Genomic DNA, 72,089 nt, shown 5'->3' on the forward strand with positions numbered 1-72,089 from the left:
AAAGCTAAAGAAAAATTAATAACTTTTCATTTAGAAATCGTGTGGGTTCGATGAACGGATTAAAAGATATGGTCAACTGAATTATTATTAATTTTAATATTATTATTAAAATGATTATTATAATTGTTATCAGTTGATGTTATTGCTAAAATTATCTTTATTACTAAAAACTAATATTTTTATTGAAACTATCATTTTATTATTTTTATCATTATTATTATTATCAATATTATTTTATCAAATAAATATGCGTATAAAGATATTTTTACCACACGTAATATAATTACATTAATAATACATACCACTATATTTTAATGATATTAAGTGAATTTTATAAATTTTATTACTTGAGATATATATAAAAGTATATTTTTATCATATATGAATTTAAATATAAATTTTTATTTATTAATAAATGACTTGTATTATTTAGTATAATAAGATCTGATAAATATATTTAAATATATAAAACGACTATATATAAGTTATATAATAAACATGTATAGATTTTGGAAGTCATTTTGGGTCAAGTTGACTTTTGTTGACTTTTGCATGTCGGTATCGAGCATTAGGATTGTGATACACTACGACTTGACCTAAATTGTTAGACAGATATTGACCAACATATAAATATATATACTTAATATAGGTTCATGAATCCGAGACAAACCCTGCACTTGTTCAGTGCCGTCATATACATAATTGCTACGAAATACAGTATTGTGAGTTTCATTACTCCCTTTTTATATATATTTTTGGACTGAGAATACATGCACTGGTTTATAACTGTTTTATGAAATGGACACAAGTACTAAAAACATTTTCTACGTTGAGTTGTACCACTTTGCATATTTTTCCCTAATAGCTTGGTAACTACCATTTACATGCGGTATTATAAACGCGAATCCTGTTGATAGATCTATCGGGCCTGACAACCCCAATCGGACTGGACGACCAGTATTCAACGGTTGCACAGTACTTCGTTTCAGTGACTACACTTGGTACAGTGTAGTGAGATTTCATAATAAAGGGAATATGCGACGTTGATTAAATGTTAAGTATGGTTACCAAGTGCTCAACCACTTAGAATATTTTTATTAAAACGTTTATGTATATGAAATCTTGTGGTCTATTACTATTACGGAAATGGTTGATTATGATAAACTAATGAACTCACCAACCTTTTGGTTGACACTTTAAAGCATGTTTATTCTCAGGTATTAAAGAAATCTTCCGCTGTGCATTAGCTCATTTTAAGGATATTACTTGGAGTCATTCATGACATACTTTGAAAGACGTTGCATTCGAGTCGTTGAGTTCATAAAGATTAATATTAAGTCAATTATAGTTGGATGTAATATGAAATGGTATGCATGCCGTCAATTTTAGATGTAAATAAAGTTTGTCTTTTAAAAACGAATGCAATGTTTGTAAAACGTATCATATAGAGGTCAAATGCCTCGCGATGTAATCAACTATTGTGAATCGTTTATAATGTATATGAACGGGTCCTTTCAGTTGGTATCAGAGCGGTGGTCTTAGCGAACCAGGTCTTGCCTTAGTGTGTCTAACTGATAGTTGTTAAGATGCATTAGTGAGTCTGGACTTTGACCGTGTCTGCATGTCAAAAGTTTTGTTTATCATTTTTAGTTGGAAATCATCTACTTATCATCCTTAGAAAATTACCTGCTTATCATCTTAAGTCTAGACGCGTTTTCCTGCATTTATTGCATAATAGTGTATAGACGGATTCTTATCTTAGCACATCTATTACTGTGAACTTTGACTGACATCTTTTCAAAGATTCTCCGTAATTTACGGAATTTTGGTATTATATATACATATGCAAATTATGTAATTGAAGAATACCAAATCTAAATTCTACAATCTATTTCATACCAAAAATTCTTTCCCTGATCCTACGAGATGGATCCCTCAACCAGTTCGAATTCCTCAGATTCCGACAGCTATTCCGATATGGATATCTACCTGAGCTCCGAAAGTAGCATCACCGGAATGGATCAATCAATTTCCCATCATCTATTTTGGATGAATTGGGGATGGGTCCGTAGTCAACTCAACCATTGGAGACAAGAAGAAGGTGATCCCTTCCATCCAACACATTGCCGTCTTGGCAATGAACCTGAAGCACTTACCGGCGAACCTGTCCGAAACCCTATTTTCTCTCTCATTTCCAGAGTATCTTGTCATGATTATATACTACACCAAATTCTAGATCTTATTTATCCGCTTGTCCGAACCGACAATCACCCCGGTGTAATAGAAGAAGTCAACGAGCTTCGCGCCTGATATTGCTTTAAACATACATATATTTCGATGCAATATCATTTATATTTCATCAGCTTTTACTGAAACGAAGACATTCAAATACATAATTCATGAGAAAAACGGCAAAAGTAAACGCGAGCTTAAAGTAAGAAGAAATTCGATAAAACGACGGATTTAAACCAAATATATATCAAGATAATGTTTACCTGAATGCAAGTTCAAGATGATCGAAGAGAAAGAGTTCAAATGAAAAGTTCCAAGTCGATATACGTCAACACGGGATCAACAAAGAACAAACGAAAAAATAAAATTAGAAAAAAATGCTGTTTACTCTTACGCGTATCGCGTAGGTAAGTACGCGGAACGCATAGTAATTTTGCCTTACGCGAAACGTGTGGATGTCTACGCAAAATGCGTAATCTTGAGTCCAGATTCAGATCCGAATTACAAATGGGACGGTTGCTTTTTGGTTTTATATTACAACTTTACACTTTACAGCATAAAAAGAGGAATATTACAGATTCAACTATTGGCTACCTACTCTTCTAAATGTTATACATATGGAGTACTGTGACAGAAAGAAAATATATTTTAGGAGAGGAAATAGTACAGTGAGGAGTTAGGAACAGAAGAGAATTTACATAGTAGTGAGGAGTACAGCTCCAAAATTCTATACAACACATATTTACAGATATCAATTATTTTAGCTACCGTATTTATTTTCATTCCCTCAGTATCATTTATTTTCAGTTCCACTTTCAAGATTCAATATTTAGCATAGTTTTAAGGGTGTATTGTTCGTGATTAAGGGTATTATTGTACGAGTGCAAGGGGTGTTGTTATTGTAATTTTCTACCATTTGAAGTAAATGAAAGTGAAGATTTTCGTAAGTATATCCTATTAAAATTATCGTTATCAATTTTTATCGTTATTATTATGTTTGTATATTTATATTCTCATGTTTACCTAGTATAATGAGTAGCTAATTTCCCTAGTGTTTGCTTAGATGTAGAAACCCTAGTGAAATGGATTGTTATCATTTGTAAAAATTAAAATGCAACTTAAGTATTTTTAACATTGAGCCTAACTAAAAGAACCATTATTATGTACTTGGATATTTAACCCTTGTCACTTAATTTATTAGATTTAAATAACGAAATTTATTTTTATCTATATAAATTAAGCTTCAACATTAAAAGTGATCTAGACAAACTTATGAATAATTTATTAACACTAAATTAGAAGTAAAGTTCGGTGGTTTGGGTAATATCACTAGTCATATAATAGTGAAATTATAAAAAGGGAAATCGTTATAATTTGGGTTTTGGCGAAGGTCAAAATTGGGTTGGGTCTTAATTTAAATACTTAAGGACTAGTAACTATCTAAATAGAATCCGATGAGAATTAGATTTAATTTAGTTAGTCATAACTTTATATTTATTTGAAATAAAAATATAAAGTTTTATACTAAAACATTTTAATAGGTCTTAAACTCAAAACAATCCATGGATCTAGAGGTGACACATTTAAGTAAACACTCCCATTTATATATTGCAAATTATTATTATTATTATTTACGTATTATTATTCAGCAAAACTAAAAATTATACTTAAATCTCTTTCAGTTTAAACATTACTGTTTTGTCACATCGTATAAACCATACGCGGATCGTGTATATAACCATACGAAATGTGTACATTCAAAACTATACGCGGAACGCGTATACATGTACGCGAATCGCGTACGTATAATTTCAGCACTGTTCCGTATTTGATTTATTTTCTAAAGTTTAAATTAAATATTTTATTATTATATTAATTAATTTATAATTAGCATTAATTATTATAAGTTCCTTTAATACATGTTTTTTTTTAAATCTTACTAAAATTTATTATTTAGTAATTTAAATAAATTTATATTATAATTTATTGCTCAAAACAAAATTCTAATCAATTAGTTTTATTAAAAGTATTATTTTATTAATTATCATTTAGTAATAAACTTATTTAGATCACAATTAGTATAATTTCAATTAATTCACTTTTAAGTTAATAATTATAAATAATGTATTCGTATAAATTAATAAGTAATATAATTAAGTTAAGATTAAGTTATATTTTATTATTATTATGTAGTATTATAAATTCTTAATCCAAAACCCCCTTTAAATAAGTTTAACTTCAAAAACTATTAAAAATAATTTAAACACTGTCTCCCTGTGGAACGAACCAGATTTACCTATAAAACTAAACTATGCGAATAGGACTAGTTGCCTATATGTGTGAAATCAACCTGAATTCATTAAAACACCACATATACAATAAATCAATTCGTGTAACAAAACAATTCAAATCCGTTCATAAATAAAGGTACTGTTTCAACGCATCAACTTTTTGGCGCCGCTGCCGGGGAGCGGTTTTTGTTCAAAATTTTTTTTTTAATAGACTTTAGGTTATTCGATCCTTTTATAGGAATTCAAAAACTAGAAAAGCTTTTGGTGTTATGAATTCATAATAGAAATTAATGCATGAATTTACGTTCCTCAAACACTGAATTAACTCCTCCATATCCTGAACCCGAAAGAGAATTTCACGAACGTTTAAGAACTCAAGAAGTAGAGTCTCTCGCTGAGGATTTAAAATCATTTTCATTAGATTCTAACTCTGAACCAGATATTCAACCAATCATAGAGCCAGTTATTAAGGAAGAAGAAGAGATGGCTGTTACAAATCAAACGATGGAAGCATTAATGAAAGCGACAAGAACAGGACAAGGCCACGCAATTATTCAACCTACGATTACTGACGGCTTTGAAATAAAAGGTCAATTCCTTCACATGGTGACTAATACATGCCAATTCGGTGGAACTCCAAATGAGGATGCTAACGAGCATCTTCGTAAGTTTATAAGCATTTGCAAGCTATTCAAAATCAAGGATGTCTCCGATGAAGTCGCATGTTTGAAAATCTTTCCATGGTCCCTAAAGGATGATGCAAGAGATTGGTTAGACTCATTACCAGAAGGTTATATTGAAGATTAGAATGATATGATGGACAACTTTTTGTCAGAATTCTTCCCTGCTTCAAAAGCAACAAAGTTACAAAGCGATATAAATCACTTCAAGCAAAAGCCTAATGAGACTCTTTATGGAGCTTGGACCCGATTCAATAAAATGCTTAGGGTATGTCCTCAACACGGGTTGAATACATTCCAAAAGGTCCAAATATTTTTTAAAGGAGTCAATGTGGCTACTCGAAAAGATATTGATGTTGCAGCAGGAGGTTCAATCATGAAGAAAACACCCGAAGATGCTCACACAATCATTGCCGATATAGCAGCCCATTCTCATAATTGGCATCAAGAGATGGAATTCTCTAGATCCTCAAAAGTTGCTAGTATTGAAAGCAACGATGAAATTACTTCTTTAAAAGTTTAAATGGTAAATCAAACAAGGCAAATTGAGAAGGTAACCAAAGAAATGCATGCTATAAAAATAGGTTGCGAATTATGTCAAGGACCGCACCGTACTAAGGATTGCGATCGAAGTTCAATGGAGGAGCAAGCTAATTTCATTAGTTACTCAGGGAATCAAGGTTCTAATGGTTATCAAAGAGAAGGAGCTTCGGGGTCCAACAATTATAATTACCAGGGAAGAAATTCGGGTTATCAAAACAACTCGAAAAATTTTTCATATCAAAATGGACCACCAGGGTTTAACAACAGAAATCAACCATCCTACAATCAAAATCAATTCCCACAAGAGCAAAATCAAACTCATGTTAGCGCTGGATTAGAAGATTTACTTAGGGATTTCATGGTGAAACAAGGAGAAAGTGGAAATCTTGTACAACAACAAATTCGAAATCAACAAGCTACGATACAGAATTTAGAAAGAGATGTTGGAAGGATCTCACAGTTACTAGGGGAGAGGCCACCGGGCACTCTTCCATCAAATACGCAAGTGAATCTTAGTCATGGCATGAACCAACCTAGACCACCAAGTGCAAGTAACCCTCCGGTTATACTAAAGAAGAAGGATCCTCAAGCTCCAACATATTCACAAGTGAATGCTATTTATAGTTTCTGTGAGGATAAAGCAAGTTTCAAAACACCGGAGCATAGTCCTCTTTTTACTCTTGGGTGTGAAGATGATGATGAAGAGTGTGATGAGTTTATATTTTCTGATTTATCCAATATGGCGGATTACACTCCTTATCAAGAGATTGATGGTACCCGAGTTGAAAGTGTGAAGAGTATAACATTTGAAGATGAAGGGATCCGAGTTGGTGACATAACTCCTGAGTATGGTGATTATTTAAAGAGGCTGATGTCGGGAAATCATGTGGAAGTGCAGAAAATGGAAACCACCGAGCCTTCCGAGTTTAGAGTTGATGATAATTTGAAGATGATCACGGAAGAAGCGAAAGGTACGATGAAGCAAGCACCTAAAGTGGAAGACTACAAACCACCCATTCCATACCCGCAAGCACTTGCATCTGAAAAACCAAAGGAGAATCATTGTAAGCCTTTAAATACGGATAATATTTGTGTAGATGTACCTTTGGTTGATGTTATTGCAGGTATGCCAAACTATGGGAAATTCTTGAATGATTTGATGGCAAAAGAAGGAGTGTGTGAGCAAGCATCATCCGCGTTCCTTGAAGCAGAATGTGCTGCTATTGTGAAAAAGAATGAATTGCCACCTAAGTTAGGTGATCCCGGACCGTTCATAGTACCTTGTAAGCTTAATGAATCTAAAACTCTTAGATCATTAGCTAACTCAGGTGCAAGTATAAATCTCATGCCTTATTCCATTTACTCGCATTTGAACTTAGGTAAACTTAAACCGACCAATTCAGGCCTTAGATTCATTGATCAGTCGGTTAATAAACCTATAGGGATTGTTGAAAACTTAGTAGTAAAAACAGGTGAACTTGAGTTTCTAGCTGACTTTGTAGTTGTAGACATAAAGGAAGATAAGTTTGTACATATTATTTTAGGTAGACCATTTTTAGCAACTGCATGTGCTTTAACAGATTGGAAAACAGGAAAACTAGTTTTGAAGGATAGAGGCAGGAGTGCAACCTATCAAACTGAGTTAAGTATGAACCCACCACCCACACTGATAGTTTCAGTAAATATTGTTGATCATGCTAAACCCATTAGTCAACAAGCTAAGTGTGGGGAGGACGGTAAAGAAAAGATTAATAGTAAACCACCAAATGATTGTGTTGTTGAGAAAACCATGAAGAAGTTATATGGTAGGATTAGAAATGCTATGTCGAAAAAAGATGAACATTTGAGAAAGATATTGGTGTCAAACTTATCGAAATTTGAGAAAGATAAGTTAAAAAATTTGGTTAAAGAGTCAAGATTTTCGGACTCTTGGTTATTGTCAAAAATTAGTGGTGAGAATGGTTGCGGTAATGGTTCTATTGGAGTAAAGAAGGGTGATGTTTATCAGCCCGACGTTAGTTAAAATTGGGGTGGAGTCGCGTGAATGACTCGCTAATAAACTTCACAAATTGTAAATAGTCCCATTCGTGTGTCTGGTTTTTTTTATTTAGGATTGATTGTTTTTAAGTGATTTTTCGAGTTTTAGTACGAACCAAGTTGTTTAGGGACCTTCCGAAATGGTACGACTCTCCTACGAGGCATGTCAACGTGGTTTCACAATCTAATTCTTTTTCTCGCCAATTGTGTGTTTGTGCATTTTTGTGTGTTTATGTTTTGGTGTGTTTAGTTTGTATTTGTTTGTTGTGTGTTTTTATTAAAAAAGTCTACCATTTAAAATTGATGAACCTTGAGTTCAACTTGTTTTGATTGAAAACGATAATGTTAAGTGTTATAACTGAATTGTCGTTCTTCAAATTGCACGAAATTTATTGTTGGATTCATAATATATCTTTTAAATAGTAAACCACAAAAACAAAAGAAAAATTATTTCTACTAAAAATATACTTTTTTATCAATAACCGTAAAAATATATAACTTGTAAACTTTGTCGTGGGTAATGTTAGGTGTAACAACCGAGATTATCTCTACCTAGTTGATAGGAAACAAAGTTTTAAGTTTGAAAATTAGTGGGTCTAAAAGTATATAATATATATATATATATATATATATATATATATATATATATATATATATATATATATATATATATATATATATATATATATATATATATTAAAATAGAGTGTATTTTAAATTCATTTAATTTTTATTTTTCATGTACTTGTTTTAAAATTTTAAAATGTTAATTTTAATTTTATGTTATTAAAAATATAAAAAATATATATAGAGTGTTTTATTTTATTTTTGTTTTCAAAAAATATTAAAACTTTAACTTTTAATAAATTAAATTTTATAAATTGATTTGAAAATTTATAAACGGATAAAGACTAGGTATAATAAACCGAAATTTTCGTAGCAACAAATATAAATTTATAAAAGATATTTTAAAATTTTAATTACTTATAAAGTTGAAAAAAAGGGGGAGAACACTTACGCGGACCGTGTGGATATCCACGCGGAACGCGTACAATCGAAATCTACGCGAAACGCGTAACCCTACGCGAAACGCGTAAAGTTTAAAACAAGACCAGATAATTGGTCGACCAGCAATGTTCTTTACACTCTATCCTTATTGTTTTTGCTCTCTGTGACGAAGGAGAAACCCAAAAACCCACAAAAATCATACCAAAAATCAATTAAACACTCCCAATCTTCCCCAATTCTTCCATCTATCAACATGCCGAGATTGGTAAGGGTCCTAAACCCAATTTACCCCTTGTTTTTTTTTTAAATTTTTCATTATTTATTTGTTTAGCTTTAATCCGAATTTAGAGCTTGTTATGATAAAATTTTGCTTGATTATTGCTATGGCTATGTTGGTAGTATGTTATTAAACCCGATTGGCATGAAAATTTGATGTTTAATTGATTATTGAAAAGTTAGGGCTTATGTAAATTGGGGAAATTGAGGAATTGCTATTGAATTGTGTTATTTTGGGTATAATTAGATGTTTTTAGATGTTTTGATAGTACTAGAAGCTTTGAATATAAGTTTGATTGTTTGATTTTGTGATTTTAATTTTCGTCTAAATTTAATAATTTTTTGTACTTGTCATGAATCAAGTATGGATTGTAATGATGATTAGGAGCTGGAATATACGCAATGTGATTGAATTGGATTATATATGCTTAGCTAATTGCGTGTTTCCACTTGTGAATTAGACTTTGTTCTTGAAACTTGATTTATGATTATAAATTTTTGATTTATTGTTGTTTGTTTTTAATTTTTAGAAGTAAACTGTTGTTGAAATATTGGTTCCTGTTGAAATGTCCCGTTCTTATTGATTAAAAACGTTCCATATTAATTGATTTCGTTGCGAGGTTTTGACCTCTATATGAGACGTTTTTCAAAGACTGCATTCATTTTTAAAACAAACCATAACCTTTATTTCATAAATAAAGGTTTAAAAAGCTTTACGTAGATTATCAAATAATGATAATCTAAAATATCATGTTTACACACGACCATTACATAATGGTTTACAATACAAATATGTTACATCGAAATCAGTTTCTTGAATGCAGTTTTTACACAATATCATACAAACATGGACTCCAAATCTTGTCCTTATTTTAGTATGCAACAGCGGAAGCTCTTAATATTCACCTGAGAATAAACATGCTTTAAACGTCAACAAAAATGTTAGTGAGTTATAGGTTTAACCTATATATTATCAAATCATAATAATAGACCACAAGATTTCATATTTCAATACACATCCCATACATAGAGATAAAAATCATTCATATGGTGAACACCTGGTAACCGACATTAAAAAGATGCATATATAAGAATATCCCCATCATTCCGGGACACCCTTCGGATATGATATAAATTTCGAAGTACTAAAGCATCCGGTACTTTGGATGGGGTTTGTTAGGCCCAATAGATCTATCTTTAGGATTCGCGTCAATTAGGGTGTCTGTTCCCTAATTCTTAGATTACCAGACTTAATAAAAGGGGCATATTCGATTTCAATAATTCAACCATAGAATGTAGTTTCACGTACTTGTATCTATTTTGTAAATCATTTATAAAACCTGCATGTATTCTCATCCCAAAAATATTAGATTTTAAAAGTGGGACTATAACTCACTTTCACAGATTTTTACTTCGTCGAGAAGTAAGACTTGGCCACTGTTGATTCACGAACCTATAACAATATATACATATATATTAAAGTATGTTCAAAATATATTTACAACACTTTTAATATATTTTGATGTTTTAAGTTTATTAAGTCAGCTGTCCTCGTTAGTAACCTACAACTAGTTGTCCTCAGTTAGATGTACAGAAATAAATCGATAAATATTATCTTGAATCAATCCACGACCCAGTGTATACGTATCTCAGTATTGATCAATACTCAAACTATATATATTTTGGAATCAACCTCAACCCTGTATAGCTAACTCCAACATTCACATATAGAGTGTCTATGGTTGTTCCGAAATATATATAGATGTGTCGACATGATAGGTCAAAACATTGTATACGTGTCTATGGTATCTCAAGATTACATAATATACAATACAAGTTGATTAAGTTATGGTTGGAATAGATTTGTTACCAATTTTCGCGTAGCTAAAATGAGAAAAATTATCCAATCTTGTTTTACCCATAACTTCTTCATTTTAAATCCGTTTTGAGTGAATCAAATTGCTATGGTTTCATATTGAACTCTATTTTATGAATCTAAACAGAAAAAGTATAGGTTTATAGTCAGAAAAATAAGTTACAAGTCGTTTTTGTAAAGGTAGTCATTTCAGTCGAAAGAACGACGTCTAGATGACCATTTTAGAAAACATACTTCCACTTTGAGTTTAACCATAATTTTTGGATATAGTTTCATGTTCATAATAAAAATCATTTTCTCAGAATAACAACTTTTAAATCAAAGTTTATCATAGTTTTTAATTAACTAACCCAAAACAGCCCGCGGTGTTACTACGACGGCGTAAATCCGGTTTTACGGTGTTTTTCGTGTTTCCAGGTTTTAAACCATTAAGTTAGCATATCATATAGATATAGAACATGTGTTTAGTTAATTTTAAAAGTCAAGTTAGAAGGATTAACTTTTGTTTGCGAACAAGTTTAGAATTAACTAAACTATGTTCTAGTGATTACGAGTTTAAACCTTCGAATAAGATAGTTTTATATATATGAATCGAGTGATGTTATGAACATCATTACTACCTCAAGTTTAGTAGGTAAACCTACTGGAAGTGACAAGAAATGATCTAGCTTCAAAGGATCTTGGATGGCTTGAAAGTTCTTGAAGTAGGATCATGACACAAAAACAAGTTCAAGTAAGATTTTTACTCGAATTAAGATAGTTTATAGTTATAGAAATTGAATCAAAGTTTGAATATGAATATTACCTTGAATAAGAAAGATAACCTACTGTGTATAACAAAGGTTTCTTGATCTTAGATGATTACTTGGAATGGATTAGAAAGCTTGGAAGTAAATTAGTAAACTTGAAGGGATTTTTGAAGTGTTCTTGAAGTGTTCTTCCTATGATGATTATAGCTTGATTCTTGAAGTGATTTTTGATGAAGATGATGATTAACTACTGGAAAAATACGTTCATAATAGTGTGTGTGTGTGTTGAGAGAGAATTAGAAAGAGAATTGGAAGTGAAATGGAGTGAATGATGAGTGGTAATTGGTGAGTGGTGAGTGGGGTTAAAAGGAGTTCTAGTTAGCTGACTAGCTCATGGTAGAAGTTAAAATTGATTAGTCATACATGACATAATCAAGAGTGGAATCCCATGCTAGTTCCTATTGGTATATACCCATAGTAAGTACGTTTTGAAGCTGTGTATAATACGGGTAAGAATACGACTAGAATTCTTGATGAAAGAAAAGAATGGGAAAGTAACTGTAACCATTTTCATTAAGTATGAGTGTTTTAATATATGTCTTGAAGTCTTCCAAAAGTATTTTAATACATCTAAATACACTACATGTATATACATTTTAACTGAGTCGTTAAGTCATCGTTAGTCGTTACATGTAAGTGTTGTTTTGAAACCTTTAAGTTAACGATCTCAATTAATGTTGTTAACCCATTGTTTATTATATCTAATGAGATGTTAAATTATTATATTATCATGATATTATGATATATTAATATATCTTAATATGATATATATACATTTAAATGTCGTTACAACGATAATCGTTACATATATGTCTCGTTTCGAAATCCTTAAGTTAGTAGTCTTGTTTATATGTATATAACTCATTGTTAATATACTTATGGAGATACTTACTTATCATAATATCATGTTAACCATATGTATATCCATATATATATATATCGTCATGTCATTTTTACAAGTTTTAACGTTCGTGAATCGCCAGTCAACTTGGGTGGTCAATTGTCTATATGAAACATATTTCAATTAATCAAGTCTTAACAAGTTTGATTGCTTAACATGTTGGAAACATTTAATCATGTAAATATCAATCTCAATTAATATATATAAACATGGAAAAGTTCGGGTCACTATAGTACCTACCCGTTAAATAAATTTCGTCCCGAAATTTTAAGCTGTTGAAGGTGTTGACGAATCTTCTGGAAATAGATGCGGGTATTTCTTCTTCATCTGATCTTCACGCTCCCAGGTGAACTCGGGTCCTCTACGAGCATTCCATCGAACCTTAACAATTGGTATCTTGTTTTGCTTAAGTCTTTTAACCTCACGATCCATTATTTCGACGGGTTCTTCGATGAATTGGAGTTTTTTCGTTGATTTGGATTTCATCTAACGGAATAGTGAGATATTCTTTAGCAAAACATTTCTTCAAATTCGAGACGTGGAAAGTGTTATGTACAGCCGCGAGTTGTTGAGGTAACTCAAGTCGGTAAGCTACTGGTCCGACACGATCAATAATCTTGAATGGTCCAATATACCTTGGATTTAATTTCCCTCGTTTACCAAATCGAACAACGCCTTTCCAAGGTGCAACTTTAAGCATGACCATCTCTCCAATTTCAAATTCTATATCTTTTCTTTTAATGTCAGCGTAGCTCTTTTGTTGACTTTGGGCGGTTTTCAACCGTTGTTGAATTTGGATGATCTTCTCGGTAGTTTCTTGTATAATCTCCGGACCCGTAATCTGTCTATCCCCCACTTCACTCCAACAAATCGGAGACCTGCACTTTCTACCATAAAGTGCTTCAAACGGCGCCATCTCAATGCTTGAATGGTAGCTGTTGTTGTAGGAAAATTCTGCTAACGGTAGATGTCGATCCCAACTGTTTCCGAAATCAATAACACATGCTCGTAGCATGTCTTCAAGCGTTTGTATCGTCCTTTCGCTCTGCCCATCAGTTTGTGGATGATAGGCAGTACTCATGTCTAGACAAGTTCCTAATGCTTGCTGTAATGTCTGCCAGAATCTTGAAATAAATCTACCATCCCTATCAGAGATAATAGAGATTGGTATTCCATGTCTGGAGACGACTTCCTTCAAATACAGTCGTGCTAACTTCTCCATCTTGTCATCTTCTATTATTAGCAGGAAGTGTGCTGATTTGGTGAGACGATCAACTATTACCCAAATAGTATCAAAACCACTTGCAGTCCTTGGCAATTTAGTGATGAAATCCATGGTAATGTTTTCCCATTTCCATTCCGGGATTTCGGGTTGTTGAAGTAGACCTGATGGTTTCTGATGCTCAGCTTTGACCTTAGAACACGTCAAACATTCTCCTACATATTTAGCAACATCGGCTTTCATACCCGGCCACCAAAAATGTTTCTTGAGATCCTTGTACATCTTCCCCGTTCCAGGATGTATTGAGTATCTGGTTTTATGAGCTTCTCTAAGTACCATTTCTCTCATATCTCCAAATTTTGGTACCCAAATCCTTTCAGCCCTATACCGGGTTCCGTCTTCCCGAATATTAAGATGCTTCTCCGATCCTTTGGGTATTTCATCCTTTAAATTTCCCTCTTTTAAAACTCCTTGTTGCGCCTCCTTTATTTGAGTAGTAAGGTTATTATGAATCATTATATTCATAGATTTTACTCGAATGGGTTCTCTGTCCTTCCTGCTCAAGGCATCGGCTACCACTGCCTTCCCCGGGTGGTAACGAATCTCAAAGTCATAATCATTCAACAATTCAATCCACCTACGCTGCCTCATATTCAGTTGTTTCTGATTAAATATGTGTTGAAGACTTTTGTGGTCGGTATATATAATACTTTTGACCCCATATAAGTAGTGCCTCCAAGTCTTTAATGCAAAAACAACCGCGCCTAATTCCAAATCATGCGTTGTATAATTTTGTTCGTGAATCTTCAATTGTCTAGACGCATAAGCAATCACCTTCGTTCGTTGCATTAATACACAACCGAGACCTTGCTTTGATGCGTCACAATAAATCACAAAATCATCATTCCCTTCAGGCAATGACAATATAGGTGCTTAGTTAGCTTTTTCTTCAATAACTGAAACGCTTTCTCTTGTTCATCATTCCATTCAAATTTCTTCCCTTTATGCGTTAATGCAGTCAAGGGTTTTGCTATTCTGGAAAAGTCTTGGATGAACCTTCTGTAGTAACCAGCTAGTCCTAAAAACTGGCGTATGTGTTTCGGAGTTTTCGGGGTTTCCCACTTTTCAGCAGTTTCTATCTTTGCCGGATCCACCTTAATACCTACTTTGTTCACTATGTGACCGAGGAATTGAACTTCTTCCAACCAAAATGCACACTTTGAAAACTTAGCGTACAATTCTTCCTTCCTCAATACTTCTAACACATTTCTCAAATGTTCACCGTGTTCTTGGTCATTCTTTGAGTAAATAAGTATGTCATCAATGAAAACAATGACAAACTTGTCAAGGTATGGTCCACACACTCGGTTCATAAGGTCCATGAACACAGCTGGTGCATTAGTTAAACCAAACGGCATGACCATAAACTCGTAATGACCGTAACGAGTCCTAAAAGCAGTTTTTGGAATATCATCCTCCTTTACTCGCATTTGATGATATCCAGAACGTAAATCGATCTTCGAATAAACCGACGAGCCTTGTAGTTGATCAAATAAGTCATCAATTCTTGGCAGTGGATAACGGTTTTTGATGGTAAGTTTGTTCAACTCTCTGTAGTCAATACACAACCTAAATGTACCATCCTTCTTCTTGACAAACAAAACAGGAGCTCCCCATGGTGATGTGCTTGGTCGAATGAAAGCACGCTCTAAAAGTTCTTGTAATTGGCTTTGCAGTTCTTTCATCTCGCTGGGTGCGAGTCTGTAAGGAGCACGAGCTATTGGTGCAGCTCCTGGTACAAGATCTATTTGAAATTCAACGGATCGATGTGGGGGTAATCCCGGTAATTCTTTCGGAAATACATCGGGAAATTCTTTTGCAATGGGAACATCATTGATGCTCTTTTCTTCAGTTTGTACTTTCTCGACGTGTGCTAGAACAGCATAGCAACCTTTTCTTATTAGTTTTTGTGCCTTCAAATTACTAATAAGATGTAGCTTCGTGTTTCCCTTTTCTCCGTACACCATTAAGGGTTTTCCTTTTTCTCGTATAATGCGAATTGCATTTTTGTAACAAACGATCTCTGCTTTCACTTCTTTCAACCAGTCCATACCGATTATCACATCAAAACTCCCTAACTCTACTGGTATCAAATCAATCGTAAATGTTTCGCTAACCAGTTTAATTTCTTGATTCCGACATATATTATCTGCTGAAATTAATTTACCATTTGCTAATTCGAGTAAAAATTTACTATCCAAAGGTGTCAATGGACAACTTAATTTAGCACATAAATCTCTACTCATATAGCTTCTATCCGCACCATAATCAAATAAAACGTAAGCAGATTTATTGTCAATAAGAAACGTACCCGTAACAAGCTCTGGGTCTTCCTGTGCCTCTGCCGGATTAATATTGAAAACTCTTCCGCGGCCTTGTCCATTCGTGTTCTCCTGGTTCGGGCAATTTCTAATAATGTGGCCCGGTTTTCCACATTTATAACAAACTACATTGGCATAACTTGCTCCGACACTACTTGCTCCGCCATTACTGATTCCGACACCATTTGTTCCTTTCGTTCTATTAACCCCTGGTCCGTAGACCTCACACTTCACCACGCTATGACCATTTCTTTTACACTTGTTGCAAAATTTGGTGCAGAACCCCGAGTGATACTTTTCACACCTTTGGCATAGCTGCTTCTGATTGTTGTTGTTGTTGTTGTTGCGGTTATTATTGTTGTTGGGATGATTGTTGTAGTTGCTGTTGTTGTTGTTGTTGTTGGGCCGTTTGTTGTAGTTTCCATTGATGTTGCGATTTTTGGGATAATTGTTGCGATTATTGTTGTAATTGCTGTTGTTGTTGTATTGGTGATTCTTATCACCATTTTCCTCCCACTTTCTTTTGACTTGCTTCACATTGGCCTCTTCAGCAGTCTGTTCTTTAATTCTTTCTTCAATCTGGTTCACTAGTTTGTGAGCCATTCTACATGCCTGTTGTATGGAGGCGGGCTCATATGAACTTATATCTTCTTGGATTCTTTCCGGTAATCCTTTCACAAACGCGTCGATCTTCTCTTCCTCATCTTCGAATGCTCCCGGACACAATAGGCACAATTCTGTGAATCGTCTTTCGTACGTGGTAATATCAAATCCTTGGGTTCATAACCCTCTAAGTTCTGTCTTGAGCTTATTGACCTCGGTTCTGGGACGGTACTTCTCGTTCATCAAGTGCTTGAATGCGGACCACGGTAGTGCGTACGCATCGTCTTGTCCCACTTGCTCTAGATAGGTATTCCGCCATGTTAACGCAGAACCTGTGAAGGTATGCGTAGCGTACTTTACTTTGTCCTCTTCAGTACACTTACTTATGGCAAACACCGATTCGACCTTCTCGGTCCACCGTTTCAATCCGATCGGTCCTTCGGTTCCATCAAATTCCAAAGGTTTGCAGGCAGTGAATTCTTTGTAGGTGCATCCTACACGATTTCCTGTACTGCTAGATCTAAGGTTATTGTTGGTATGTAGCGCAGCCTGTACTGCGGCTATATTTGAAGCTAGAAAAGTACGGAATTCCTCTTCATTCATATTCACGGTGTGTCGAGTAGTCGGTGCCATTTCCTTCAAAATAGTCAAATGGAACAAGTTAATCATACAGAATATTAAGAGTAGTTAATAGTATTTCAGAGCATAATATGAACTCATTTATAAAAGATTTTTCTTCATATTAGCATTTTATAAGTTTAAATTCGGGTAGTACCTACCCGTTAAGTTCATACTTAGTAGCTAATATACAATTCAACTACTACAAATCTATATGAAAAACTGATTATAATAATATTTCGCGTTCAAACTTTTATACAATATTTTACAAACTTACAATACCGCTTATTTTACATAAAGCATGAAATATAGCACACAATAACTTTGATACAAGATAGTTGTGAAGATAATTCTAGCTAGTACACAAGTCGTTCAGCAAAGGCAATAAAAACACGTAATTCATACGTCCAGAAACAAGTCATGCATTCTGGTTTTACTAGGACTACTTCCCATCCTTGGTCTTGTGAAACATAACCGTTATGGCCGTTGATAAGACAGCGTGTTGTAACGTCGTCAAAGGGAAGAGGGTTACGTAATGTCCAACAGTCCCGTAACAATCTAAAAACCTCATTTCTTACCCCAATTACCGACTTCGTCACTTGTGGGAACGTTTTATTTAATAGTTGTAGGCCGATGTTCTTGTTCTCACTTTGGTGAGAAGCGAACATTACTAATCCGTAAGCATAACATGCTTCTTTATGTTGCATGTTAGCCGCTTTTTCTAAATCACGAAGTCCAATATTCGGATATATTGAGTCAAAATAATTTCTTAACCCATTGCGTAAAATAGCATTTGGGTTCCCCGCAATATATGCGTCAAAGTAAACACATCGTAACTTATGGATTTCCCAATGTGATATCCCCCATATTTCGAACGAAAGCCTTTTATAAACCAAGGCATTCTTGGAACGTTCTTCGAATGTCTTACAAACTGATCTCGCCTTAAATAGTTGTGCCGAAGAATTCTGACCGACTCTAGACAAGATTTCATCAATCATGTCTCCGGGTAGGTCTCTTAAAATATTGGGTTGTCTATCCATTTTGTGTTTTTATACTGTAAAATAGACAAGAGTTAGATTCATAAAAAAATACTTATTAATACAAGCAATTTTTACATATATCATAAAGCATAAGCACACTATATTACATATATTACACCACACGAATACAACTATCTTATTCCGACTCGCTTGTTTCTTCTTCTTCGGTTTTGGTTCGTTTTGCCAAGTTTCTAGGGATATATGATGTTCCCCTAATACGAGCCGTCGTTTTCCACATTGGTTTAGAAAAACCTGGTGGTTTAGAGGTTCCCGGGTCATTGTTACAACTTAAGGACTTCGGGGGTTGACGATACATATAAAGTTCATCGGGGTTGGAATTAGATTTCTCTATTTTTATGCCCTTTCCCTTATTATTTTCTTTTGCCTTTTTAAATTCAGTTGGGGTAATTTCTATAACATCATCGGAATTCTCGTCAGAATCCGATTCATCGGAGAATTGGTAATCCTCCCAATATTTTGCTTCCTTAGCGGAAACACCATTGACCATAATTAACCTTGGTCGTTTGGTTGAGGATTTTCTTTTACTTAACCGTTTTATTATTTCCCCCACCGGTTCTATTTCTTCATCCGGTTCCGATTCTTCTTCCGGTTCCGATTTTTCTTCTGGTTCCGACTCTTCTTCCGGTTCCTCTTCGGGAACTTGTGAATCAGTCCACGAATCATTCCAATTTACATTTGACCCTTCATTATTATTAGGTGAGTCAATGGGACTTGTTCTAGAGGTAGACATCTATCACATAATATCAAACGCGTTAAGAGATTAATATATCACATAATATTCACATGTTAAAAATATATAGTTTCCAACAAAATTTGTTAAGCAATCATTTTTCAAGTAAAAACGGTCGAAGTCCAGACTCACTAATGCATCCTAACAAACTCGATAAGACACACTAATACAAAATTCTGGTTCTCTAAGACCAACGCTCGGATACCAACTGAAATGTCCCGTTCTTATTGATTAAAAACGTTCCATATTAATTGATTTCGTTGCGAGGTTTTGACCTCTATATGAGACGTTTTTCAAAGACTGCATTCATTTTTAAAACAAACCATAACCTTTATTTCATAAATAAAGGTTTAAAAAGCTTTACGTAGATTATCAAATAATGATAATCTAAAATATCCTGTTTACACACGACCATTACATAATGGTTTACAATACATATATGTTACATCGAAATCAGTTTCTTGAATGCAGTTTTTACACAATATCATACAAACATGGACTCCAAATCTTGTCCTTATTTTAGTATGCAACAACGGAAGCTCTTAATATTCACCTGAGAATAAACATGCTTTAAACGTCAACAAAAATGTTGGTGAGTTATAGGTTTAACCTATATATTATCAAATCATAATAATAGACCACAAGATTTCATATTTCAATACACATCCCATACATAGAGATAAAAATCATTCATATGGTGAACACCTGGTAACCGACATTAACAAGATGCATATATAAGAATATCCCCATCATTCCGGGACACCCTTCGGATATGATATAAATTTCGAAGTACTAAAGCATCCGGTACTTTGGATGGGGTTTGTTAGGCCCAATAGATCTATCTTTAGGATTCGCGTCAATTAGGGTGTCTGTTCCCTAATTCTTAGATTACCAGACTTAATAAAAGGGGCATATTCGATTTCGATAATTCAACCATAGAATGTAGTTTCACGTACTTGTGTCTATTTTATAAATTATTTATAAAACCTGCATGTATTCTCATCCCAAAAATATTAGATTTTAAAAGTGGGACTATAACTCACTTTCACAGATTTTTACTTCGTCGAGAAGTAAGACTTGGCCACTGTTGATTCACGAACCTATAACAATATATACATATATATTAAAGTATGTTCAAAATATATTTACAACACTTTTAATATATTTTGATGTTTTAAGTTTATTAAGTCAGCTGTCCTCGTTAGTAACCTACAACTAGTTGTCCACAGTTAGATGTACAGAAATAAATCGATAAATATTATCTTGAATCAATCCACGACCCAGTGTATACGTATCTCAGTATTGATCACAACTCAAACTATATATATTTTGGAATCAACCTCAACCCTGTATAGCTAACTCCAACATTCACATATAGAGTGTCTATGGTTGTTCCGAAATATATATAGATGTGTCGACATGATAGGTCAAAACGTTGTATACGTGTCTATGGTATCTCAAGATTACATAATATACAATACAAGTTGATTAAGTTATGGTTGGAATATATTTGTTACCAATTTTCACGTAGCTAAAATGAGAAAAATTATCCAATCTTGTTTTACCCATAACTTCTTCATTTTAAATCCGTTTTGAGTGAATCAAATTGCTATGGTTTCATATTGAACTCTATTTTATGAATCTAAACAGAAAAAGTATAGGTTTATAGTCGGAAAAATAAGTTACAAGTCGTTTTTGTAAAGGTAGTCATTTCAGTCGAAAGAACGACGTCTAGATGACCATTTTAGAAAACATACTTCCACTTTGAGTTTAACCATAATTTTTGGATATAGTTTCATGTTCATAATAAAAATAATTTTCTCAGAATAACAACTTTTAAATCAAAGTTTATCATAGTTTTTAATTAACTAACCCAAAACAGCCCGCGGTGTTACTACGACAGCGTAAATCCGGTTTTACGGTGTTTTTCGTGTTTCCAGGTTTTAAACCATTAAGTTAGCATATCATATAGATATAGAACATGTGTTTAGTTAATTTTAAAAGTCAAGTTAGAAGGATTAACTTTTGTTTGCGAACAAGTTTAGAATTAACTAAACTATGTTCTAGTGATTACGAGTTTAAACCTTCGAATAAGATAGTTTTATATATATGAATCGAGTGATGTTATGAACATCATTACTACCTCAAGTTTAGTAGGTAATCCTACTGTAAGTGACAAGAAATAATCTAGCTTCAAAGGATCTTGGATGGCTTGAAAGTTCTTGAAGTAGGATCATGACACAAAAACAAGTTCAAGTAAGATTTTTACTCGAATTAAGATAGTTTATAGTTATAGAAATTGAATCAAAGTTTGAATATGAATATTACCTTGAATAAGAAAGATAACCTACTGTATATAACAAAGGTTTCTTGATCTTAGATGATTACTTGGAATGGATTAGAAAGCTTGGAAGTAAATTAGTAAACTTGAAGGGATTTTTGAAGTGTTCTTGAAGTGTTCTTCCTATGATGATTATAGCTTGATTCTTGAAGTGATTTTTGATGAAGATGATGATTAACTACTGGAAAAATACGTTCATAATAGTGTGTGTGTGTTGAGAGAGAATTAGAAAGAGAATTGGAAGTGAAATGGAGTGAATGATGAGTGGTAATTGGTGAGTGGTGAGTGGGGTTAAAAGGAGTTCTAGTTAGTTGACTAGCTCATGGTAGAAGTTAAAATTGATTAGTCATACATGACATAATCAAGAGTGGAATCCCATGCTAGTTCCTATTGGTATATACCCATAGTAAGTACGTTTTGAAGCTGTGTATAATACGGGTAAGAATACGACTAGAATTCTTGATGAAAGAAAAGAATGGGAAAGTAACTGTAACCATTTTCGTTAAGTATGAGTGTTTTAATATATGTCTTGAAGTCTTCTAAAAGTATTTTAATACATCTAAATACACTACATGTATATACATTTTAACTGAGTCGTTAAGTCATCGTTAGTCGTTACATGTAAGTGTTGTTTTGAAACCTTTAAGTTAACGATCTCAATTAATGTTGTTAACCCATTGTTTATTATATGTAATGAGATGTTAAATTATTATATTATCATGATATTATGATATATTAATATATCTTAATATGATATATATACATTTAAATGTCGTTACAACGATAATCGTTACATATATGTCTCGTTTCGAAATCCTTAAGTTAGTAGTCTTGTTTATATGTATATAACTCATTGTTAATATACTTATGGAGATACTTATTTATCATAATCTCATGTTAATCATATGTATATCCATATATATATCGTCATGTCATTTTTACAAGTTTTAACGTTCGTGAATCGCCGGTCAACTTGGGTGGTCAATTGTCTATATGAAACATATTTCAATTAATCAAGTCTTAACAAGTTTGATTGCTTACCATGTTGGAAACATTTAATCATGTAAATATCAATCTCAATTAATATATATAAACATGGAAAAGTTCGGGTCACTACACCTGTGGTGTTGAAACAAGCTTGTATGTCAAGGATGAATTCTTTGCTAACGTTAACATGCCCAATTGGGACGATTCTCTTGTTTTAAAATGTTATGCAGGGATTATTTAGAATGAGAGCTGTAAACCAACAGCAAGGGGAAGAACAAGTAACACCGGAAATGGAACAACAACTTCAGAACATGCACTCAAACCTGAGATTTCCTTATGATTTACCTAACCGATTACAAAAGGTTAGGGACTTACTTTCTCTGGTCAATAGAAACATCTCTCCAGTATACGTTGTGGATTGGGCTCCCTTAGGACACCCAGTCAACTTAGATGAATAAATAAGGGGAATTTTAAACCAAAGTTTCACAAACGAATTCGGGATGACTTTGGTTTTTAATGATTTTGAGAGGTTGTTTAATTTAAATAGCCCTGTATATAGAGAATGGTGTTTAGAGTTCTATTCTACCGTTAGAATGAGTTTACACCCAAAAACTATCAATGACCCTAATTTTCTACAATTTCGACTGGGTGAGGTAGATATAAGTATGTCCCTAAGCAACGTGACTGACGCATTAGGGATTTACACCGTTGAGGAGATGTTGTCTCCCGGTTTTAGGGAGTATATTTTTACAGGGGCTAGATATACAGGAAATTATGATTCTTCGAGAGTCTGGCAATCTTTTACTCGAAGGAATACATATGAGCCAGGCCAAGAATCATACCTAAAGATCACTGATGTTCTCTTTAGAATAATTCATAAATTTATAGCGAACACAATAAACCAAAGGTCATTTAGTAATACAGATAAAATTAATTATATCGACCTTTGGTATTTAGATGCGATCAGAGATAGGGATACATTTGTTAGTATACCCTATGGAGTTGCTTACTTTTTGGCCCATGTTGGTAAAGGGGCTAGAGGGACAAGTGACATGTCTAGGGGTCACTACATCACGTGTCTAGGAAACTGGTTCGGACTCGACCCGAGTGAATTAGAACCTCCAATCCAACCGGTAGATCAAGCTGTTAAAACTTTAGGATTGGAGGTGTATAGGACGGCAAAGGCTATACACGTGAGGGGCGGGGTAATTAGTTTAAGACGACAGGAAGTTGTTGCTCCCGCTCCTATGGAGGAGGATGAGGAACCCGCGAGGGAAACTAGGAGGAGACGCAGACAGCCAGATCAGGCTAGTTCATCTAATGCAGATATGTTTGATTTCGATATGCTACAAAATTCGTTTAATTCATTGAGTTTAGACATAAGAAACTCATATGAAACATGGGGACGGAGATCAGAAGACCAATACACTAGTTTGTCTCGACAGTTAGGGGATGTAAGGGCAACCCAATTAGATCAGGGTAATATTCTAGAAAACATCCGCTACGATCAGAGGGGCCAGGGAGCACAGTTAGAGTGGGCGCATCATCAGGCATATTTATACGCAGCAAACCCATAGGCTTACACACCCTCAGCCTTTCCTTCATACCCCCAATGGTAAGCACACGGTGACCCTCTACCTCCACCTTATGACCCCAACGCTTCCCTAGCTGCAAGTCAGGAAGCCTATAGGCGTTTTTACGAGGAACAACGCCTAAATGAACAGCGGCAGCAACAGCAACGGGAACAGGAAAATCAGGGAGGCCCTGCATGGTCATTTTTCTAGTTTCTTTTTTAGTTTTAGAACTATTTATTTTGTATTTGTTTGTGTAAAATAATTTTTATGGTGTGTTAATTTACTTTTACTTTTATATTTTTCATATATACAAAAACTTTTAGTGTGGGGTAAAATTTTTGTACTACTAAAGTACAACCCCATCTCGTTTGTGATTAACATATTTGTTGACAGGTACTTACGATGATGAGATTCGACATAGCAAAACACGAAAGCATTATTGTGATAAAAAGGATTGGCTATGTTCATACAATAAGCATTTTACAATCTCCAGTTGCTTTACAAAGGAAGTTCTAAATACTTTACACTTTTTGTCCTCTCAAATTTATACATTTTAATCTGATTTTATGTAATGAGGGCATTATATAATCTTAAGTGTGGGGTAGGAGTATATAAATTCTCGAGAACTTATAATTTAGTGGTTTTTATGAAAATTTTTACAATTTTTAAACAAATATAACTAATCAATTTTTAAGGTAATTACGAGCAATTAAAGATTAGGTGTCAAAAACCAAAATTATTGTCTCCATATATTAAAAATACATAAGTTTATTTGATTAAAATATTTAAAAGAAAACCAAGTATAAAGGAATTTATAAACCCATATTTTTAGAACCATTTATTACATGTTTCTATGAAGTTTATTGCAGATATCATTGCTTTGGAATGTATAAACCTGAATATCTCATTAAGGAAGTAAAGTCTTCCAAAATGACACACTTGCTAACTTATGTTAGAAGATGTAGTCCAGAACAGCTGTAGGTTGACGAAAAATCTTGAAAAGTCATCTCTATCATCGGCTAGAAATCCACCTCACCTCAGCATCAAACAGGGTTTTTGGTGGTCAGACTTATCCTAACCATGAGATGGATCTGTCTCGTATAATGGGGGGTACATTGCAAATTAGCTTTTAAGACTAATGAATCTAATCCCCAGATGGATGATCTCCGTAAAGATCAACCGCATCTATGTTTGACCGCGGTCAACATACATATGCCATAACAAATTGAGGTGTGCAAACTCATGGTTCACCGATGATATTTGGACACGATATAATTTTATTCTAAAACTTATGCTATTTTATGAATTATATTGTGTAAAACCATTTTTAGGACATTCGGTTTCAAGTTCCATGATACTTCAATTATGGGGGCGGATAACTTGCTAATCGCCGACTGAGGCTTCGGTTTTCAGTTACCCTCAACCAGAATTTGAGGTTAAAATCGGAAAATGTGTCTAGTATAAAAACTAGCATGACATTTTATAAAATCATAAAACGTTTTTACAAGGTCCAATTTTCCCTAAGGATCCAAATTTTTAAACCTTAATCACGAGTTTCAACTTTGTTTCTGTTGCCAGAATTTAATTTCGTGTGGTGTGCGTGTGATCCAATAAATATTGTGTAGTGTTTCCAACTTATTTCATATAGCGTGTGTTTCATTTCGTGTAGCGTGTGTTGTGTGATTTAATGTTCGATATGGAAAAATATGTAATGTTCCGATTCTATTTAGAAGATGTAATTGCTTGAGGACAAGCAACGTTCAAGTGTGGGGTATTTTGATATTGCTTTAAACATACATATATTTCGACGCAATATCATTTATATTTCATCAGCTTTTACCGAAACGAAGACATTCAAATACATAATTCACGAGAAAAACGGCAAAAGTAAACGCGAGCTTAAAGTAAGAAGAAATTCGATAAAACGACGGATTTAAACCAAATATATAGCAAGAAAATGTTTACCTGAATGCAAGTTCAAGATGATCGAAGAGAAAGAGTTCAAATGAAAAGTTCCAAGTCGATATACATCAACACGGGATCAACAAAGAACAAAGGAAAAAAAATTAGAAAAAAATGTCGTTTACTCTTACGCGTATCGCGTAGGTAAGTACGCGGAACGCCTAGTAATTTTGCCTTACGTGAAACGTGTAGATGTCTACGCGAAACACGTAATCTTGAGTCCAGATTCAGATCCGAATTACAAATGGGACGGTTGCTTTTTGGTTTTATATTACAACTTTACACTTTACAGCATAAAAAGAGGAATATTACAGATTCAACTATTGGCCACCTACTCTTCTAAATGTTATACATATGGAGTACTGTGACAGAAAGTAAATATATTTTAGGAGAGGAAACAGTACAGTGAGGAGTTAAGAACAGAAGAGAATTTACACAGTAGTGAGGAGTACACAGCTTCAAAATTCTATACAACACATATTTACAGATATCAATTATTTTAGCTACCGTATTTATTTTCATTCCCTCAGTATCATTTATTTTCAGTTCCACTTTCAAGATTCAATATTTAGGATAGTTTTAAGGTTGTATTGTTCGTGATTAAGGGTATTATTGTACGAGTGCAAGGGGTGTTGTTATTGTAATTTTCTACCGTTTGAAGTAAATAAAAGTGAAGATTTTCGTAAGTATATCCTATTAAAATTATCGTTATCAATTTTTATCGTTATTATTATGTTTGTATATTTATATTCTCATGTTTACCCTAGTATAATGAGTAGCTAATTTCCCTAGTGTTTGCTTAGATGTAGAACCCCTAGTGAAATGGATTGTTATCATTTGTAAAAATTAAAATGTAACTTAAGTATTTTTAACATTGAGCCTAATTAAAAGAACCATTATTATGTAGTTGGGTATTTAACCCTTGTCACTTAATTTATTAGATTTAAATAACGAAAGTTATTTTTATCTATATAAATTAAGCTTCAACATTAAAAGTGATCTAGACGAACTTATGAATAATTTATTAACACTAAATTAGAAGTAAAGTTCGGTGATTTGGGTAATATCACTAGTCATATAATAGTGAAATTATAAAAAGGGAAATCGTTATAATTTGGGTTTTGGCGAAGGTCAAAATTGGGTTGGGTCTTAATTTAAATACTTAAGGACTAGTAACTATCTAAATAGAATCCGATGAAAATTAGAATTAATTTAGTTAGTCATAACTTTATATTTATTCGAAAGAAAAATATAAAGTTTTATACTGAAACATTTTAATATGTCTTAAACATTGCAAATTATTTACGTATTGCAAATAATTACTGTATTGCAAATTATTATTAGTATTATTTACGTATTATTATTCAGCAAAACTAAAAATTATACTTAAATCTCTTTCAGTTTAAACATTACTGTTTTGTCACATCGTATAAACCATACGCGGATCGTGTATATAACCACACGAAACGCGTACATTCAAAACTATACACGAAACGCGTATACATGTACGCAAAACGCGTACGTATGATTTCAGCACTGTTCCGTATTTGATTTATTTTCTAAAGTTTAAATTAATATTTTATTATTATATTAATTATTTTATAATTAGCATTAATTATTATATGTTTTTTTAATACATGTTTTTTTTTTAAATCTTACTAAAATTTATTATTTAGTAATTTAAATAAATTTATATTATAATTTATTGCTCAAAACAAAATTCTAATCAATTAGTTTTATTAAAAGTATTATTTTATTGATTATCATTTAGTAATAAACTTATTTAGATCACAATTAGTATAATTTCAATTAATTCACTTTTAAGTTAATAATTATAAATAATGTATTCGTATAAATTAATAAGTAATATAATTAAGTTAAGATTAAGTTATATTTTATTATTATTATGTAGTATTATAAATTCCTAATCCAAAACCCCCTTTAAATAAGTTTAACTTCAAAGACTATTAAAAATAATTTAAGCACTGTCTCCCTGTGGAACGAACCGGATTTACCTATAAAACTAAACTATGCGAATAGGACAAGTTGCCTATATGTGTGAAATCAACCTGAATTCATTAAAACACCACATATACAATAAATCAATTCGTGTAACAAAACAATTCAAATCCGTTCATAAATAAAGGTACTGTTTCAACGCATCAGCGCCCGAGTAGTGGCTTTGGAACACATGATGCAAGGATTACAAACACAATCAGCAGCACCAGCAGCGTAACCAATACCGCCAATAACATCCACATCGCAAGCCTCAATACCACAAGCTTCAGCAGCATCACCAGCAGTTACCGGCAGTATCATCAGCATCAACAATATCGTCAGCACCACCATCACCGTCAGTACTGTCAGCATCATCAGCACTAGCAGCACATATAACATCACAAGTTCCGTCAGTTCAAGAATCGCCGTGGACGTCATCATTGATCAACAACGAGTATTTTGTATTAACGAGTTATGAAGTATTAACTCATTCTTCTGAAGAAATTATATATATATATATATATATATATATATTTTATATATATGAATGGTGAAACTATAAAAATCTTTCGTACTAAGTTATTGAATATGAATTGAAAAAGGGTAGATACTACTCAGTTAAATTCATATTACTAATATGCTATGATGTACATCATTCGTTAACAACCTAACCATCGTAACTACAATCTTTGATTCAATTAAATGAATTCGGTTTCATAATAAACCAAGTGTATCATTCAATAACATGTTTGATTTTACACTTTCATATTCAATGTACTCGAAACTTACTGGAAAACAACATTCGTATCTTGTGAAGTTAGCAAGAGTTCTATGAGCATCAGCATAATTCACTAAGGAAATATCTATAAGAATAAATATTGAAGTATTGATTACATTAGTGAAATACTCTACGAAGATTATGTAATCTCTAATGTTTTAGAGATTATTCTTTACTAATCCAAGCCGAAAATCAAATGTGCTTAGTATGATATTAACTCATTAAATCTGTATTACATCTGAAGAAAATATACATACATATATTTTCATAAAGACTGTAATGAAAAATTCTTGTTCAAAATATTATTTGTGACATTTTTTTAACGGGTAGGTAATACCCGAGAGATATATAAATGCACAATTAATATATTACATTCTTCGATTCTAATTCAGTAAATCATCAACTATACTCCCTATTTTCACAACAGTATACCTTCTTTTATAAGAAATCAAAACAACCATACTCATTCAAATTCAATCACCTATTCTGATTTTTGAAATCTCATAATGCAACTCGAGATATAAGCAAAACCATCACTCTTAGATCCTTACATTTTTTTCAAAGCTATACTTTGACTTCAAAACTATGATAGAACATCACTTTTAATTGTAACACTCAAAAGGATATGAGAATCAATAGAGATTTATGACGAATTTATCCTTTGGATATTACCTGGAGTCATTCATGACATACTTTGAAAGACGTTACGTTCGAGTCGTTGAGTTCATCAAGATTAATATTAAGTCAATTATTGTTGGATGTAATATGAAATGGTATGCATGCCGTCAATTTTTTTTATGTAAAGAAAGTTTGTCTTTTAAAAACGAATGCAATGTTTGTAAAACGTATCATATAGAGGTCAAATACCTTGCGATGTAATCAACTATTGTGAATCGTTTATAATGTATATGAACGGGTCCTTTCACCATGGACTATCAGAAATTGGATAAATTAAACCTGCATCTAGTAATTTAATAATTTCTTTCTTAACAACATCTTGCATATTTGGATTTAGTCTTCGTTGGCGTTGCACATAGGTTTTATGACCTTCTTCTATAAGGATTTTATGTGTGCAATACGAAGGACTTATGCCTTTAATGTCATGAATCTTCCATGCAATAGCTGGTTTATGAACTTTTAGCATAGAAATGAGTTGAGATTTTTCGTTTTTCGTAAGAGAAGACGATATTATTACAGGTAATTCAGATTCACCAGGTAAATAAGCGTATTCCAAATGGTTTGGAAGTGGCTTTAACTCTAATGTCGGTGGTTCTTCTATCGATGATTTGTATCGATATCTGTCTTCCTCTTTTAGCATTTGAAGTTCTTCTGTCGTTGGTTCATATTCATTAGCCATGAGTGCGGCTAACATTTCAGCTTCATCAATCGGTTCAGTTCCTTCTCCTAAAGAACATTCTCCTGTTCCTTGTAATTCTAGAAATTCTTCTAATAATTCTGCATGTGAATCTATAGTTTGAATATAATAACATGTATCATCTGCAGATTGTGGTTGTTGCATGGCTCTATCAACAGAAAAGGTAACACTCTCGTCCTCTATACTTAGGGTCAATTTCTTACCGAACACGTCTATTATTGCTTTAGCCGTGTTTAAGAATGGTCTTCCTAATATGAGAGGAACTCGAGAATCTTCTTCCATGTCCAGAATAACAAAATCTACTGGAAATACTAAAGTACCAACTTTAACTAGCATGTTCTCCATTATCCCTCTAGGATATTTTACTGATCGATCGGCTAGTTGTATGCTTATTCGTGTTGGTTTTAATTCTCCAAGGTCTAGTTTAGCGTATAACGAATACGGCATTAAATTTATACTAGCACCTAAGTCTGCCAATGCTTCTATTGAACTAAGACTACCCAAAAAATATAGAATTGTGAAACTTCCTGGATCTGATAATTTTTCTGGTATCTTATTCAACAACACTGTAGAACAATTAGCATTCATTGTAACAGCCTAGAGTTCTTCCATTTTATTTCTATTTGTGATTAGATCTTTCAGGAATTTGGCATACCTAGGCATTCCTGAAATCACATCAATGAAAGAAAGATTGACATTTATTTGTTTAAACATATCCAAGAATTTGGATTGCTCGGCTTCAAGCCTTTCTTTTCTCATTTTACTCGGATAAAGAAGTGGTGGTTGGTATGGTTTAATATAAGGTTTAGCTTTAACTGTATTATCTTCATTAACCTTTTCAACTACCGGTTCTGTTTCCTTATCTTGCTCAGAATGTGGTTCTTGTGGAGTAGGAATAGAGTCATCAGAAATTACAGGCATTTCAGGTGGTTTAAGTGTAATACCACTTCTTGTGGTAATGGCTTTAGCTGTTTCATTCCAGGGGTTAGCATTTGTATCGCTAGGTAAACTTCTCGGTTTTCTTTCACCTATCAACCTTGCTAGGTTACTTACTTCTTATTCCAGATTTTGAATAGAAGCTTGTTGATTTCTAAATGCTTGACCATTTTATTCATTAGTTTGTTTTTGAGATGTGAAAAACTACGTTTGAGATTCAACTAGCTTCGAATCATGTCTTCTAGATTTGACTTTTTATCATCGGTTTGTGGTGGTTTAATTGAAAAAATAGGTCTTTGCTGATTGTAAGTATTGTTGGATACTTGTTGATTGCTAGGACCTTGTTAATTGTTGTATGAAACATTTTGGTTATAATTCTGATTTTGATTGTAGTTTGGTCTTGGCGGTTGATAATTATTCTGATAATTATTTCCAGGCCTTTGGTTTATATATGAAACATTATCTCTTTGTTCCATTGTTTGTTCAATACTGAGACAATCTTTTGTCAAATGTGGTCCTCCACACTGTTCACAACTAATTCGTATTGCGTGAATATCTTTAGTCATCTTTTCCATTCGTCTCTCGAAAGCATCTATCTTTGCAGAAATGGAATCAAAGTCATGGCTAGAATCGGATCTAGCCGCTTTAGATGATCTAACGCTATCTTTTTCTTAATGCCACTCATGTGAGTGGGAAGCAGTGTTATCAATAATTTTGTAAGCTTCAGTTGCGATTTTCTTCATAATGGAACCACCAACTGCTATATTGATGTCTTTTCGTGTAGTAATGTCGTATCCTTGGTAGAATATTTGTACTATTTGATAATTGTCTAAACCATGTTGCGGACATCCTCTCAACAACTTTCCAAATCTTGTCCACGCCTCATATAGAGTTTCATTTAGCTTTTGAGTGAACGTAACTATTTCTCTTTGAAGTCTCACGGCTTTGGATGCTGGAAAGAATTGTTTAAGAAAATTTTGAACTAAAACATCCCATGTATCAATCGCCCCTTCTGGTAACGATTCTAACCAATCTTTGGCTTCTCCCTTTAAAGTCCAGGGAAATAACATGAGATATATCTGTTCATCCTCCACTTCTTGGATTTTAAATACAGTACAGATCCTATTAAAGGTTCGAAGATGTTCGTTTGGATCTTCCTTCGGGGCACCACTAAATTGGCATTGATTAGTTACCATGTGTAGGATTTGTCCTTTGATTTCATTATCTGGCGCATTAATGTCTGGTAGAGTAATTGCATGACCTTGGCCAGAGCGTTTAGCTCTCATTCGGTCTTCCATACTTAGAGGTTCTAGATTTTCCATGATTAAAATTGTTGAATCTGAATCACTAGAGGATTCTGATTTAATGGTTTCTTCCTTGACAAACTCTGGATGAGTGATTTGTGGTTCAAGAGGAATGATTAGTGATTCAGGATCTCTGAATTATCCCTGAATATCCTCCGAATTCTCAATTATAAGGCCGGGTTCAAAAAATGGATTATCAGAAATTTGAATTGGAGTACTTGGTTGTAGTGACCCGAACTTTTCCATGTTTATATATATTAATTGAGATTGATATTTAGATGATTAAATGTTTCCAACATGTTAAGCAATCAAACTTGTTAAGACTTGATTAATTGAAATATGTTTCATATAGACAATTGACCACCCAAGTTGACCGGTGATTCACGAACGTTAAAACTTGTAAAAACTATATGATGACATATATATGGATATATATATAGTTAAAATGATACTATGATAAGTAAACATATCATTAAGTATATTAACAATGAACTACATATGTAAAAACAAGACTACTAACTTAATGATTTTTAAACGAGACATATATGTAACGATTATCGTTGTAAAGACATTTAATGTATATATATCATATTAAGAGATATTCATACATGATAATATCATGATAATATAATAATTTAAAATCTCATTTTATATTATAAACATTGGATTAACAACAGTTAACAAGATCGTTAACCTAAAGGTTTCAAAACAACACTTACATGTAACGACTAACGATGACTTAACGACTCAGTTAAAATGTATATACATGTAGTGTTTTAATATGTATTTATACACTTTTGAAAGACTTCAATACACTTATCAAAATACTTCTACTTAACAAAAATGCTTACAATTACATCCTCGTTCAGTTTCATCAACAATTCTACTCGTATGCACCCGTATTCGTACTCGTACAATACACAGCTTTTAGATGTATGTACTATTGGTATATACACTCCAATGATCAGCTCTTAGCAGCCCATGTGAGTCACCTAACACATGTGGGAACCATCATTTGGCAACTAGCATGAAATATCTCATAAAATTACAAAAATATGAGTAATCATTCATGACTTATTTACATGAAAACAAAATTACATATCCTTTATATCTAATCCATACACCAACGACCAAAAACACCTACAAACACTTTCATTCTTCAATTTTCTTCATCTAATTGATCTCTCTCAAGTTCTATCTTCAAGTTCTAAGTGTTCTTCATAAATTCTACAAGTTCTAGTTACATAAAATCAAGAATACTTTCAAGTTTGCTAGCTCACTTCTAATCTTGTAAGGTGATCATCCAACCTCAAGAAATCTTTGTTTCTTACAGTAGGTTATCATTCTAATACAAGGTAATAATCATATTCAAACTTTGGTTCAATTTCTATAACTATAACAATCTTATTTCAAGTGATGATCTTACTTGAACTTGTTTTCGTGTCATGATTCTGCTTCAAGAACTTCGAGCCATCCAAGGATCCGTTGAAGCTAGATCCATTTTTCTCTTTTCCAGTAGGTTTATCCAAGGAAATTAAGGTAGTAATGATGTTCATAACATCATTCGATTCATACATATAAAGCTATCTTATTCGAAGGTTTAAACTTGTAATCACTAGAACATAGTTTAGTTAATTCTAAACTTATTCGCAAACAAAAGTTAATCCTTCTAACTTGACTTTTAAAATCAACTAAACACATATTCTATATCTATATGATATGCTAACTTAATGATTTAAAACCTGGAAACACGAAAAATACCGTAAAACCGGATTTACGCCGTCGTAGTAACAACGCGGGCTGTTTTGGGTTAGTTAATTAAAAACTATGATAAACTTTGATTTAAAACTTGTTATTCTAAGAAAATGATTTTTATTATGAACATGAAACTATATCCAAAAATTATGGTTAAACTCAAAGTGGAAGTATGTTTTCTAAAATGGTCATCTAGACGTCGTTCTTTCGACTGAAATGACTACCTTTACAAAAACGACTTGTAACTTATTTTTCCGACTATAAACCTATACTTTTTCTGTTTAGATTCATAAAATAGAGTTCAATATGAAACCATAGCAATTTGATTCACTCAAAACGGATTTAAAATGAAGAAGTTATGGGTAAAACAAGATTGGATAATTTTTCTCATTTTAGCTACGTGAAAATTGGTAACAAATCTATTCCAACCATAACTTAATCAACTTGTATTGTATATTATGTAATCTTGAGATACCATAGACACGTATACAATGTTTCGACCTATCATGTCGACACATCTATATATATTTCGGAACAACCATAGACACTCTATATGTGAATGTTGGAGTTAGCTATACAGGGTTGAGGTTGATTCCAAAATATATATAGTTTGAGTTGTGATCAATACTGAGATACGTATACACTGGGTCGTGGATTGATTCAAGATAATATTTATCGATTTATTTCTGTACATCTAACTGTGGACAACTAGTTGTAGGTTACTAACGAGGACAGCTGACTTAATAAACTTAAAACATCAAAATATATTAAAAGTGTTGTAAATATATTTTGAACATACTTTGATATATATGTATATATTGTTATAGGTTCGTGAATCAACCAGTGGCCAAGTCTTACTTCCCGACGAAGTAAAAAATCTGTGAAAGTGAGTTATAGTCCCACTTTTCAAATCTAATATTTTTGGGATGAGAATACATGCAGGTTTTATAAATGATTTACAAAATAGACACAAGTACGTGAAACTACATTCTATGGTTGAATTATCGAAATCGAATATGCCCCTTTTTATTAAGTCTGGTAATCTAAGAATTAGGGAACAGACACCCTAATTGACGCGAATCCTAAAGATAGATCTATTGGGCCTAACAAAACCCATCCAAAGTACCGGATGCTTTAGTACTTCGAAATTTATATCATATCCGAAGGGTGTCCCGGAATGATGGGGATATTCTTATATATGCATCTTGTTAATGTCGGTTACCAGGTGTTCACCATATGAATGATTTTTATCTCTATGTATGGGATGTGTATTGAAATATGAAATCTTGTGGTCTATTATTATGATTTGATATATATAGGTTAAACCTATAACTCACCAACATTTTTGTTGACGTTTTAAGCATGTTTATTCTCAGGTGATTATTAAGAGCTTCCGCTGTCGCATACTTAAATAAGGACGAGATTTGGAGTCCATGCTTATATGATATTGTGTAAAAACTGCATTCAAGAAACTTATTTTGTTGTAACATATTTGTATTGTAAACCATTATGTAATGGTCGTGTGTAAACAGGATATTTTAGATTATCATTATTTGATAATCTACGTAAAGCTTTTTAAACCTTTATTGATGAAATAAAGGTTATGGTTTGTTTTAAAATGAATGCAGTCTTTGAAAAACGTCTCATATAGAGGTCAAAACCTCGCAGCGAAATCAATTAATATGGAACGTTTTTAATCAATAAGAACGGGACATTTCAGTTGGTATCCGAGCGTTGGTCTTAGAGAACCAAAATTTTGCATTAGTGTGTCTTATCGAGTTTGTTAGGATGCATTAGTGAGTCTGGACTTCGACTGTGTTTACTTGAAAAATGATTGCTTAACAAATTTTGTTGGAAACTATATATTTTTAACATGTGAATATTATGTGATATATTAATCTCTTAACGCGTTTGATATTATGTGATAGATGTCTACCTCTAGAACAAGTCCCATTAACTCACCTAATAATAATGAAGAGTCAAATGTAAATTGGAATGATTCGTGGACTGATTCACAAGTTCCCGAAGAGGAACCGGAAGAAGAGTCGGAACCGGAAGAAGAATCGGAACCGGAAGAAGAATCGGAACCGGATGAAGAAATAGAACCGGTGGGTGAAATAATAAAACGGTTAAGTAAAAGAAAATCCTCAACCAACCGACCAAGGTTAATTATGGTCAATGGTGTTTCCGCCAAGGAAGCAAAATATTGGGAGGATTACCAATTCTCCGATGAATCGGATTCCGACGAGAATTCCGGTGATGTTATAGAAATTACCCCAACTGAATTTAAAAAGGCAAAAGAAAATAATAAGGGAAAGGGCATAAAAATAGAGAAATCTAATTCCAACCCCGGTGAACTTTATATGTATCGTCAACCCCCGAAGTCCTTAAGTTGTAACAATGACCCGAGAACCTCTAAACCACCAGATTATTCTAAACCAATGTGGAAAACGACGGCTCGTATTAGGGGAACATCATATATCCCTAGAAACTTGGCAAAACGAACCAAAACCGAAGAAGGAGAAACAAGCGAGTCGAAATAAGATAGTTGTATTCGTGTGGTGTAATATATGTAATATAGTGTGATTATGCTTTATGATATATGTAAAAATTGCTTGTATTAATAAGTATTTTTTTTTTATGAATCTAACTCTTGTCTATTTTACAGTATAAAAACACAAAATGGATAGACAACCCAATATTTTAAGAGACCTACCCGGAGACATGATTGATGAAATCTTGTCTAGAGTCGGTCAGAATTCTTCGGCACAACTATTTAAGGCGAGATCAGTTTGTAAGACATTCGAAGAACGTTCCAAGAATGCCTTGGTTTATAAAAGGCTTTCGTTCGAAAGATGGGGGATATCACATTGGGAAATCCATAAGTTACGATGTGTTTACTTTGACGCATATATTGCGGGGAACCCAAATGCTATTTTACGCAATGGGTTAAGAAATTATTTTGACTCAATATATCCGAATATTGGACTTCGTGATTTAGAAAAAGCGGCTAACATGCAACACAAAGAAGCATGTTATGCTTACGGATTAGTAATGTTCGCTTCTCACCAAAGTGAGAACAAGAACATCGGGCTACAACTATTAAACAAAACGTTCCCATAAGTGACGGAGTCGGTAATTGGGGTAAGAAATGAGGTTATTAGATTGTTACGGGACTGTTGGACATTACGTAACCCTCGTCCCTTTGACGACGTTACAACACGCTGTCTTATCAAAGGCCATAACGGTTATGTTCCACAAGACCAAGGATGGGAAGTAATCCTAATAAAACCAGAATGCATGACTTGTTTCTGGACGTATGAATTACGTGTCTTTATTGCCTTTGCTGAACGACTTGTGCACTAGCTAGAATTATCTTCACAACCATCTTGTATCAAATTTATTGTGTGCTATATTTTATGCTATATGTAAAATAAGCGGTATCGTAAGTTGGTAAAATATTGTGTAAAAGTTTGAACGCGAAATATTATTATAATCAGTTTTTCATATAGAATTGTAGTAGTTGAATTGTATATTAGTTACTAAGTATGAACTTAACGGGTAGGTACTACCCGAATTTAAACTTATAAAACGCTAATATGAAGAAAAAGCTTTTATAAATGAGTTCATATTATGCTACGAAATACTATTAACTACTCTTAATATTCTGTATGATTAACTTGTTCCATTTGACTATTTTGAAGGAAATGGCACCGACTACTCGACACACTCTGAATATGAATGAAGAGGAATTCCGTACTTTTCTAGCTTCAAACATAGCCGCAGTACAGGCTGCGCTACATACCAACAATAACCTTGGATCTAGCAGTACAGGAAATCGTGTAGGATGCACCTACAAAGAATTCACTGCCTGCAAACCTTTGGAATTTGATGGAACCGAAGGACCAATCGGATTGAAACGGTGGACCAAGAAGGTCGAATCGGTGTTTTCCATAAGTAAGTGTACTGAAGAGGACAAAGTGAAGTACGCTATGCATACCTTCACAGGTTCTGCGTTAACATGGTGGAATACCTATCTAGAGCAAGTGGGACAAGACGATGCGTACGCACTACCGTGGTCAGCATTCAAGCACTTGATGAACGAGAAGTACCGTCCCAGAACCGAGGTCAATAAGCTCAAGATAGAAATTAGAGGGTTACGAACCCAAGGATTTGATATTACCACGTACGAAAGACGATTCACAGAATTGTGCCTATTGTGTCCGGGAGCATTCGAAGATGAGGAAGAGAAGATCGACGCATTTGTGAAAGGATTACCGGAAAGAATCCAAGAAGATATAAGTTCACACGAGCCCGCCTCCATACAACAGGCATGTAGAATGGTTCACAAACTAGTGAACCAGATTGAAGAAAGAATTAAAGAACAGACTGCTGAAGAGGCCAATGTGAAGCAAGTCAAAAGAAAGTGGGAGGAAAACGGTGATAAGAATCACCAATACAACAACAACAACAATTACAACAATAATCGCAACAATTATCCCAACAATCGCAACATCAATCACAACTACAACAAACGGCCCAACAACAACAGCAACAACAACAACAACAACAACAGCAACTACAACAATCATCCCAACAACAATAATAACCGCAACAACAACAACAATCAGAAGCAGCTATGCCAAAGGTGTGAAAAGTATCACTCGGGGTTCTGCACCAAATTTTGCAACAAGTGTAAAAAAAATGGTCATAGCGCGGCGAAGTGTGAGGTCTACGGACCAGGGGTTAATAGAACGAAAGGAACAAATGGTGTCGGAATGAGTAATGGCGGAGCAAGTAGTGTAGGAGCAAGTTATGCCAATGTAGTTTGTTATAAATGTGGAAAACCGGGCCACATTATTAGAAATTGCCCATACCAGGAGAACACGAATGGACAAGGCCGCGGAAGAGTTTTCAATATTAATGCAGCAGAGGCACAGGAAGACCCGGAGCTTGTTACGGGTACATTTCTTATTGACAATAAATCTGCTTACGTTTTATTTGATTCGGGTGTGGATAGAAGCTATATGAGTAGAGATTTTTGTGCTAAATTAAGTTGTCCATTGACGCCTTTGGATAGTAAATTTTTACTCGAATTAGCAAATGGTAAATTAATTTCAGCAGATAATATATGTCGGAATCGAGAAATTATACTGGTTAGCGAAACATTTAAGATTGATTTGATACCAGTAGAGTTAGGGAGTTTTGATGTGATAATCGGTATGGACTGGTTGAAAGAAGTGAAAGCAGAGATCGTTTGTTACAAAAATGCAATTCGCATTATACGAGAAAAAGGAAAACCCTTAATGGTGTACGGAGAAAAGGGCAACACGAAGCTACATCTTATTAGTAATTTGAAGGCACAAAAACTAATAAGAAAAGGTTGCTATGCTGTTCTAGCACACGTCGAGAAAGTACAAACTAAAGAAAAGAGCATCAATGATGTTCCCATTGCAAAAGAATTTCCCGATGTATTTCCGAAAGAATTGCCGGGATTACCCCCACATCGATCCGTTGAATTTCAAATAGATCTTGTACCAGGAGCTGCACCAATAGCTCGTGCTCCTTACAGACTCGCACCCAGCGAGATGAAAGAACTGCAAAGCCAATTACAAGAACTTTTAGAGCGTGGTTTCATTCGACCAAGCACATCACCGTGGGGAGCTCCTGTTTTGTTTGTCAAGAAGAAACCATTCAGGTTGTGTATCGACTACCGAGAGTTGAACAAACTTACCATCAAGAACCGCTACCCACTACCGAGAATCGACGACTTATTTGATCAACTACAAGGCTCGTCTGTTTATTCAAAGATTGACTTACGTTCCGGGTATCATCAAATGCGGGTGAAAGGAGATGATATTCCAAAGACTGCTTTCAGAACACGTTACGGTCATTACGAGTTTATGGTTATGCCGTTTGGTTTAACTAATGCACCAGCTGTGTTTATGGACCTTATGAACCGAGTGTGTGGACCATACCTTGACAAGTTTGTCATTGTTTTCATTGATGACATACTTATTTACTCAAAGAATGACCAAGAACACGGTGAACATTTGAGAAAGGTGTTAGAAGTATTGAGGAAGGAAGAATTGTACGCTAAGTTTTCAAAGTGTGCATTTTGGTTGAAAGAAGTTCAATTCCTCGGTCACATAGTAAACAAAGAAGGTATTAAGGTGGATCCGGCAAAGATAGAAACTGTTGAAAAGTGGGAAACTCCGAAAACTCCGAAACACATACGCCAGTTTTTAGGACTAGCTGGTTACTACAGAAGGTTCATCTAAGACTTTTCCAGAATAGCAAAATCCTTGTCTGCATTAACGCATAAAGGGAAGAAATTTGAATGGAATGATGAACAAGAGAAAGCGTTTCAGTTATTGAAGAAAAAGCAAACTACGGCACCTATATTGTCATTGCCTGAAGGGAATGATGATTTTGTGATTTATTGTGACGCATCAAAGCAAGGTCTCGGTTGTGTATTAATGCAACGAACGAAGGTGATTACTTATGCGTCTAGACAATTGAAGATTCATGAACAAAATTATACGACGCATGATTTGGAATTAGGCGCGGTTGTTTTTGCATTAAAGACTTGGAGGCACTACTTATATGGGGTCAAAAGTATTATATATACCGACCACAAAAGTCTTCAACACATATTTAATCAGAAACAACTGAATATGAGGCAGCGTAGGTGGATTGAATTGTTGAATGATTACGACTTTGAGATTCGTTACCACCCGGGGAAGGCAAATGTGGTAGCCGATGCGTTGAGCAGGAAGGACAGAGAACCCATTCGAGTAAAATCTATGAATATAATGATTCATAATAACCTTACTACTCAAATAAAGGAGGCGCAACAAGGAGTTTTAAAAGAAGGAAATTTAAAGGATGAAATACCCAAAGGATCGGAGAAGCATCTTAATATTCGGGAAGACGGAAACCGGTATAGGGCTGAAAGGATTTGGGTACCAAAATTTGGAGATATGAGAGAAATGTTACTTAGAGAAGCTCATAAAACCAGATACTCAATACATCCTGGAACGGGGAAGATGTACAAGGATCTCAAGAAACATTTTTGGTGGCCGGGTGTGAAAGCCGATGTTGCTAAATACGTAGGAGAATGTTTGACGTGTTCTAAGGTCAAAGCTGAGCATCAGAAACCATCAGGTCTACTTCAACAACCCGAAATCCCGGAATGGAAATGGGAAAACATTACCATGGATTTCATCACTAAATTGCCAAGGACTGCAAGTGGTTTTGATACTAATTGGGTAATAGTTGATGGTCTCACCAAATCAGCACACTTTTTGCCAATAAGAGAAGACGACAAGATGGAGAAGTTAGCACGACTGTATTTGAAGGAAGTCGTCTCCAGACATGGAATACCAATCTCTATTATCTCTGATAGGGATGGCAGATTTATTTCAAGATTCTGGCAGACATTACAACAAGCATTAGGAACTCGTCTAGACATGAGTACTGCCTATCATCCACAAACTGATGGGCAGAGCGAAAGGATGATACAAACGCTTGAAGACATGCTACGAGCATGTGTTATTGATTTCGGAAACAGTTGGGATTGACATCTACCGTTAGCAGAATTTTCCTACAACAACAGCTACCATTCAAGCATTGAGATGGCGCCGTTTGAAGCACTTTATGGTAGAAAGTGCAGGTCTCCGATTTATTGGAGTGAAGTGGGGGATAGACAGATTACGGGTCCGGAGATTATACAAGAAACTACCGAGAAGATCATCCAAATTCAACAACGGTTGAAAACCGCCCAAAGTCGACAAAAGAGCTACGCTGACATTAAAAGAAAAGATATAGAATTTGAAATTGGAGAGATGGTCATGCTTAAAGTTGCACCTTGGAAAGGCGTTGTTCGATTTGGTAAACGAGGGAAATTAAATCCAAGGTATATTGGACCATTCAAGATTATTGATCGTGTCGGACCAGTAGCTTACCGACTTGAGTTACCTCAACAACTCGCGGCTGTACATAACACTTTCCACGTCTCGAATTTGAAGAAATGTTTTGCTAAAGAAGATCTCACAATTCCGTTAGATGAAATCCAAATCAACGAAAAACTTCAATTTATCGAAGAACCCGTCGAAATAATGGATCGTGAGGTTAAAAGACTTAAGCAAAACAAGATACCAATTGTTAAGGTTCGATGGAATGCTCATAGAGGACCCGAGTTCACCTGGGAGCATGAAGATCAGATGAAGAAGAAATACCCGCATCTATTTCCAGAAGATTCGTCAACACCTTCAACAGCTTAAAATTTCGGGACGAAATTTATTTAACGGGTAGGTACTGTAGTGACCCGAACTTTTCCATGTTTATATATATATTAATTGAGATTGATATTTACATGATTAAATGTTTCCAACATGTTAAGCAATCAAACTTGTTAAGACTTGATTAATTGAAATATGTTTCATATAGACAATTGACCACCCAAGTTGACCGGTGATTCACGAACGTTAAAACTTGTAAAAACTATATGATGACATATATATGGATATATATATAGTTAACATGATACTATGATAAGTAAACATATCATTAAGTATATTAACAATGAACTACATATGTAAAAACAAGACTACTAACTTAATGATTTTTAAACGAGACATATATGTAACGATTATCGTTGTAAAGACATTTAATGTATATATATCATATTAAGAGATATTCATACATGATAATATCATGATAATATAATAATTTAAAATCTCATTTTATATTATAAACATTGGATTAACAACAGTTAACAAGATCGTTAACCTAAAGGTTTCAAAACAACACTTACATGTAACGACTAACGATGACTTAACAACTCAGTTAAAATGTATATACATGTAGTGTTTTAATATGTATTTATACACTTTTGAAAGACTTCAATACACTTATCAAAATACTTCTACTTAACAAAAATGCTTACAATTACATCCTCGTTCAGTTTCATCAACAATTCTACTCGTATGCACCCGTATTCGTACTCGTACAATACACAGCTTTTAGATGTATGTACTATTGGTATATGCACTCCAATGATCAGCTCTTAGCAGCCCATGTGAGTCACCTAACACATATGGGAACCATCATTTGGCAACTAGCATGAAATATCTCATAAAATTACAAAAATATGAGTAATCATTCATGACTTATTTACATGAAAACAAAATTACATAAAATCTACAAGTTCTAGTTACATAAAATCAAGAATACTTTCAAGTTTGCTAGCTCACTTCCAATCTTGTAAGGTGATCATCCAACCTCAAGAAATCTTTGTTTCTTACAGTAGGTTATCATTCTAATACAAGGTAATAATCATATTCAAACTTTGGTTCAATTTCTATAACTATAACAATCTTATTTCAAGTGATGATCTTACTTGAACTTGTTTTCGTGTCATGATTCTGCTTCAAGAACTTCGAGCCATCCAAGGATCCGTTGAAGCTAGATCCATTTTTCTCTTTTCTAGTAGGTTTATCCAAGGAACTTAAGGTAGTAATGATGTTCATAACATCATTCAATTCATACATATAAAGCTATCTTATTCGAAGGTTTAAACTTGTAATCACTAGAACATAGTTTAGTTAATTCTAAACTTATTCGCAAACAAAAGTTAATCCTTCTAACTTGACTTTTAAAATCAACTAAACACATATTATATATCTATATGATATGCTAACTTAATGATTTAAAACCTAGAAACACGAAAAACACCGTAAAACCGGATTTACGCCGTCGTAGTAACACCGCGGGCTGTTTTGGGTTAGTTAATTAAAAACTATGATAAACTTTGATTTAAAAGTTGTTATTCTGAGAAAATGATTTTTATTATGAACATGAAACTATATCCAAAAATTATGGTTAAACTCAAAGTGGAAGTATGTTTTCTAAAATGGTCATCTAGACGTCGTTCTTTCGACTGAAATGACTACCTTTACAAAAACGACTTGTAACTTATTTTTCCGACTATAAACCTATACTTTTTCTGTTTAGATTCATAAAATAGAGTTCAATATGAAACCATAGCAATTTGATTCACTCAAAACGGATTTAAAATGAAGAAGTTATGGGTAAAACAAGATTGGATAATTTTTCTCATTTTAGCTACGTGAAAATTGGTAACAAATCTATTCCAACCATAACTTAATCAACTTGTATTGTATATTATGTAATCTTGAGATACCATAGACACGTATACAATGTTTCAACCTATCATGTCGACACATCTATATATATTTCGGAACAACCATAGACACTCTATATGTGAATGTTGGAGTTAGCTATACAGGGTTGAGGTTGATTCCAAAATATATATAGTTTGAGTTGTGATCAATACTGAGATACGTATACACTGGGTCGTGGATTGATTCAAGATAATATTTATCGATTTATTTCTGTACATCTAACTGTGGACAACTAGTTGTAGGTTACTAACGAGGACAGCTGACTTAATAAACTTAAAACATCAAAATATATTAAAAGTGTTGTAAATATATTTTGAACATACTTTGATATATATGTATATATTGTTATAGGTTCGTGAATCAACCAGTGGCCAAGTCTTACTTCCCGACGAAGTAAAAAATCTGTGAAAGTGAGTTATAGTCCCACTTTTCAAATCTAATATTTTTGGGATGAGAATACATGCAGGTTTTATAAATGATTTACAAAATAGACACAAGTACGTGAAACTACATTCTATGGTTGAATTATCGAAATCGAATATGCCCCTTTTTATTAAGTCTGGTAATCTAAGAATTAGGGAACAGACACCCTAATTGACGCGAATCCTAAAGATAGATCTATTGGGCCTAACAAACCCCATCCAAAGTACCGGATGCTTTAGTACTTCGAAATTTATATCATATCCGAAGGGTGTCCCGGAATGATGGGGATATTCTTATATATGCATCTTGTTAATGTCGGTTACCAGGTGTTCACCATATGAATGATTTTTATCTCTATGTATGGGATGTGTATTGAAATATGAAATCTTGTGGTCTATTATTATGATTTGATATATATAGGTTAAACCTATAACTCACCAACATTTTTGTTGACGTTTTAAGCATGTTTATTCTCAGGTGATTATTAAGAGCTTCCGCTGTCGCATACTTAAATAAGGACGAGATTTGGAGTCCATGCTTGTATGATATTGTGTAAAAACTGCATTCAAGAAACTTATTTTGTTGTAACATATTTGTATTGTAAACCATTATGTAATGGTCGTGTGTAAACAGGATATTTTAGATTATCATTATTTGATAATCTACGTAAAGCTTTTTAAACCTTTATTGATGACATAAAGGTTATGGTTTGTTTTAAAATGAATGCAGTCTTTGAAAAACGTCTCATATAGAGGTCAAAACCTCGCAACGAAATCAATTAATATGGAACGTTTTTAATCAATAAGAACGGGACATTTCATTGGTCGACTAGATGACGATTCTAAAGAAAAATCAACGGCGACAATATTGGCTAGATGTCTTGATCGAGTTACAGGTGGTGAACGTATGAAAGGTGGTGAATGTATTGCTCGGTGTAGTGACCCAAACTTTTCTATGTTTATATATATTAAATGAAATTGATATTTACATGATTAAGTGTTTCCAACATGTTAAGCAATCAAACTTGTTAAGATTTGATTAATTGAAATAGGTTTTATATAGACAATTGACCACCCAAGTTGACCGGCGATTCACGAACGTTAAAATTTGTAAAAACTATATGATGACATACATATGGATATATATATATAGTTATCATGATATTATGAAAAGTATGTACCTCATTAAGTATTTTAACGATGAATTATATACATAAAAATGAGACTATTGAATTAAGAAACTTGAAAACGGTATATATAACGATTATCGTTATAACAACGTCTTACTAATTACATATGAATCATTTTAAGATATTGATACACTATATATAAACATGTTAAATGATAAGTAAACATATCATTAAGTATAATAACAATGAACTACATATGTAAAAACAAGACTACTAACTTAAGGATTTTGAAACGAGACATATATGTAACGATTATCATTGTAATGACATTTAACTGTATATATATATCATATTAAGATATATTAATACATCATTTTATCATGATAATGTAATAATTTAACATCTCATTAGATATAATAAACAATGTGTTAACAACATTTAACAAGATTGTTAACTTAAAGGTTTCAAAACAACGTTTTCACGTAACGACTAACGATGATTTAACGACTCAGTTAAAATGTATATACATGTAGTGTTTTAATATGTATTCATACACTTTTGAAAGACTTCAAGACATTTATCAAAGTACTTCTACTTAACAAAAATGCTTACAATTACATCCTCGTTCTTTTTCATCAACAATTCTACTTGTATGCACCCGTATTCGTACTCGTACAATACCCAGCTTTTAAATGTATTTACTATTGGTATATACACTCCAATGATCAGATCTTAGCAGCCCATGTGAGTCACCTAACCATGTGGGAACCATAATTTAACATCTAGCATGAAATATCTCACAAAATTACAAACTAATGGAGCCTATATGGAAGCCCTATATTCACATGAATGAGAGGACTCACAAACACATTCATTTTTGAATTTTCTTGAATCAAACTACTCTCTCAAGTGTTATTCCTTTGTTCTAAGTGTTCTTCATCATCTTCAACAAAATCTAGCTCAATCTAGTTCATAAATCCATACATAAACCAAGTTATAAAACAACTAATCAAGAACACACCAACAACACTTCCAAGTTTGCTAACTTACTTCCAATCTTGCAAATCCACTTTGAGTGATCATCCAACCTCAAGAAATATTTCTTATTTACAGTAAGATATCTTTCTAATATAAGGTAATACTCATATTCAAACTTTGATTCAATTTCTATAACTTTAACAATCTTATTTCGAGTGGAAATCTTACTTGAACTTGTTTTCGTGTCATGATTTTGCTTCAAGAACTTTCAAGCCATCCAAGGATCCTTTGAAGCTAGATCTATTTTTCTCAATTCCAATAGGTTTATCCACAAAATCTAAGTTAGTAATGATGTTCATAACATCATTCGATTCATATATATAAAACTACCTTATTCGAAGGTTTAAACTTGTAATCACTAGAACATAGTTTAGTTAATTCTAAACTTGTTCGCAAACAAAAGTTAATCCTTCTAACTTGACTTTTAAAACCAACTAGACACATGTTCTATCTCTATATGATATGCTAACTTAATTATTTAAAACCTGAAAACACGAAAAACATCGTAAAACCGAATATACGCCGTCGTAGTAACACCACGGGCTGTTTTGGGTTAGTTAATTAAAAACTATGATAAACTTCGATTTAAAAGTTATTCTTCTGGAATAATAATTTTTCTTATGAACATGAAACTATATCTAAAAATCATGGTTAAAATCAAAGTGGAAGTATGTTTTCCAAAATGGTCATCTAGACGTCGTTCTTTCGACTGAAATGACTACCTTTACAAAAAATACTTGTAACCTGTATTTCCGACTATAAACTTATACTTTTTCTGTGTAGATTCATAAACTTAAGTTCAAAATGAAACCATAGCAACTTGAATCACTCAAAACGGATTTAAAACGAAGAAGTTATGGGTAAAACAAGATTGGATAATTTTGCTTGTTGTAGCTTTCATGACCCGTCCTAATCCATCCGGACGAAGTCCATATTGATTATAGACGATTTGTAATAGTTGATTACATCGCGAGGTACTTGACCTCTATATGATACATTTTACAAACATTGCATTAGTTTTTAAAAGACAAACTTGCTTTACATCGAAAGTTGACGGCATGCATATCATTTCATAATATATCCAACTATAATTGACTTAATAATAATCTTGATGAACTCAATGACTCGAATGCAACGTCTTTTGAAATATATCATGAATGACTCCAAGTAATATCTCTAAAATGAGCAAATGCACAGCGGAAGATTTCTTTCATACCTGAGAATAAACATGCTTTAAAGTGTCAACCAAAAGGTTGGTGAGTTCATTAGTTTAACATAAATAATCATTTCCATCATTTTAATAGACCACAAGATTTTCATATTTCATAAACATCATTCTCATATCAGGCATTTCGCAAACTGCATAGAAATAAAAATCATTCATATGGATTGAACACCTGGTAACCGACGTTAACTTAATGCATAGAATATCCCCAAAACAGAACCTCTCGTCTGTATAATAATCTCAAAGTACTAAAGCATTCGTACCCCGAATGGGACTTGTCAAGGTCCATAGATCTATCTTTAGGATTCGCGTCAATCAGGGGCCATTTCCCTAAATTCTTAGGTTACCAGACTTGAAGGGCGATATTCGGTTTAATAATCCAACCATATAATGTAGTTTTTGATCACTTGTGTCTATTTCGTAAAACATTTATAAAAGCAGCGCATGTATTCTAAGTCTCAAAAATATATATTGCAAAAGCATTTAAAAAGGGAGCAAATTAAACTCACCATACTGTATTTTGTAGTAAAAGTACATATGACTATATTGAACAATGCAGGGTTAACCTTGGATTCACGAACCTATATCATTTGTATATAAATTAAAATGTATAATCGTAATTGAACAAGTTTATATATTATCTTAAATTATATATTATACTTATTTAGTTTGTGTATATATTCAAAATGTTTAATATCTATATATTTAGTTATATTAAAAAATATCATTAGTTTGTTATATATAAATATTTATACAAATTTTGCTATTATATTTGATATGTAAGTATATAAACTATTAATATAATTATAATATATGTATTAAGTATATTTCAGGTATAAAATAGTTATCTGTCACAAAATGATAGTTTTGATAATAATGATTTACTAATAATAATAACTTTCTTAATATCGATAATACAAATAATAATAACGATATTGTTAAAATTGATACTTATGTTAATAATAATAATAATAGTAGTAAAACCAATAATTACAAAAATGATATTAATACGAATATTAATGAAAAATAATAATAACTTGTATTGTTTTTATAATAACAATAATAATAATCCTAATCATAATCATAATCTTCGTGTCAAAATTTTATGATAACAACTATAGCTTCTTTAATCATTAATTTGTACCTATAATCATAACTTTTACATGTATTTGTATAATTACAACTATTTTCTATAATCTTTATCCTATTATCTTTTATTATATTTTTATGTTATTAATATGCTTAATATTCTTGAAATAATAATAATAATACTAATAATAATAATACAATAATAATTGATGTTATGCGAGGTGTATATGAAATAGCTTTATTTTTACAACTAAATACTATTAAATACGATACAATTTTACACAAGATATTTATTTATTTATAGAATGGATATACCTAAACCTTGCTACAACACTTATAGGCAGTGTACCTAATCATACAGTAGTGAAGTTTTTAGTAAGTCCGGTTCGTTCCACAGGGAATCTTTTAAACAAAGCTTAACGCTATATTAGTTTTATTTTATAAAAATACAAATATATATATAAGTAATATTATTATTATAAAGGGTGGGTTTTTACCGTTTAATGATCGGTTTGTCGATTTTAAAACTTAGTCGCAGTTAAAACCTAATGTAAAATATTAAAAATAAATATAACTTAATTTAAAGCGTAAAGTAAATAACGATAATGAAATTGCGATAAATAAAAGTGCGATGAAATAAAATACAATAATTAAAAAGTGCGTTAATTAAAAGTGCAATTAAATACAATGACAATAAATAAAAGTGCGATAATTAGAAGTGCAATTAAATATAAAATAAAGGAAATTAAATATGAAATAAAATAATTATGCTTATTTAAACTTCCGTAATCATGATGTTTGACGTGTTGATTTTAGTTTTATGCCCATGGGTTAATTGTCCTTTGTCCTGGATTATTTAATATGTCCGTCTGGTTTTTGTCCATAACAGTCCATCAGTCATAAATATAAAGTGCGAGTGTCCTCGTCAAATTATCCTTATACCCGAAGTTAAATATTCCAACTAATTGGGGACTTAAACTGTAACAAGGTCTTAATACTTTGTTATCAATTATGCCAAGTGTCCTTGTACATAATTTCACCCCTGTTTTAATAATTCCATAGACTATTAATCCATTCCCGTGTCCGGTTAAATGAACGATTATTCGTACATATAAATATCCCGCCCATCATGTCCGATCGAGTGTATATGGTTATTTATAGAGACGTCCAATTGTAAATCTTTATATTAAAATTAACAAACTATCATTTAGTTAAACAAATATAAAGCCCATTAATAGCTCATAGTCTAATTTCCACAAGTGTCGTTCTTTTGTCCAAACCTCAATTATGGTACAAAGCCCAATTACCCAATTTTAGTATTTTTAGCCCAACATCATGATTACTTCGGCTTAAATAAGCATAATAATAACTTAGCTACGAGACATTAAATTAAAAAGGTTGAACATAACTTACAATGATTAAAAATAGCGTAGCGTTACACGAACAGAATTTCGACTTACACCCTTACAACATTCGCTAACATACCCTTATTATTAGGATTTAAAATTAAAAAATATATATATATATATATATATATATATATATATATATATATATATATATATATATATATATATATATATACGTTTACATATAGATAGAGAGATTGATGGATGGATATTTAAAACGGATCAAATGCGTTGGCTTTTATAGGCAGTTTCAGAATTTGGGGCTCCGTGAGTCGCGGTCAATTTCCCCTTCAAACTCCGCGAGTCACGGAGTTTGAATTTCCAGCTCACTCCAATTTGGATCTTTACTTGCCGACGGATTTTAATAATATAAATATAATATAAATATATAATTTATATAATTAATTATATATTATATTATATTTATATACATAATTAATTTGTAACTTTCGGTCCGTTGCGTCGAGCGTTGAGAGTTGACTCATGTCCCGGTTCTGGATTTTCGAACGTCCTTGCGTACAATTTAATATCTTGTACTTTGCGTTTTGAATCTTGTACTCTTGTAATTTCGTGACGTTTCTTATCAATAATTGGAACCTCTTTGATTGTATTTTGTACTTTTGAGCTTTTTGGTCGTTTACGTCTTCAATTCGTCGAATCTGCCTTTTGTCTTCACCTTTTAATATTTAAACGAATATCACTTGTAAATAGAACAATTGCAACTAAAATCTTGTCTTTCTTGAGGAATAATGCTATGAAATATGTGTTCATTTTTAGCATTATCAATATTCCCACACTTAAGCGTTGCTTGTCCTCAAGCAATATAGTCTTGAAATAAAAATACTTGAATCACTTTTTTATTCTTCACACTTTGAACATCAGTGATTTCAATACGGCGGTATGAACAATGATAGTAATGATGTGGTTTACAGTCTCACATGACATATGAAAATTTAGATCCATTAAGGAAATTGGATCTTTATGAAAACATTTGATCTTTTGAAAATTAAATCTAGCTTTTACCCTAGATAAGTTTTCCGGAATAACCCTTCACAGGTGTTTGCAAATTCTTTTTGTGGGTTTGGTGGGTTTCAGATTTGAAAATTTTAGCTCAAAACTTGCAGTTTTGTGTCACCCACTTGCTAACCTTGTATTGGGAAAGCAACACATCCAATATACTTGCTCCGTATATTACCTTTCGATAAACTACCGTCTGGTTGTAAAGGAAAGCGTTGAACAAGCAACTATTAAGGCAATGTCCCCTGACATTCTTTTAATTATAGTCTATAACGTGTCGGACGCAATTACTATCCTTTGTAGGAGCAATAGTAAAGCTCACCCTTATAATTTTTCAGTCTGGCACAAGGTCCTGTCTTTGACCATGCTATGCAACCACCGTTCTTACGGTTGACACCCGAATTGGTTCAGGTGACCTAATGAATTCCAGGTGAATTCCTAGGATTTTACGTTCAATGGTAATGAACGCATTGAAAATGGGTTTTCAGAAAACAAATCGGTTTTAATTTGATCAAAATATTTTCTCGTTCAAGCTCGAGTTTAGATATCATCGAATTCCATGAGTTTGTAATTCTCAATCTTTAAAGTCAATCTCAAGGATTGAGTAATATCAGGCTTAAAAGCTGATTTCTAATCTTTAAGGAGATTATCCTTTCTGGGGGTCTGATTCATTAGTCTTATCAATCTAATTTGCACGGCGCCCTCCCCATTTTACGAGACAGATCCTCTCATGGTTAGGATAAGTCTGACCACTTGGCGACCCTATTTTATGCTGAAGTCCGTGGATTTCCTGCTGATTTTAGTGATGACTTTTCTAGATTTTTCTTCAACCTAGAGCTGGTCTGGACGACAACTTCATGACCTAAATCAAGAAGCGCATTTCTTTTTCGGAAGACTTTACTTCCTTTTAATGATGGAATTGATTCATCGTGTAGATCCATCTTTCTTTCAAATATATTACAGTAAATCGGGTAAAACTGATAAGATTAGTCCAAAACAAAAGTATCTTCAATTATTTGTTACAGAAATATGTAACATATGTTTAAGATAACTTGGTGAATTTTTCCACACTTGGCTTTTATTTTTCCTTTTTGTTCTCCTCTATTCTATTTTAAATGAATTCTAACATTTTGGTTTGTTTATCAATTTATGTCCTTTCCAAGGTAACAATAATTTCGGTGTTAACACCTAGTTTTATCGTTCATAAATATGTATAAACATGATTTTGAGTTCATTTAATTGAAAATTTTAAAAATTTTTACTAGAATTGGGTAGTCAGTATATAAGACTAGGGCTGTTCTTTATTATCAGAGAGCACTAGATTCTAGTACAACTACTGCTTTACTAGTATTTTTAATGGTAACCAAGTGTTAAAATAATTTTTTTTTTTTTTAAATCCGAAAGAATTTAACCCCTTCCCACACTTAAGATCTTGCAATGCCCTCATTTGCAAGAAATTAGTAACAATTTAAATTATTAAGGGTGATTAGCGTAGAAAAATGATTAAATTTTACCAAAGTTTCCAAACATATTGTTGTTTGTGTTGAGTGATAAATGGTGCACATCATTTGTTCATTCCGTCTTGTTGTTATTTCACATATATTTTGCATCTTGTCGTCAAAATTAGTTGCTTTTGCTGAACTTAATGCCAGTCTTTGAAAATCCGTTGTTTTACCCTGTTGTGTACATAAGATAAACTGCAAACATATATACATATATTTGAAGTTTGGTATATTACCCCACATTCAAAAATTATTAAAATCTAATAATAAAAGTTTGAAAATTATAAAAACTATTACAATATCAACATAAGTGCTAAATGTAGTAACATTACAAAAATAAAATAAATAAAACTAAATAAACTAGGGTTGATACTGATACCAGTAGGGGTTCCATGCATAACCGTATGTGTTATAGAATGCTTCAGCTGGGTTATAAGTAGGATACGGTGGTTGAATCTCTATAGACTAGGGAGGTAATACGGGATTTGGAGTAGGAATATAGTTTCTACCTACATGCTTCAGCTATGATGTGGTTTTGATGAACTTGCCAATCTTCAAATGCTTGATGTCTAGCATTTTCATATTCTTGTGAAGCTATAAACCTTTACATTTCTGTCATTTCATTTCCCCCTCCCACATTACCTGGCTATTGATTTCTTTCAACCTGTGGATGTCTTCCATTATATGGTACTGCGGCGTTATTTCGCCTCTTCAAAACCTTAGCACCATGATATACATTTAAACCAATTGTATCGTGGGGTTCTGGTTCTTCGATTAATAATCCCCCCGACTTATATCCACATCGAGATACTCAGCAATTAATGTAATAAATATACCACCTCCTATTATACTGTGCGGTCTCATCCCCCTAACCATAGCCGATAAATAATAACCCACACAATAAGGTATACTTACAGCGCTTTGTGGGTCTCGAATACACATGTGGTAAAATAAATCTTGCTCATTTACCTTTTCCTTATTTTTACCTCGCTGTGTAATCGAGTTCGCTAGAAACCTGTGAATTACTCTTAACTCAGCTCTATCTATATCCGTATAAGAGTAATTTCCCCCTTTAAATCGGTGATGGCTAGTCATTTGACTCCATACACCATGCGTATCAAAATTTTCATCAATCTTCCTACCATTTAATATCAACCCTTGACAATCGGCAGATGCTAGCTCCTCAAGCGTATATATACGTAAGGCCTGAGCCATGTCTAGTAGAGACATGTGGCGCATCGAACCTCCTAACAAAAATCTAATAAAAGTTCGATCGGTTAAAGTAGCTACCCGATCATTTATTTCTATACTACACAATAATTCTTCACACCATACTTTATATACAGGTCTACGCATGTTGAATAAACGTACCCAATCACTAAAAGTAGAATTACCATACCTTTGAGTAAGTAATTCCCTGATTGGCTCTGCCAATTCCACTACCTCTAATGGTTCCCATTCTATTACCCTAGGTACTTCAACAGCTTTAGAATGAAGAGTGTGCAAGCCCCTTTGGTATTTTGGATAATCTATCAAACGTCTATCTAATCTCAAGTTCGGGTGCAAATCTTCCACGTGCATATCTGAAAATGTCATAACTGGATGAGGTATATCTTGTTTGTAATAGTTATCAACATCCTGTTGTTCCGCATTCTCAGGAGGAGCAATGCGAGCTTGGGATGAAGATTCACCCTTTCAGTCTGCAAAATATATCAAACACAATTTTTGTGCATCCAAATATGCATTAGTGTCAGCAAAATCATCAATCAAAATAATTACAATGACATGTTTAATTTATATCAAACTTATTCCCATTTTCATATTTTTATCAAATCTACACTTTTTTAAATAAGCATATACGAAAATGTTCGTCAAGTTCATAAGCATTCAACTCAAATAACATGTCAAAATAATCATTATTAGCAATTAAACAAGTTTCAAATGACATTATCTCTCAAAAATCAAGTTCATGAATTTTAGACTTGAAAAAGTCCACTTTAATTCTCAAAAATCATGTTTAAGCTCAAAGTTTGAATCATTTAACTACCTAAACATGTTACACTACTTAATTTAGTAATAATTCATGACAAAAATCGGCCATAACCTGTTTATATCAAAAAGTCCCAAATTGCTCAAGAACACAAACCCTAGATTACTCAAAATTTGAAGTTTAAGGCTTCTAATCATGTTAAATAGCATCAATCTAGGTTATACAAGCATAATACATAAGCAATTTAAGCATAATTACACTAAAAAGCATCAAAATCGAATTGGGTATAAAATTGCTCAAGAACACTAAATTTTCGGATTAAATGGGTGTTTTGATGAAGAAATTACTGTTTTCCTTGAGTAATTCCTTGATAGCATCCTTCTCAACATGATTTTGTGAAAGATTTGATGAAAAATGGTGAAAAAAATTCGGATTTGTGTGTGTTTTTGGATTTATTTTCGCAGTATTTTGGGGTGTGGTTGTGTGCAAACTGATCAGATCTTGCGTTTTATTTTTTTCTAGATTTTTCATCCTCCGCGAGTTACAGTATTTACCCATTACAAACTCCGCGAGTCGCGGTGTCTTTTTTATTTTTTTTTATTTTTATAAAAACCTTAACTTATAAAACAATTAATTAATTAATTTTAAAATTTTGTTTCCCTTGTTATTTAGGACGAGGTCGTTTCGAAACGATGTCCTACTCTGTCCCTCGACAAAATTTTAAAAATTGTCAATTTAAAGCGCAGTTTTAAAAGTAAAGATTTTTGGGTTTTTTTTTAATTTTTTGGCATACTTTAAATCAATAAGATTAAAAATAATGATAATAAAAATTCTCGTCCCGCCCTCGGGTAAAGCAATTTCGGCTCAATGACCTAGTCTTCAACTTACGACGAATTTTAAAAATCGTATTTTTAACTTAATGAGATAAAGTAAACTTACGACTTAATCGTATTTAAAATGCATAAAATTCAAAATTAATATTAAAAATTCACACTAAACTTAAATTTAATTTTGTTTTTATACATACAAACTTATATTAAAAATATTAATTTTTCAAATATTTACAATTTTAAATATATTGATTTAAAAAGTTTACAATATCAATTTAAGATTTATATATTAATTTTAAAAACATGGTAAAAATAAAATTAAAAATCTTTTTGGCTTTTATCCCACTTTAATCAATTAAATATTATCAAAAATATACGCCCCTCTTTTTGGTAAAGTAATTTAAGTTCCATGACCTAATTTAGCTGATGACGAATTTTTGAAATATTTTGGGTTGATTGATTAAAGATATTTATACCTTAAGAATAAACATTAAATTTCGCAGTGATGTAATAAATTTTTGTATGATATCAATAATTTCGGTCGCAAGACCAAATTTTATTGAATACCAATTTAATACTTTATAGCGAACAAATTAGCGTTTATTATCAAAAGGTTAAAAATAAAAATAAAAATAAAAACTGTACAAACTTACCTGTGAAATAGTATCCTTAGTGATATGCTCTAGCCCACTCATAAGATAGTCGGACTAATTGATTTTCCATGGCTACATAGGCGTAACCTCGAGCATTTAATGTTTTTTCTTCTAAACATATGAACGGTCCGTCTCTGCATAAAGTAACAAATTCGGTATTTGAATAGGTTTGATTATTTGAACATTTACCTTCGTGTGACCATTTTCCGCATTTGTGACATTTTTCAAGGTGTCGTGCTCTTCTTTTCGCTGCGAATTTTGATTTTCCTTTACCAAATTGTAACTTATTATTTTTGCATCTGGATTCTTTTCTTACTCCGTCCAATTTTTCTCTGATTACTGATACCAGTTCACTCGGAAGTGTGTCATTATTACGTTTAGTGATCAAAGCGTGTAGCATTAGACCATGGTTTAGTTCACAGGAAGTCTTCATTTAGAAAAACCTAAAAAAAATAAAAATTCAGAATGGGGGGAGAAGACTAGTTCTTTAGGGTCTGCTAGGGAAAGACCATTCGGGTTTCATTTTCGAGAACTACACGAAAATAGAAAATCTAACTCTAACAGAAATACATATTATCCTTTAAAGACTTGATTCTCCCCACACTTAGTTAGCTGTGGTATCGAAATTGTGATTAACTTCATTGTCGACTTCCATCGGACTATCTATGTAGTGTTTAACTCTGTGACCATTAACCTTAAATTCAATCTCATTTGAATTTATTAATTCTATCGTTCCGTATGGGAAAACTCTTTTGACTATGAATGGTCCAGACCATCTTGATTTCAATTTTCCAGGAAATAGCTTGAATCGTGAATTGAAAAGAAGAACTCTGTCTCCTTCTTTAAATTCTTTTGAACTTCTGATTCTTTTATCATGCCATTTCTTCGTTCTTTCCTTATAGATTAACGAATTTTCGTATGCTTCATGTCTTAATTCTTCTAATTCGTTTAATTGACTTAACCGTAGACGTCCAGCTTCATGTAAATCAAGATTACATGTCTTCAAAGCCCAAAATGCTTTGTGTTTAATTTCTACTGGAAGATGACATGCTTTTCCATAAACGAGTCTGAAAGGTGTGGTACCAATTGGAGTTTTGTAGGCTGTTCTAAAAGCCCAGAGTGTATCCTCCAATTTTATGGACCATTCCTTCGGATTTGATCCTACGGTTTTCTCTAGAATACGTTTCAAAGCTCGGTTGGTATTTTCAACTTGTCCACTTTTTTGTGGATGATATGCGGTGGAGATTTTATGAGTTACTCCATATCTTTTAAGAATTTTCTCAAGTTGATTATTACAAAAATGAGTTCCCCGATCACTTATTAAGGCTTTCGGTGTTCCAAACCTTGCAAAAAGATATTTTAAAAAGTTGACTACAACTCGTGCATCGTTAGTTGGGAGAGCTTGTGCTTTCGCCCATTTAGATACATAATCAATGGCTACGAGAATATAGAGATTATTATGAGATTTTGGAAATGGACCCATAAAGTCAATACCCCAAATGTCAAATACTTCACATACTTGAATGACATTTTGTGGCATTTCATCACGTTGACTTATTTTTCTGGCCCTTTGACAAGCATCATAGGATTTGCAAAGAAGGTGTGCGTCTTTGTAAATTGTAGGCCAATAGAATCCAGCATCATAAACTTTTCTTGCTGTTAGTTGAGGCCCATAATGCCCTCCTGTTGGTCCTGTGTGACAATGGTTTAAGATTTTACTAGCTTCATCTCCGAATACACATCGGCGTATTATTCCATCGGGACAACTTTTAAACAAATGTGGATCTTCCCAGAAATAGTGTTTTATATCACTGAAGAATTTCTTTCGTTTTTGGTACGATAATCCTTTTTCAAGGAATCCACATACTAAGTAGTTTGCATAGTCTGCAAACCATGGAATTTCATTATAATCTATCTTCAATAGATATTCATCAGGAAAGTTGTCTTGTATGGCCGATTCATTTAGAACTTCTAATTCAGGATTTTCAAGACGAGAAAGATGATCGGCTGCGAGATTTCCTGCTCCCTTTTTATCTCAGATTTCAATATCAAACTCTTGTAAGAGTAAGATCAAACGGATTAATCTTGGTTTGGCATCTTGTTTTGAAAATAGGTATCTAAGAGCAGAATGGTCGGTATAGACCACCGTTTTTGCTAGAACGAGATATGAACGAAATTTGTCAAAAGCAAAGACAATAGCAAAGAGTTCTTTTTCAGTAGTTGTGTAATTTGTTTGTGCTCCTTGTAACGTCTTACTAGCATAATATATAGGTTGAAATCGTTTTTCAATCCTTTGTCCTAAAACGGCTCCCATTGCAAAATCACTTGCATCGCACATAAGTTCAAACGGTAGATTCCAATTTGGTGTTATCATGATCGGCGCATTAGTGAGTTTCTCTTTAAGAATATTAAAAGATTTAATGCATTCATCTGAAAAGATGAACGGAGCATCCTTTTCTAGGAGTTTATTCATAGGAGTGGCAATTTTAGAAAAATCTTTTATGAAACGTCGGTAAAAATCGGCATGCCCTAGAAAACTCCTAACTCCTCTAACATTGGTGGGTGTGGAAGTTTAGCGATTACATCTACTTTAGCTCTATCCACTTCAATTCCTTCCTTTGAAATTTTATGACCAAGAACGATGCCTTCTTTAACCATGAAATGACATTTCTCCCAATTAAGAACTAGATTTGATTGTTCGCATCTAATAAGCATTCGTTCAAGATTAGCTAGACATGTTTCAAATGTATCACCGAAGACTGAAAAGTCATCCATGAAAACTTCCATGCATTCTTCAATCATGTCGTGAAAAATCGCCATCATGCACCTTTGAAAGGTTGCAGGGGCGTTGCAAAGTCCAAATGGCATGCGTTTGTAAGCAAAAGTACCATAAGGGCACGTGAACGTGGTTTTCTCTTGATCTTCGGGTGCTATTGGAATTTGAAAATATCCGGAAAATCCATCAAGAAAACAATAGTAACTGTTTCCGGCTAATCTTTCCAACATTTGATCAATGAATGGTAAGGGAAAGTGATCTTTTCTGGTGGCGTCATTTAATTTTCTATAATCAATACATACACGCCATCCTATTACAGTCCTAGTAGGAATAAGCTCATTTTTCTCATTTGTAATGACAGTCATGCCACCCTTCTTAGGCACGGATTGAACTGGGCTTACCCATGGACTATCAGAAATTGGATAAATTAAACCTGCATCTAGCAGTTTAATAATTTCTTTCTTAACAACATCTTGCATATTCGGATTTAGTCTTCATTGGCGTTGCACATACGTTTTATGACCTTCTTCCATAAGGATTTTATGTGTGCAATACGAAGGACTTATTCCTTTAATATCATGAATCTTCCATACAATGGCTGGTTTATGAGCTTTCAACACAGAAATGAGTTGTGATTTCTCATTTTCAGTAAGAGAAGACGATATTATTACAGGTAATTCAGATTCACCATGTAAATAAGCATATTCCAAATGGTTTGGAAGTGGCTTTAACTCTAATGTTGGTGGTTCTTCTATCGATGATTTATATCGATATCTGTCTTCTTCTTTTAGCATTTGAATTTCTTCTGTTGTTGGTTCATATCCATTAGCCATTAGTGTAGCTAACATTTCAGTTTCATCAATTGGTTCAGTTCCTTCTCCTAAAGAACATTCTCCTGTTCCTTGTAATTCTGGAAACTCTTCTAACCATTCTGCATGTGATTCTATAGTTTGAATATAATAACATGTATCATCTGCAGATTGCGGTTGTGGCATTGCTCTATCAACTGAAAAGGTAACACTCTCGTCCTCTATACTTAGGGTCAGTTTCTTACCAAACACGTCTATCATTGCTTTAGCCGTGTTTAAGAATGGTCTTCCTAATATGAAAGGAACTTGAGAATCTTCTTTCATGTCCAGAATAACAAAATCTACTGGAAATACTAAAGTACCAACTTTAACTAGCATGTTCTCCATTATCCCTCTAGGATATTTTATTGATCGATCGGCTAGTTGTATGCTTATTCTTGTTGGTTTCAATTCTCCAAGGTCTAGTTTAGTGTATAGTGAATACGGCATTAAATTTATACTAGCACCTAAATCTGCCAATGCTTCTATTGAACTAAGACTACCCAGAAAACATGGAATTGTGAAACTTCCTGGATCGGATAGTTTTTCTGGTATCTTATTCAACAGCACTGCTGAACAATTAGCATTCATAGTAACAGCCGAGAGTTCTTCCATTTTCTTTCTATTTGAGATTAGATCTTTCAAGAATTTAGCATATCTAGGCATTCCTGAAATTACATCAATGAAAGGAAGATTTACATTTATCTGTTTAAACATATCCAAGAATTTGGATTGCTCGGCTTCAAGTTTCTCTTTCTTCATTTTACTCGGGTAAGGAAGTGGTGGTTGGTATGGTTTAACATAAGGTTTAGCCTTAACTTTGTTATCTTCATTAACCTTTTCAACTACCGGTTCTTTTTCATTATCTTGATCAGGTTGCGGTTCTTGTGGAGTAGGAATAGCTTCATCAGAAATTACAGGTATTTCAGGTGGTTTAAGTATTGTACCACTTCTTGTGGTAATGGCTTTAGCTGTTTCATTTCGGGGGTTAGCATTTATATCACTAGGTAAACTTCCCAGTTTTCTTTCACCTATTAACCTTGCTAGGTTACTTACTTCTTGTTTCAGATTTTGAATAGAAGCTTGTTGATTTCTAAATGCTTGAGCATTTTGTTCATTGGTTTGTTTCTGAGATGTGAAAAACTGTGTTTGAGATTCAACTAGCTTCGTCATCATATCTTCTAAATTCGGCTTTTTATCATCGGTTTGTGGTGGTTTGTTTTGAAAATTAGGTCTTTGCTAGTTGTAAGTATTGTTGGATACTTGTTGATTACTAGGACCTTGTTGGTTGTTGTATGGAACATTTCGGTTATAATTCTGGTTTTGATTGTAAATTGGTCTTGGCGGTTGATAATTATTCTGATAATTATTTCTAGGCCTTTGGTTTATGTATGAAATATTCTCTCTTTGTTCCATTGTTAGTTCAATACTGAGACAATCTTTTGTCAAATGTGGTACTCCACACTGCTCACAACTAATTCGTATTGAGTGTATATCCTTAGTCATCTTTGCGGAAATAGAATCTAAGTCATGGCTAGAATCGGCTCTAGCTGCTTTAGATGATCTAACGATATCTTTTTCTTGGTGCCACTCATGTGAGTGGGAAGCAGTGTTATCAATAATTTTGTAAGCATCAGTTTTGGTTTTCTTCATAATAGAACCACCAGCTGCTATATCGATGTCTTTCCTTGTAGTGATGTCGCATCCTTGGTAGAATATTTGTACTATTTGACAAGTGTCTAAACCATGTTGCGGACATCCTCTCAATAACTTTCCAAATCTGGTCCATGCCTCATATAGAGTTTCATTTGGCTTCTGTGTGAATGTAACAATTTCTCCTTGAAGTCTTACGGCTTTAGATGCCAGAAAGAATTGTTTAAGAAAATTTTCAACTAAAACATCTCATGTATCAATCGCCCCTTCAGGTAACGATTCCAACCAATCTTTGGATTCTCCCTTTAAAGTCCATGGAAATAACATGAGATATATATGTTCATCCTCCACTTCTCTTATTTTAAATAGTGTGCAGATCCTATTAAAGGTACGAAGATGTTCATTTGGATCTTCCTTCGGCGCACCACTAAATTGGCAGTGATTAGTCACCATATGTAGAATTTTTCCTTTGATTTCATAATCTGGCGCATTAATGTCAGGATGAGTAATTGTGTGACCTTGGCCAGTGCGTTTAGCTCTCATTCGGTCTTCCATACTTAAAGGTTCCAGATTTTCCATGATTGAATTTGTTGAATCTTAATCACTAGAGGATTCTGATTTAATGGTTCGTTCCTCAATAATCTCTGTTTGAATGATTGGTGGTTCCGGAGGAAAGATTAATGGTTCAGGATCTATGAATCGTCCCTGAATATTCTCCGGATTCTCAATTGTGAGGTCGGGTTCAAAAAATGGATTATCGGAAATTTGAATTGGAGTACTTGGTCGACTGGATGACGATTCTAAAGAAAAATCAACGGCGACAATATTTGCTAGATGTCTTGATCGAGTTACAGGTGGTGAACGTACAAAAGGTGGTGAACGTCTTGCTCGGTGCATTCACTGAATATCCTATTAGTTTTTAAAAGGAAAGAAAAATTATATAAGTTATCCAATTAATAGACTTTTCTGATTTTGCCCACGTTTCGAATAGCCAAAAGATGCAGCAGAGGGGCATGATTCGTTTGGTCTCAATATAATTAAGTACTGTTTGGCTCCAATAACCCGGTCCACGTACAAATCCAACTATTACTACGAACCAGAAAATTTTGATGTCTATCAATTTAACCACTTAAAATAAATTTTCGTAATTTAAAGAAATTTAGAGAAGAAATAGAATAAAAATCTATGTCCTAAAAACTTAGAATGACGAGAAATAAGAAAGAAAAAGAGCGCGTCGATATTAAAATTGGAGAAATAAGAAAGAAAAAGAACGACTTATAAAACTTTAAAACACTCGACTAACCCAACCTTATTATTATCACTAACTTAAAATTAAAATTGCAAATTGAGATTACTAATTGGAGTGATAATTGATACATAGGTAAAAGGCGTCGAAAAATAAAAATAAAAAAGTAGCGCGTTGAAACTTAAAAAAAGAACTAAAAACTAAGAATTAAAAGTTGCGTCTAAAAATATTAAAGCTTACAAGTAAAACTATATCCCAAATGGCAATAACCTAAAAAAAATACTAAAACTTAGATAGGCGTCGCAAAATTCTAAAGCACCTAAATCTTAGTCTAAAGAGAAAGCTCTTAAGGGATTTTACGGCAAAGCCTACAAATCTTGAAATAAAAATAACTATGGCAAAAACTATATCTTAAAACTAAATACGAACGAAAAATTACAAAAATTACGCTAAAAACAAATAAAAAGGGCCAAAATATAAAAATATACTAAAAGTTGTAAAAAGTACAATTTTTTATAAAAATATTATTTTTATATTATTTATTTTATAAAACTATTACTTTTATATATATATATATATAAATAAAACTAATTAAAATTAATTATTACAAATTAATTAAAACTTAAACTAAATAATAAATTAATTAACCCTAAATACTAATTAATTAATAATAATAATTAAAACTCCGTAATTAATGCAAGATTAGGGTTCTGGTCGTGTCAGACAGGGCGGCTCCGCGAGTCGCGGTTCCTCCTGGCAACAAACTCCGCGAGTCGCGGGGTATGAAATTTCAGATTAGGTGGATTCGTTTGACAGGTTTCGTTTTTAATATATATATATATATATATATATATATATATATATATATATATATTTTTCTAATTTAATAATTATATAAAATATTTATATTAAATAAATAAAACTTATATTTAAAAACTAAAATAGAAATAAAAATACTTTATAATTTTATAAATAAAAATCTTTAAAATAAATTTATATATATATTTTTTTCCGGTTTTTAATTTTGTATATTTTTTTTAATTTTTAAAAAGTATATATTTTACAAAAACTAATTAAAACTTAATAAAAAATTTTTTATGTGTGTGGCGTTTCGCTTCGGCGTTCCCCGGCAGCGGCGCCAAAAATACTTGATGTTATGCGAGGTGTATATGAAATAGCTTTATTTTTACAACTAAATACTATTAAATACGATATACAATTTTACACAAGATATTTATTTATTTATAGAATGGATATACCTAAACCTTGCTACAACACTTATAGGCAGTGTACCTAATCGTGCAGTAGTGAAGTTTTTAGTAAGTCCGGTTCATTCCACAGGGAATCTTTTAAACAAAGCTTAACGCTATATTAGTTTTATTTTATAAAAATACAAATATATATATAAGTAATATTATTATTATAAAGGGTGGGTTTTTACCGTTTAATGATCGGTTTGTCGATTTTAAAACTTAGTCGCAGTTAAAACCTAATGTAAAATATTAAAAATAAATATAACTTAATTTAAAGCGTAAAGTAAATAACGATAATGAAATTGCGATAAATAAAAGTGCGATGAAATAAAATACAATAATTAAAAAGTGCGTTAATTAAAAGTGCAATTAAATACAATGACAATAAATAAAAGTGCGATAATTAGAAGTGCAATTAAATATAAAATAAAGGAAATTAAATATGAAATAAAATAATTATGCTTATTTAAACTTCCGTAATCATGATGTTTGACGTGTTGATTTTAGTTTTATGCCCATGGGTTAATTGTCCTTTGTCCTGGATTATTTAATATGTCCGTCTGGTTTTTATCCATAACAGTCCATCAGTCATAAATATAAAGTGCGAGTGTCCTCGTCAAATTATCCTTATACCCGAAGTCAAATATTCAAACTAATTGGGGACTTAAACTGTAACAAGGTCTTAATACTTTGTTATCAATTATGCCAAGTGTCCTTGTACATAATTTCAGCCATGTTTTAATAATTCCATAGACTATTAATCCATTCCCGTGTCCGGTTAAATGAACGAATATTCGTACATATAAATATCCCGCCCATCGTGTCCGATCGAGTGTATATGGTTATTTATAGAGACGTCCAATTGTAAATCTTTATATTAAAATTAAAAAACTATCATTTAGTTAAACAAATATAAAGCCCATTAATAGCCCATAGTCTAATTTCCACAAGTGTCGTTCTTTTGTCCAAACCCCAATTATGGTACAAAGCCCAGTTACCCAATTTTAGTATTTTTAGCCCAACATCATGATTACTTCGGCTTAAATAAGCATAATAATAACTTACCTACGAGAAATTAAATTAAAAAGGTTGAACATAACTTACAATGATTAAAAATAGCGTAGCGTTACACGGACAGAATTTCGACTTACACCCTTACAACATTCGCTAACATACCCTTATTATTAGGATTTAAAATTAAAATTAAAATATATATATATATATATATATATATATATATATATATATATATATATATATATATATATATATATATATATATACACGTTTACATATAGATAGAGAGATTGATGGATGGATATTTAAAACGGATCAAATGCGTTGGCTTTTATAGGCAGTTTCAGAATTTGGAGCTCTGCGAGTCGCGGTCAATTTCCCCTTCAAACTCCACGAGTCGCGGAGTTTGAATTTCCAGCTCACTCCAATTTGGATCTTTACTTGCCGACGGATTTTAATAATATAAATATATAATTTATATAATTAATTATATATTATATTATATTTATATACATAATTAATTTGTAACTTTCGGTCCGTTGCGTCGAGCGTTGAGAGTTGACTCATGTCCCGGTTCCGGATTTTCGAACGTCCTTGCGTACAATTTAATATCTTGTACTTTGCGTTTTAAATCTTGTACTCTTGTAATTTCGAGACGTTTCTTATCAATAGTTGGAACCTCTTTGATTGTATTTTGTACTTTTGAGCTTTTTGGTCGTTTGCGTCTTCAATTCGTCGAATCTGCCTTTTGTCTTCACCTTTTAATATTTAAACGAATATCACTTGTAAATAGAACAATTGCAACTAAAATCTTGTCTTTCTTGAGGAATAATGCTATGAAATATGTGTTCATTTTTAGCATTATCAATAATAATAATACTAACAATAATGATAATATTGGTATTGATAATATTAATAATTATAAACATATTGATAATACTAATATTTATAAAATGATACAAATTTTAATATTAATAATAATAATATTAATAATCCTAATCATGTTAATAATAATAATGGTTTTACTAGTAATAACCATATTAATAATACTTTTAAGTATTCTAATAAACATATTAATAATATTAATAATAATAACAATTAATAACAACAATAATTAATAATAGTAATAATAACAACAATAGTAATAATAATAATAATAATAATAATAATAATAATAATAATAATAATAATAATAATAATAATAATAATAATAATAATAATAATAATAATAATAATAATAATAATAATAAAGATTTTTGAAATTGAAAGCTACCTCATAAGGCCTTTAAAAAAAATAGTTGCTACCCGCAGGGATCGAACCCAAGACCTCTCTCTCACACTCAACACTCCCTAACCATGGCTCCATTTGTCCTTTTTCTGAATATTATGCTTTCTGATATAATATAACCCGTAATACATGATTCCTATCTTCTTCTTCCTTCTCAAATTTCAAGTTTTCATTCAACTCACATCCTTATTCCTAACCTCACTGATTATTTGGTGTAACAGAAAATATATAATATCATGAACTCAATTACCAGAAAAAAAAATTAAAGAAGAATAATAGCAGGCCCTCCTTCATCGCTGTTATAACTAAAAAAAAAATTGATTTCCTAGTATATGAACGTGTTAGACAAACATTAAAACACGAAATATATTTTAAATCAATCCTAGAAACTCTTGAAATCGTTAATTTAACTGAAATCTTCAAAACAAATTCGAATTTCACCAAGAACAGAAATGTTGACCTTTTGGTTTAAAAGTTTGACTCAAAAATTCGAAGTTGATATAACGAATTGGGATTTGATATTTTGCAGAGAGTTTGAGTGTATGATTCCTAACACAACTTCAATTCTAGTTTTTGAAATTGATTAGAATTTAGGCATTTGATAAAAAAAGATATAATACAGAGGTATCGAGCTCTATAAAAGTCTGGGTTTTTTTTTCTTACACAATGTCATGGTTTGGTTATGTAAATGGAACTGAATAACTAAAGTAGAATTTGATGTGATTACAGAGATTGACTAATAACAATAACAGACAATATCCAAAATTTGGAGCAGTTGATGAAAAGGATTTGATCAGATAACACTAAAATTGGAAATCGATTTTTAATAGATCGTACAAATTAGATACAGGAGAAAGTTTTGACAGTTAGCAATTTAGCTCTGAATCGTACTAAAGTGGATATAAATAAAAAGAATATCAGATTTGATAACATAAGGAAACAGATGCGTATATCTATTTTTATTTTATATTGAATAAGCATTGACATTTAATATATCTGTATTAATAATAATAATACTAATTAATAATAATTTTATTACATATTATTAATGAAATACTAATAATAATATATAAAAAAAATAATGATAATAATATGAGGATTTTAATAATAATCAAAAATGATATTTTTAATAAGTTTTGTTAATAATAATATCATACAATTTATATGTATAAATTTTCATATTCATATATTATCTTTTGAAAATAATAATAATAATACTATCATTAAATTTTTATATTAATATCAGTATTAATATTGATATTAGTATAATAATCATATTTGTAATTACATTCATCATATATATTATAATTATACCGTGTATATTATATAATAGCATATGTTTATTATTTATACATCTTAATGTAAATACATTATATAATATATTTACTTGATATGTTATTTCCTTTTATTAAAAATAACTTTCAACATGTAGTATCTATAACTTATATATATATATATATATATATATATATATATATATATATATATATATATATATATATATATATATATATATATTCCAATATATTTATGATAATAATTATTATAGAAATCATTTATACATAGATTTATTTTAGTAACAACATATTCTGTATAATATTTTACATTTTTAATTTTAATGAGTTGATAATATTTTATAGTTTCTAATACTTTCATTTATAATTATATATATATTTATATCTAAATATTTAATTGTTTACAAACAATTTTTCGTGAATCGTCGGGGATGGTCAAAGGTTAAATGTATTCCTATAAACTGTTCCAAAGTTTTCGAGACTCAACATTACAGACTTTGCTTATCGTGTCGGAATTATAATAAGATTAAGTTTAAAATTTGGTTGGAAATTCTCGGGTCATCACAGTACCTACCCGTTAAAGAAATTTCGTCCCAAAATTTAAGTGAGGTGGTCATGGCTAACAATAAAAATATTTTCATGACGAATATGAGTTGATAACTTGGGTTTTATCATTATTGACTAATATATATAAAACGATTCGATTAGATGAAGTGTACAAATGAAGCTGTCACAACAGATTGAGATAGAGATTTAACTTTTGACGTAGTCACGGTGGAAATTAGAAAATAAGGTGCGTCTTAGGTTTTGACGTTGTCTTGACTGAATTCTGGAATTCAAGGGATTTAGAGAAAATCTTCGAAATCTAAAAGATTTGTTTCTTCGGCGAATAAGGAAATTAAGATCTCTATAATTAAATACGGTGATTTGCCTTGATTACTCTGTCTGATATTTCCATTATAAATTAAACTTTTTCCGTTCCATTATTTTCACCATTCCTATACATTCTTTCTTAATTCTTACATCCAAAAGATTGTGAAAATGCTTAATCCAGTTCTGATCCTTGTCCTTATCCTGACTATCGCCACAATCATTCTCCTTTTCCTACTTCCACCGGAGGAATCTGTTTTCTTCTACATCGCCCTTAGAGTTATAGTGTTTTTAATTCTCCCGTGTCTTTATGTTGCGATAAACATCGATATACACGGTCTGTAATTTTCGTGTTGTTTTTGGGCTTTATATCCCCCCTTATATTTCAATGTCCCTATTTCTGTTTCCTATAATCATTGTTATCCACAGTTAATACTCCCTCCTATTTGCTGCGATTTATACTCCACTTTCTATTTCGGAGCTTTGTCCCTTCGTTTCTTCTTCTTACGACTGGGCATCTCTTGTAATGGTCCAGAATTCGTGGATATAAGTTTTAGAATGAACATTGTTAATGTTCTAAGAAGGGAATGGTAATGGCACGATCTTGATTTATTAAATTACCAGAATACCCTGAAAAGGACCGAATCATCAAGGAATATTTTCTTGATATTTTAGAGGTTTAAATAGAATACAAGAGTCGTGTAACATGGCACATGATGACGTTAGAGTCTGTGAATCATCACGTTTCATTAGAAACTCAGCATGACTTACTGTAACATAATTATGTTGATCAAGTGTCATTATATTATACTAACTCATGCATCAGTTCCCAACATTACTTCAATAACATTCATATTTTAAGCTTGAAAGTTTACAGAATATAGAAACTAACAGTTTCTATATGATGTAACACTGATAGCACTAATAGATTAATGATTCATATAAGAATAGTTATGAAAATATCTTCAGAAATATGGAGGATATTTATAATGAAAGATACGATGATATCTTGGAATTTCTAATATCGAAGGATGGTGAAGAAAATTTGTCCGCAAGAGTTTGGAGTCAGAAGCAAGATATTCGCTAAAGATTTCATTAGAAACAGAATCATCAGGATTCTTAATGAACAAGTTTAGTTCTTGTGATTTGTTCAGAGACTCCTTCGTAGTTTGCTCAATCAGTTTTTCAGTTCCAACTTTTCTGAGCTTGTCCCACATACTATTCTGTATCATCAAACTTTCGACGATTAAGGTCGTTTACGGTTGCCCACAGTTTCTGCTGCTTCATTCAGCTTTTTCAAAGTTCAATGTATTGATTCGTAGGCTGGGTGCTTTTCAAAATTTCAGAATTGAAGGTCGTAATTCTAGGAGATAATTGTTATATGTATACATATAACTATTAATGTAGAAATACTACAAGATTCGAAATACTGATTGCTGATTCTCGGTAATTGGTATGGCAATTATTGTTACAGGGTATAGATGAATACACTATAGAGTTTCAATGAATATAATGATTTTTCGAAAAAATCCAAATTCATTGAAGTTGTTGGTAAGTTTACTGCTAATGTGGTGGAATATAAATGGTTCCCCGGTAACGATGACGACAGGCACACTTATATATCGAGGTTATAATAAGGCTAATTCGAATGGAAGTCGAAGTTGATTTGTTGAAGCTGTGACAAAATTGGCTAATTTGAAAAGAAATTGAAAAGTTATTTTCGGTAATAACTACGCCAAAGGAGCTAGCACATATACGTTTTAAACGCTTACACAGGTTCAGAGTGTTTTCAGGTGCATAACTATATGCATCAATCTTTTCTTCCGTAAATGAAGTGCGGTTGGTTCATCCTCTCGATTGAGGTGTTTTTAAGAATTATAAAAGGTTTGAACACAGATTGGAATCGTCAAGATACAAATGAGGTTTAAGATGAAATCAAGTGGCAACTTGAAGAATTATTTAGTTTCATATGTTATAATCAATATTTTAATTTATTTTAATTGTCCAATCTTGGTAGTCCACAGTTTGCAGTCCACAGCCACTAACTCAATAATTCATATATAGTTTATAATATTCGAATTAATTAATACGTATCGTGACCCGTGTACATGTCTCAGACTCAATCACAACTCAAAGTATATATATTATTATAGAATCAACCTCAACCCTGTATAGAGAACTCGATCATTACTGCATATAGAGTGTCTATGGTTATTCCAAATAATACATATATATATATATATATATATATATATATATATATATATATATATATATATATATATATATATATATATATATATATATATATATATATATATATATATGCATCGATATGATATGTCAAAACCTTGTATACGTGTCCCGATATTTAAAGTGCGTAAAATAAATACAGAATTTAAATGACGATAAATAAAATGCGTAAAGTAAATAACAGAAATTAAATGACGATAAATAAAATTGCGAGAATATAAATTGCGATAAATAAAATGTAACCAGTTAGCTAGGAACAGTTAGCTAGGAACAGTTAGCGTGGATTCTTAACAATATTTCAATTAGTTAATTCGGTTTTTTCTAACAAATTTTATTTTGTTCAATGTTTTCTTCATTATGCCACTTGTTTGATTCTGAGAAGTCAAAATCCAAATATGAAATTGATTGAAAATGGTTACTCTGTGTTGACAGATATGTATATCGGTGAATGTAAGTAAGATAGTAAATGACTATTGAATCAAATTCGAAGATTGTACAGTGTAACTTATTAATGTGAAATCTAAATATTCCTCGGGTATTACCTACCCGTTAAAATATTTTCACCATTAACAGTTTGTACGAAAGAATTCTTTTTAATTACACTCTTTATGAAAATATACTTACATGTATATTTTCTTCAGATGTAATATAAATTTAATGAGTTAATATGATATTAATCTCATTTGATTTTTCGGTTGAAACTAGAATAAATAATCTCTAAAACTTTAGAGATTACATAATCGCCGAGAAGAAAGAAGATAATAGATGTACAACGATACGTAGAACGATGATTATACTC

This window comes from Rutidosis leptorrhynchoides, chromosome 8, assembly GCF_046630445.1.
Source record: "Rutidosis leptorrhynchoides isolate AG116_Rl617_1_P2 chromosome 8, CSIRO_AGI_Rlap_v1, whole genome shotgun sequence".
NCBI lineage: Eukaryota > Viridiplantae > Streptophyta > Magnoliopsida > Asterales > Asteraceae > Rutidosis > Rutidosis leptorrhynchoides.